Source organism: Haemaphysalis longicornis, unplaced genomic scaffold (assembly GCF_048455015.1).
Source record: "Haemaphysalis longicornis isolate Haplotype H1 unplaced genomic scaffold, Haemaphysalis longicornis Haplotype H1 scaffold_14, whole genome shotgun sequence".
NCBI lineage: Eukaryota > Metazoa > Arthropoda > Arachnida > Ixodida > Ixodidae > Haemaphysalis > Haemaphysalis longicornis.
Window position 1 is genome coordinate 62,665,811 of NW_027526245.1, and position 70,931 is coordinate 62,736,741.

General features: G+C 46.5%; 2 protein-coding genes across 2 annotated transcripts; one reads left to right on the forward strand and one right to left on the reverse strand.

Moving 5' to 3' along the window:
• Nucleotides 1-29,596: 29,596 nt before the first annotated feature.
• On the reverse strand, nucleotides 29,597-43,393 carry LOC144165134 (sulfotransferase 2A8-like). The gene is made up of 2 exons (XM_077695238.1): nucleotides 43,314-43,393; nucleotides 29,597-30,648 (listed from the first exon to the last, which is right to left on the reverse strand). The coding sequence occupies exon 2, from the start codon at nucleotides 30,618-30,620 to the stop codon at nucleotides 29,658-29,660; it is 963 nt and encodes a 320-aa protein (XP_077551364.1). The 5' UTR covers nucleotides 30,621-30,648; nucleotides 43,314-43,393; the 3' UTR covers nucleotides 29,597-29,657.
• A 4,308-nt stretch (nucleotides 43,394-47,701) lies between these two features.
• LOC144165135 (glutathione S-transferase 1-like) lies at nucleotides 47,702-59,987 on the forward strand. Its single transcript, XM_077695239.1, has 5 exons — nucleotides 47,702-47,967; nucleotides 49,558-49,616; nucleotides 54,437-54,578; nucleotides 55,796-55,966; nucleotides 59,850-59,987. The coding sequence occupies exons 1-5, from the start codon at nucleotides 47,827-47,829 to the stop codon at nucleotides 59,985-59,987; spliced, it is 651 nt and encodes a 216-aa protein (XP_077551365.1). The 5' UTR covers nucleotides 47,702-47,826.
• The last annotated feature ends 10,944 nt before the right edge of the window (nucleotides 59,988-70,931 follow it).

A 70,931-nucleotide genomic window follows, 5' to 3' on the forward strand; every position in this document is an offset into this window, starting at 1 on the left:
TCAGTGTTTTCAATTGCTTTGCTGCATTTTTATTTGTGAATTTTTCTTGGATGTATCTTAAAGGGACCCTGCAACACTCTTTGAGCAGTGCAAGTAAACCTGCGCGATGTTTAGATTACACTGCCAGGAATATCTGAGCCAAATATTACACGTGCACGTGAAGCGGTGAGCGCGCAAATCGATGTGAAAGACGCGGAAAAACCAACCGCTCTCTCTTCAGTTGTCCTCATTATGCATGGCCTAAGGGACGTCACATAGGCCATGGCTGCCCGATCGGCTGTCACTGGTCAACTTCGCGGCTAGATTCTCCCATTTCCGTCGTCGTCATCGCTGTGTACGAACCTCTTCTATGCCTGAATCTGTAGGCACAGTTTTGCCGTTTCTTTTGTGTTTTGAGTGCGCGCGGAGTTTGAGTGATGAGCTCAATACTTCCCTTTCAACGGGACCACTCGACTACAAACGTTTATTGCTTCAAAAACGCCCTACCAGCCCGAGCGCGCACTTGCGAGCAGGCACCCATGCCTGCTTTTTTGTGGCACCAGACCGGAAATAGGCCCTTCCGCGTTGCGGAGAAAAGGAGAAAACTACCCGGCATGGGATATATCGAAGGCCGCCGAAGAGAACGCCGCGAGCCGCCCCCCTCTACGGGAGAGAGGGCGCAGGTTTCGTCGCGTTGTCAGCGGTCGAGTTGAGAGGGAACGATTATGCGCGATTTCTCATCGCGCGTAGTTTCGTTAATTGTGAACTGATTTTCATAATTCTTGCGGGAGGAGATTTCTGGGACAATAGACTTTTTCCCAAAACACATTACGAGTAGTCGACGGCAAGTGTTGCAGGGTCCCTTTAAATAGGCGCTACGTCTCCTGTGTGCATGTGGAGTAGGAACCGTTTTTATGCCGTGATATTTTAATTTCCAATAAATTGCATTTTGTGTTAAATTACAGAATGAACCGATTGTTGTGGTAGTTTGAAAAATAAAGTCTGAGCTTGTTTTTTCTTCTTTTCCATGTTTCAAAATAGCTTGTCCTGTTTTGTTTGCTTGTAACTGCCTATAGTACCATCGTGGGGAAGGGGGGGGGGGGTCTAATAGCAGGCGGAGCGAAAACACGCCGCCTCGCGGGGAATAGCAGAACGCTCTTGAGGCCTAACGAGATGCTTTCCAAGAGAGAGTAGTAGTACCCGTCTGCAGTACCTGGGAACGCCGCCAATAGAGCTTATTTACGCCTAAAGGGAGTGACGGAACGCTGCCTTGGAGATGGCATTGCAATTCCCACACAGGGTTCAAGTACTCCGCTTCGAAAGCAGCAAGTAAATCCCACGGGGAGTGTTTCGCCTCTCGTTCGGCCGCCACGCGCTACTCCTCGGAAGAGTCGCTTAATGCTTCCAAAGGGAGTGAAATATGGGACAAAAGTTTTTACTCCTAGACAGTGCCCAGCACTCCTCGAGTTCTTAGAGTGTGGGAGTGTGTTGTTGGTTTCTTTTACGTTGCATTTTGCCGCGTGTCGTTGCAGAAGTGGCGTACACTGTTTTATGATGATCTAATGGTGGAAAATAAGAGCTTTTGCCGTTGATTCCCGATTTGCATGACTGAATTTGTTTTTACGTCAAGTTAACTTGGTGCCCATTGTCATTTCAGCCACGATGTACATACTGTCGAATAATTTGCGACTAAAATACACACTCACTCCTCTAGTTTGTCATATGCTGCATGCATGCCTCCGACGTAATGATAGTGGCCATTGATGTAGGTAGCTGAGACAATTTTCAAGTTTTATTTAAAAAAGAAAAAAAAAGAAGACGGCCAGAGTTGCATCAGGCCGCCGCGCATCAGCTTGAGTGGTTTTGCATTTTGTGTATCCACAGTGAAAATCTCAGTAAATTAAACTATTTCACAGATTTATAGCGCGTGCAGTATAGCAAACTGTGGATATAAATGGAACAAAGGGAAGCATTCGCACACCCCTGCACGCCGCGGTCTATTAAACACGACGTTGCCCAGCCTCTGTGTGCTCGCGAGATGACCACGCGAAATGTGGCATGAATGCTTGCTGGTAGCTCATAGGTGACCCTTCAGGTGCCATGCCAGTCCTTCTTTCTGTCACTGGAGGGGGGGGGGGGGGGCGTGAGGCGAGCACAACTGGGAAAAAAAAACCCATTCCCAAGGCTACCAAGTTTTCTCCCAAGCGCCTGCACGGCACTTTGTTGCTGCTCGCATTGCTCCTGTACTCGACGTGCATCGAACAGACGCATTGGCAAGGGAAGGGAGGGGCCATTTTCTCGCGGGCTTCTCCAGTCAATGTCTTGGACACTCGCTGGCTTGATGCCCTGCTATCTCGGACGTCCCCACTGTTGTGGCAGCTCAGTGCACGCAAGCTCCGGTGGCGCCTCTTAAAACCTTCGGCCTGCAAGAGGGCGATTAGGTGCACAGCAGCCAGGATGTGACTCCATGCTCCACTGCAACCCACCGGGCACTCGCACGCTGCCTCCACAATCGCCCCACTGTCCGTCTCAAAGGTGAGGCACACAACATAGGGCCGGCCACTTTTCTCCTGAGAGCGAAAGCAGCTGCTGAGCACATGGATGAGGCCCAACCTGCAAAAATAGAGAGAGTAACAGTAAATATCACTCAGTGAAGAACAGGACTAGTCCGCTACAGTTTATGGTAAAGGGACTGAGCAGAAAACAGTGGCCGCAAAAAACAGACTCAAAATGACCAGATTTTGTGTCTTGCTTAACACTGTTGCAAGGGCAATAATCTACACCTCAAACAGCAATGATGTCAAAATTGTTTGTCAAGTTCGAGCGTGCAAGTATCTCTGCATGCTTTGTTAATGCATTTTCAAGAGAAGGAAGTTTAACATTTAAAACCTCACTGTGGGTAATGATACCAGTACCCGAATAATCGTGTTCGTCATAACTTCAGCAAGCAATATTATGATTATCTGGAACTCACTTCCAGAACCTCTTGAGATAAACAGGTAAACATTCGGGCTATACCGATGACCCATCGAATTAAAAAAATCTTCTAGTTCAGTGAATTCGAGCTAACGAGGTTTTACTGTATTATCTATTCGTGCACACCAAAAACATGCGCTTTAGAAACAAACACAACCACCCCACCGTCAAAAAAGGAGAAGAAAGACACACAAACAGATTTTTGCGGCAGAACATGCGCAATAAATAATGAGAAAAAAAAAGAAAATTCAAGGCGTATGTGCGCTTTTGTAGTTGACTTCGCCGCAAAGCGCGATTGCTTTGCGGCAAACGCGCGGGCGGACGACCGTCACGGAAAACGGCCGCAACCTTTCCGTAAACATCTTCGCCAAAAATCATTCCGTAAATTTTATGTACAGCATTTGAAAATACCTAATCCACCCACTAGCGGTACGATCTGGCGATTGCCGCTTTCCTCTTTCAGGGTTACTGCAACAGGGTCGCCGCTACGCATTTGCATGGTAAACAACGGTGAACAAAGTGCTATACAAATGCTCATACCGGTTAACTCGCATCAAGTAAAAAATAAGGAACGATTTACTTACTGCGAGTCGCACGTGTTTGTCCGCACCGATGAAGGCGAGCAATGCGCCTCGGTGGCAAGGCGGCATGCCCTGCTCCGCTGCCGCTCGGATGGGTCTTTGGCGCGGCATCCCGAGTGGTAAGAGTCTTCAGACACAGTCGGCAGCGCAGACAAGTCCTTCGTCCACAATCCGCGGTCGGGAGCTGGAAAACGCCGTCCAGTTTGAGCCATACCGCGTTACCGTCACCTGCTCTTCCACAGTAAACAATACGAGACTTCCCGATCGGCGCCCGTACCAATATGGCCGACGGTCTCTTTTACATCAGTGTTGCTAGATCACCAAGCAATTTCGCATAGGGTCTATAGCTGCGAAGCGCACTGCACGGAATTCGTGTAGGGGAGGGGGGGGGGGATTTCAACCCACCTACGAGACGCCAGCCAAGGAATCAAGTGTACGCTTTTTCACATGCACTTCCAGGGAACCTCCTGTTCATGTTATTTCTTGTTATACCGCGGGTATTCACGAGGGAGGACTAATCACAGCGTTGTGCCACTCACGCGAAATTGCGACTGCGATCTGCAACCGCAAAGACACAGTTTGAGAGACACATAAACAAACGCCCCGGTGTTAAAAAGCTTTGCGTGATGTGAAATTATTAGCAGCCGTGTACCACAGCGCGAGCATCGTAGCCAAGGTCTAGCTTCAGCGTAAATTGATGCTGACATCTGCGGAAACGGTGGACTGGGCGCCACACAAGTATCTCACGTAGGCTCTCAGAGCAAACGAGATGGGGGTCTAGCGAATTACTGACCCATAAACACCACAACTCGTTCCAACCAAATACAGAATAATAAAAAATGCGTACTTACCCGAGCAAAAACGATGTTTCTAACGTACAATTCTCCTTCACTGTCGTCTTCATCTCCGGGACACGCTTTGTTCAGATGCAATGTGATCCACTTTTGACGCGCAGTATTTTATGCGGCGATGATCGTTCTTCCGGGGTCCCCATGTTCAACACACGCGTAGGTTGGAAGGGTAGACATCACCCATAAAGCTTTTATAACTAAGATTTAAGCTTGAAATAGATAAAACTGATCAAAGCACGCCAGCGACCACTCGGCACAAAACGCCATGAAAAAACACACAAAAAGTGAGAGAAAGTTGCCAGACTCCAAATGCAGCACCTCCATGTTTGGCGAAAATTGTGTTAGTATTGTAATATTGGTAATTATCTTTATGCTTTCAAAGTCTTAAATGTGTTTATAACTTAAATTTAAGGTTTTTAAACGCAAAAGTGAATACATATAAAGTAACTGACATATATACTGATACTGTAAAAAGGTTTTGACGTTTGTTTTGGTTTTGTTTTCACGGCGGGCTTCTCAAGATGAGAAGGTGCGAGAAAACGAGCTACTTTTGGTTTAGGAAGAGGGTGGTAAATGTCGGCGTGATAGAAAGCAAGGAACAGGCGCTTACCCTGGTCGTAAAAAAAAAAGAGCTAATGTAACCCTCACATAAAAAAAAAGCTAGGTTCGACGAGGATTCGAACCAGTGACCTATAAAACAGTAAACGGACGCGTTAGCACTCAGCTATCTCGGCGGGGGTATGAGGACGCCTAAAACTACTCTATACTTACGTAAGTTGTCAACGAATATTGTCACTTGTGTTTAGTTTATGCGGCATTTTTGAAATTCTGGTTGTCCTAACGCTTGTTTCTCACGCACCGGTCTTGCAGACGAGGCCGCATTGCTAGCGCTGCAAGCGATTGAGCCAAAGCTCCCTTATTTGACTCAAGAAAAGCTATCGCAGTCAACCCGACCTTTCCTGCGCAGGCCACGGTAGCCACGAAATAAATGGAATGTGCCGTTAGAATTATGGCGTTGATAACGCTTGTTTGTCCGGCACCGTCTTGCAGACAAGCAACGTCGCGCTAATACTACAAGCGATGTCACTCCTGGCATGTCAGGCGCATCAAACCCGTCGTGTAAAACGACTGTAACAGTGCGAAAACCTCTGAGTTTGTAACAAGTGGGGATTATTAGAAAGTCACCGAAGCATGCGGTGGCGGCGACGTAATAGGTACAGCAAACAGGTAGGCAGAACGGCAGCGACGAGCGAAAATGATTTTACACGACCGCCCCCGTCGGCCTGCGCAAAAAAGGAAGATAGAACCCCTGCATACACGCCCTCGAAGAAAGCTGTACAGCCGATTCAGTTTGTTGTGGACGAAGAGCAACCGAGGCTGCAGCCACAAACGATTGTGCTTGCCGTGGTATGAGCCAAAGCATATCTTCACATCGTTATGTTATCGTCCGTCTGACTGTTACTTATTGAAGGGAAAATTCAGAACACAAACGTTGACGTCTAGCGTCTATGCCCGACATAGACGCTGCTGTTTAGGCCCTAAAAACCACCTTCAGGGCGTCTGTCGGTTCTGTCTGATGGCGCGCTCGCGCCGCTGATTACGAACAAGGCGTCTGTTGGCGTTCACTGATTGTGTTGGCGAGCCGGTAAACGCCATCACGGTTAAACTCCCTGTTGGAAGACTACGCTGTTGGGACGATAGAGTGCCGACAGAGCTTCTTATTGGCCCCACAAACGCTATCAAGGTTAAACTCCCTGTTGGAAGACTAGGCTATTGGAACGATAGAGTGCCGACAGAACTTCGTATTGGCCCCACAGGCGTGCTGTGAGCCCAACAAGAAAGTCTTGTTGGACTTTTTGCCCGGGGCATAATAATACGGGAAAAAATTCTTAGGTAAATTCGGTTTCGTTGAGGACACCGATGCCTCGCGTAGAAGTTTTATTTATAGGACTACAAGAGACATTTTGTAGCCTTCCCTTCCCGTGCACCCAGGCATCGAAACGAACCTTGTGATACACTCGAAGAAGTAGATTAGTGCAGAGTGGAATTTAGGCATTCAGCACGTTTTGTTCAATTTACGAACAGCAATTTTAGAGCATTTCCCCTGGTCTATGGGGAGAGTTCATATTTAAACCTCTCAACGGGAGGTGAAATCATTAGCGCACCCAGGGTTTTTGTCTAAGGGGGTTTGAAATTTTCACAATATAAAATATGATATATATTAATGTAAAAGAACAAATATAAACACAAATGTAAGTAATACAAAAAAATAAAAATAAATAACCACAAAGAATAAAATATATAAAACTATAAAGAGCAGCAGAGTTTTTATTAATTCTTACGCGAAAAAATTACGCAATAAATCAGCCGCCATAACCTATACAATTCGCCTGCAGAAGAAATATAATAACGGATGCCCCTTCACATAAAAATAGAAGATACGCGAAGCCTTTAGCCATTGCCCGAAGCCCCGGACCCAAGGTTAAAAGTACAATTTGAAGGAAGGGATGACGGGAGATGAGGTTGGGGAGGAAATACAATTAATGCCTTCTTCACTGGTGAAGTCCAGCCAAGAGTAATGCACGAAATCTGTTCGTATAGGCTGGCACAATTTGCACTGAACAGTCCAATTAACACATGTTTCTGAAAGCCTATTCAACAAAACATCATTGTTATCCGTGATCACAGGTTCACAGGTTTTCGTAACTGCGCATGAAGCGTTGATGTCTTCCTCACTATAATGTTACAAACTCAGGCGATATATATATAAAGGAAAACCGAACCTTTTTTATTCAACAGGAGAGGGAGGGCTCGTACAGTGCTGAGTATTGAAGGAAAAACAGTTGTTTAAGCTTTCAAATGAAATAAAAAAAACTTCGATCTGATCTTGTTAGATTTGATTTCAGGCCAGAAGGCAAGCTCGACAATACTGAGTCCCAACCTATGGGAAATTTCAGCGTCTTTTTTTCTAGAAGGCGACGAATGATTCAAATCTCGTGATGGAAATTCCGCACAGAAGCTCAGAAAGTGGTATAATCTGGCCCTACAAAAATTGTGCGACTATTTGCGGTTTAGAGTGGGCTATGAGGCGTGCCGTAGTGGGGAGGGGGGCTACAGAATATTTTAAAACCCCCAGGGATTCTTAAGCATTGAGAAATTTCCTCTCCAGGGACACTTTTTGTGTCATTAAAATTTTTTCTCATTATTTTTCTTAAACTACTTCAAGTTATACGCTAGTTGGTCCGCACTGTCTTAAAAGCAGAATCCTAAAAGCTCGTGCTCTAGTTTTATTTTTTAATTCCGGTCATACAATATTCTTTTTCGAGATTTAACTGCGAATGTTCAACAATAAGAGCTTCCGCTACTACACACTGCGCTCGGTGAACTTCGGTTTCGGTTTGGTGGGAGAGGCGTGCGGAGGGGATTGGGTCGACGGACATCGGGGGGGGGGGGTTACAACCCCCAAAACACCCCCCGTGGGTGCGCCACTGGGTGAAATAGTGCGATGTGCGGTTTAAACATTCAGCCTGTTTTTGTGCAATTTTGCATGCTTGCATTCACACACCGTTCTTTTAGGCACCCTAACGATAGGGTGCCGTGGTAACACCCCAATCGAGAAGAAATACTTTTCAGCACCCCTTTATCGGTCGTAGCACCCTTTCAAACTGTTGATTACACCCCCGAATTTTGGCACCCTCGATGTGGGGTGCCCGAGCAATATTTGGGTGCTTGAAAGGTGCAAATAGGGTGCAAAATGTTCAGCACACCCTTCTAGCACCTTAAAGGGTGTAAAAATGTTAAGATTTGCACCCCTTAATTTGTGGCACCCTCATGATTGGGTGCCGGAGCAATGTTTTGGTCCCTAAAAGGTGCAAAAAGGGTGCAAAATGTTGAGTGCACCCTTTAAGCACCTTAAAGGGTGTTAAAAAGTTTAGTGTGTGTGTACAGCTAGCTTTCTTGCAGTGGGTTTTGATTACGGCCATGCGATTAGTAAGAGAAAAAAGTTTCGCTTTAATATTAAGTAGCACCAAATCTTCACCTGATATGATGCACGATCAAATTGGTTATTCACACCTTGCAAATTTTTTTGCGTTTGCCCGATGGAGCTTATGGCAGGTGCATGTTATCAGGCGCTGATATCAGGCCAAAATAGCGCCGTCGATTGAGTGTGCATCTGTTTTGGAGTAACGCCATTCTGGTTGTGCTGCAGTATATCGTTGATTGAAAGTTACGTGTTAATAACTTACCGGAACGTGTTGTTTGTGGATTGAAAGTTACGTGTTGATTAGTTACCCGAACATATTTCTGGTACTTTTTTCGGTTTATCATCATAAATTATCGCTATGGAAGGAAGAGGGTTGCTGATTTTTGAGCTATGGGTGCCGCACTCTTTATCAAGCGTTTTTATTTTGTGACCAACAAAAAGACAGGACATTCGGAAGAGGTTGATATCGGCGTCGGGACGAAAAATGACATTTACGAACCTGTAGTGTGCAAGTACAGATGATTGATTGATTGATTTATTGATTTATTTGATTGATTGATTAATTGTAGGGTTCAACGCACCGCAGTGGAGGGCTACGGAGTAATTTTGACCACCTGGGTATCTTTTCAGTGCGCCGAAGTCTCGTATAGATCAAGTAAAGATGAAAACTGGGTTTTGAGTTGGGTTGCTTTAACTGGATCAACGTAGAAATCACGGCCAAAAAATGCATTCGCAGTACAGACCAACTTCAGGAAGAAGGTGCGTACAAAGCAAAAGAGCATGTAATTTTGTATTTGGAACCAGAGTAGCAAATGAAAATATTTTTAGAACTATTGGCTACAGTTAATACCATAAAGTTGAAGTCACAAAGTGTCCAAAAAAACCATGCATTCATCCGTATAACGGCGACGATGGTTGAACGCGAGGCTATCTCGTGATGAAATGGTTGGTCGGTCGCCACACTGCGAGCATGTGCTACTCTGAAGGTACGCACCACTTTTCTAGAATACCCGAAACAACTCTCGGATGAGCACTGCGTAGGTCTAATGTTTGGGTTTTCGGTGTGAGGTGTGAAGCGGTACGCATCGCTTGGCGTTCAGTGAGCCGTTCTTCGAGTGGGCGCCGGTTTGAGGCGTTAAACCCTCAGATGTGACTATAGTTCTAACGTCCTAAACATCAAAATGGGAAGTTAGGCCTAACGTCTTGTGGCTACCAGCCTTACGGAACGCAGAGCATCTCCATTTTCATACTATGTCGACCTGTGGGTAATGGCTGTCAATGTTCACCTCACAACACGACGTTAGGCCTATTTACGTCCCGCTGTCGCACACCCGTGTCACCTCCTTCCTCTGCTGCACGTCAATCTTTAGCGGAAGGGGCGTAGCGAAGCTGTCGGCGAGCTTCGCAGAGAAGCGTTTTAATTTTGCTACCCTTCACCCACAATCATCATCAACGTCAGAGAAAGTTGGCTTTCCTGCATGGCGTATTCGCGTTACAGATGCCATCAGTGAGAACTCTAAATGTTAGCTTTGAAGTGTGTCGACTTTATGCACGGTAACTACCCCCGGGGCATGATGAGGGCCGTAGGGCTTCGGAATATTTTCAAACACCTTAGGACCTTTAACGGTTGCCGAAATCTCGACACACCGCCATTTGTGTTTTTCACCTTGATCAGTGAAACCACCACTGCGGCCGGTATTGAATCGCGCCTTTGGGTTCCGTGGCACAACGCCTCAGCCACTGAGCCACCACTACAGGCAAGGCGTGAGTTACAACGGAAGGTGCAGCTTGTGTATCGTTCTGACTATTAGCAGCCAAGTTACGTCTCGTCACTAAGGGTTGCCCAAAAACAACCTTTGTTGGCCTAATTCTAAAACTGGAGAGATTTTCAGCCATTCAAGTTTGAGACACAGTAATAGCACACAACGACACTCCATTCCAGCACTGTTAAATAAATGTCGTGATCATCGCGCTTATTTTCTTGCCAACGTGATGTCACAGAAAATAAGCATAATCACTTTTTGCTATTCAGATATTCAGATCACTCACTGAACTAATCCGCAATATCAGCGCCTTATTTTCCTTGCATGAGAACGTTGTTTCATCATCCGCACGTGGGTGCTTTCCACTGCTCTGCATTCCTTCGAAATATCGGCCCCGTGTTGCTGCTACTTTGCCCAGTGAAGTGTCCCTTCATGTAAACAGCCTCCGTTTTGTCGCAACCGACCTAAGATGCGTTCATCCCGTCTTCGATTCGGTGCATTATGCCATCATAGCACCTCATGGAAGGTCATGGTTCCAACATGGCACTTTTCGGCCTTTGAAAGAAAGGAGCAACGCTTAGCTAGCGACACGACGCGCGCCATTGTCATACACCCACTTTTCCGAAAGGGCGTTACCCTATTGCGTGTATCAATGTCATATTTCCGGATTGCCTCATTAGGAATTCTGGACAATTCAAAATGGTGTCCTGCGGGTGCGGGAGGCATCGGACATGGTTCACTCCTAAACTGCTACGCATGCTGGACTTCTCGAGGTCTTCCCCCCGCCGGGTAAGTCTAACGTACACATGCCTGTTCATTGAACATAAAGCCCTGATTTTATTTTTAAGCCTAAAGCTTTAGATCTCTATCTTCAGGACAGATATCTCCAATAGACCATAGGAAAAAGACCTGAAATGCCACAAGAGATTTCAAACAAGACGAAGGCTCTATACTCGGAATTCTACCGCTCCGGCAAAAGCCTAAATGCTAGCCATAGCACTCCAAATAGGCGAACTACGACCCCCATCCCGCTTACCAACAATTACACAGACTTCAAGAAGACATGTTACCTGCTTGCAAGCGGACTCACCTTCCCTTCACCGCGGCCACTTCTAGTCGGAGTAAATGAGCAGGTAAGAATGAATTGTGTCCCTGGGTACAGGGCATTGGTGATTACAAACTAGAAAATAAACTCCCCCGTGAAACACTCATCCGGCTCCCACCGACATTGACCGTATGAAACCCCACCCTACTCATATCAAACTGACGATGTACCTGAATGAAAGGACGGAGTACCAACCCCCCATCTGTGGTTATATAGGCAAGAACAAACACTACACTGACAAAGACAAACCCACTTACAACACCTGTATGGCTACACCGCCTTAAATACGATACCGCCAGCGCTCCCCCCAGTACAGCTACTGCAAAGCCACACTCAACCAAAAACATATCCTATGAGAATGCAGTAGCACCTCAGCACTCCGATCCCATCAATCTAAGGAGTAGCTGGCTATCGCAGCTGCAACCATGAAGGTTCACATGACCTGGTGACCTTCATCCGCAGGGCCACCAGCTGCCTGGATGCACATTGCTATTTAAGGAACCCTTCCCACCACAGCGATCATAGAGAAAGAAAATAAAGTTTTTTCTCTCACTCTCGTAGTACGCGTGAGATATAAAATATATTTGATAGTACACAACATCCCGGACAAAAATCTGCAGAAATTTAGACAAGTATCTACAAATGAGTAGCATTGATATGCCCTTCGTCGTTATACTAATTTCTTTACCGTCAGATTTGGGTATGAGTTACCGGATTCCTTCCGTTACTCTATGCTCTTTGAGTTTCTTTTGTTTCATACGGATAATGATTTTCATACGGATAATGATACGGATAATGAATTTGCGCCGTTACAGTAGTTAACGACGTTTCACCAGTAACGTATTTTATCGCTGCTGCAAGGAATAGTGCAGGGTTGGCCCGCTTTCGCAATGTCGTGATAGGTGTTCTCTGTTTTTCAGGCTTTTGATTTGTTACTTCGTTCTTAGGAACAAATATATAAGACGCAAATTTTTTATTCGATCGGGTCATTTTTCTACTGTTTTTATTTTTCTACTTTTTTTTTCTACACATTCAAAATTAGCTTCCACCAATGTCTTCATTCACGCTATTAAAAGGATTAAATGTGGTACTTTTACCAGTTATGTATTGCAACAATGAATGGCGTTACATGGTTCAAGAATTTCCACTATTTAATTAGTATTTCAAAGTCCTTTACCCCAACTTTTTAGTTTAGCGTTTGTTTATTGAAGCAGATTTATCGGATGCATATTTTTTGTTCCGTGAGTTCATTTTGCAAAAAAATTCTATTTTTGTATTTTTATTTTTTCAAGTTCGGTTCGATGAATTATGTTCATTTACGGTATCATATTGTACGAATGTGTTACTTCCGCGAGGTTATGCATTTTTCTCAAAATTCAGGGTGTTACACATGTTGCCGACTTTTGACATTTTTAATTGGCATTTACAACATTCCTTTCGCGCTCTTTTGTTTAAATTTTCCTTATTGAAGATGTGTAAGACGCATAATTTTATTTCGTAGGTTCATTTGTGTACTTTTCGTATTTTTTGTCTTTAGATATTTCGATTAACCAATTATGTCCTTTTATGCTGTTATAACGATAAAATGTTTTTGTTCCTCGAAACTTGCGTATTTGTGAGCAAACCTAGGGGGTTACTCCCTGTGCCCATTTTCGCCATTTTAATTCGTATTTGCAACGTTCTTTTCCTGGCTTGTTTAATTTAGTGTCTTTTTGTTGAAGGACATGTATAAGACGCATATTTTTGATTTCGCGAATTCATTACTGGAAAGTTTGTAGGTTACAATTTTTGGCATTTTCTGGCTTTTCAGAATACTGTTCCACCAATTTCTCCATTTTCGCTAGTATAACGAATGCTACGCAAACTCCAAACGCCAGGCGCAAGTCGCCAGCCGGGGTTCACGCGCTAACGACAGTGCTCCGGTAAAGGATGGCTCCGCTAAAGGGTGAAACAGCGCGCGCCTGAGAAGGCTAGGCCACTGCGGTGCCCAATGGGCAAAAAGAGCCGTTTTGAGAGCTAAAGTAACCCTCGGGGGTGAACAGGTGGCTTCTGGAGATGTCAAGACAGGTTAACAAGCTTCAGAAGGTGCTGTACCACAGGCTGGCCTAGTGATGACGGGCGCGGCCTGAAATTTGAGCTGAACGTTCAACAGAAGATGAACAGAAGCTACAAATAGGACTTTCTTCCCCTTTCTCTCTTTCTCTTTCTCTATCTTTCTCTACAACGTGATGGTCGCCTTCAATGTCTTAGAAAGTTCTAAGCATCTGACCTAATTTTCAGCGAATAGTAGTCACATGGACATTGAGGACTGAAATTGAGAGTGAGACCGCTGCAAGTCCTAGTAAAAGGCACGAGATGGAATCGAGCAAACGCGACAAAATTCCAGGACGGCGTAAGTATTAAATGAGCAACGGGCGGCCTCTAAGAGAACAAAACGGACCACTGAAGCAGCAAAAATGAACTGGGTCAATCTGATGTACAACCCTTCTAAGCCAAATGCCAGTTTAATTTGCTTGACTTCCGCCCTTAGGTGTGTACAAATGCGCCTTTCTTTTTCTCTTTAACTTGTATGCAGCTGACTGTGTATTTTCTCCGTCCACAGTTTTTACTTCCAGCGATGCTGCTCGGCTTCTATGTCTCGCTACCTTGCTGATCGCGGAGGCCTTGCGTATAGATACGGACCCCTTTGCACCAAGCAACAGACATGACCTGTGCCATTTTGGCCAGTTTGGCCTTTTTTAACCCCTTTGCTATCGTTCTTTATCCGGCGTTCGTCTGACGTGATGCCTTCATTGTGCGAGCACAAATTCTGAGGATTGAGCACACGCACTGAAATGTCGAAGCGTGGTGGGCACTATTTACAGGCTTCTGAAGTCCGAAGAAAATGCTAGCTTGGGGAAAATTCTGTACGCCATACGAAGTTCCATACTTGAGGATTTCCGAATGCAATGCGAGCGCATTTCTAAGTATCCGTACTTTTTCTAGTACTTTCTTCTGTCGTCCATGTAACGCACTCGTGCAATAACTACTTCTGGCTTTCATAATAGGCTGTCTGTACCCATCTATACATAACGTTCGTATTAATGCAACTCGATGACTGCCGCTCTGTCACTGGGCTAACGGAGATATATTTAGTGTTGGGGTCGAATATAGACCCATGCTCATATTTCCTGTGTGGTGTTGCAATACCTTATATTGAGAAGACAATTTGATTGAGTGCTAAAGTGGACATTGAAAACCAAGAAATTGTTGATTGATTGTAGGGTTTTAACGCGCCGACGCAACGCAGGCGATGAGGCGCGCCGTAGTGGAGGGCTCCGGATTAATTTTGACCACCTGGGGATCTTTAACGTGCGCCGAAATCTCGTACACACGGGCGTTTTTGCTTTTCGCCTCCATCAGAAAAGCGGCCGCCGCGGCCGGGAATCGAACCCGCGACCTCGTGCTCAGCAGCGCAACGCCTTAGCCACTGAGCCACCGCGGCGGGTAAAACCAAGAAATTGTCAATCTAGTCCTTATGACCAGGCCTTCAGTGGGTTATGATCATTTATCGCTAAAGACAGCTTACAGGGCAAGTACCTTTTAGTTGATATCAAGCAAAAAAAAATCACGCCATATCCACGGAATGAATGATGATAAGTGGGGCGAAGCTCGAGAGGGGGAGATCATCGGTAACCGTAACTCTCCCGTGAAAGTTCGCCCATTACATAATTAAGAAAGACGTAAGACTGTGTGCGTACATTGTACAAAACTTTTATTTTCGGAGTCAATGCTCCCAGGCCCAGACCTGGTGAAAGACCCCGCGCCATCGAGGACTACCCCGCACCTCTACCACAATTTGTCACGTAGGATGGGACACAACGGTAAATAAAGAACTTTTATTTAGGGCGAACTTGTGCCCGAACAAGACGAGAGGAAACGAGCGAAGGTCCTTGCGTCTCGTTCGATCTCCGAGAACGACTGCCTGCGTTCGTGGCGTGATCTCTTGCGTGATCTCCCCCTCGCAGTGCACGTGCGCTCGCGCCTCCGTTGGCGAACACAGACAAGCTCGCGCTCCCGGTGCCGAGTTTGCGCTGCCGGTTGCAGCCGGTTCTTGCGCGTGCAACGCGGCCCACTTTGCGACATCTCCGAAAGCATGCGGCGGTCACGTACCACGAGACACAAGGGATGGACAGACCCATGGCTTTAGGAGCTTCGCCCCTAAAATACCCTCACTGACATACCAGACACGTACACACTGCAGTCTACGACCATTTCGGCTTTTTTTAGAATGCAATGTACGCATGTTTGGATACTGCATTCAGCAAAACATCTATGAGGTATTGTTTCGCAGAAGAACCACAACAATGACTGACCGTGTGCGGAGATGAGGCCGACTGGTTGGATTGAACAGTAAGCACGTGTTTAATGGGGACAGTGAGTAATGCGTGCTTGATAAGGGGCGTCCTTGCTCCAGTCACCACACTGTTGTGGAGGCATGTTTTTAACCAGTTACCTGGGGTCACTGTCAGTACATGTACTCTGCGCAAACAGGCTTTTGTGGAGTATGTTTGCCCTACAGCCGCTGTTTTAATAAATGCTAGATATCTGAAGACGCGTGCTCCATTTGGTACGCTTTGCACATTGTTCAGCCCTTCTTCGGGTACATGCTAATATTTACAACCACTAGTGAAGAAATAATTGTGAAAAAGGCATCCATACTCCGGTAGAAGACGCAAGCTGAAAAACCTCCTCAATATTTTAATGTGTTCCCCAACTGACAAGTTGAACAATAGGTAAATATGGCTACTCTGATCAGTTTTCTTTATATTATTCGCGCTTATTTCTCTAAACTGTGCATAAATAACCAGAATTATTTGTATTTTTTCCCGGCGAACTGCTACTCAACTGTTAATCGGACATTAACAAATCTGTTGTATGTGACCTTATGTGTGCAAGTTCAACCCAACACAATGGAACACATTTCTAGCTTGTTAGAATATTCAATTATTATGCGCCATTTTGTATAAATATCGCGACAAGTGATAAACATTCGTTTTTTTTCAAACGACATCGAAACGTGGCCAATTTTTATAAATTTTTGTTTCCTGTCGCATTTTACGAAGCAGTATTCTGAAACTTTTCTTTTATAAAGACATTAGCGGCGCATGAAGTGTTCAGGATCCGCTGCTAAACAAGTCTAAAAACCCAGACAACTTAGCCTAATGCGGATCTGGAAAAAAAGTTTTTTTAATGGTGCCACTTTTGAACGACATCAATTGCTCTCGCTACTAAGTTAGAGAAATATTTTCTGAAACAATACAAGTATGACAAATTTAATTTTTGTAAAGCCAGTAGAAGTGTTTGTAAATATTTGCAAAAAGGTAGGAAGATTTTTTTAAAAATTTCTTCGTTTTACAGCTCCCCAAATTTGCCACACCAAGCATAGTGGAAAGAATTCCTGGTCGATTGCGTTATAAATATATTTGTGTTATACCTACTATAGTGTTTCTCTCTAAAATAACGCCAGTTCCGTGGTGAGGATACAGTGTTCCACAGAATAATAAAGTGACATCTCAAACATAAAAGGCTCACGGCCCTTCTTTGGCTCTCCTCCACTGAACACACCCTTTCAAAGGAAAGAAATGGCTCCAATCCATGGTATGAAGGTCGTTGGACTCCGGAGCTGTGAACGACACCTACAACGGTTACGCATATATTGTCCCTTGAATTCACACACGTGGCTATACAAAGAGTGAAACCAGAGACTCCGGCAGCCATTACCTGGCTTTCGCGGGTGCGGGATCCCGAACGCTGCAGCGACGGCACAAAGTAAACAGAAAAGAGCGTCTGGTGAAGGCTGTCGATTTCCGATACGGAACGTGTGTCTTGCATTCCAAATCATGATATATTTCGACTTGACCTGAAAACCAAACGAGCGGGCGATGTTCCGATAGCAGCTCACGAATGACTTCAGTGCAGCCGTCTTAATGTCCTCTGCACCCTTACGCTACTATTTATGGGATGCAACAGTTCTTTTCAGCCCTAATTATTCGTGCGTGTTACCGCCCCCCCCCCCCCCGATGCTCATTCTTCTTTCGTCACAGAATTCAATAGTGCTTCAACTGTACTATCATATGAAATCCCAGTGCCCACTTCCTTACAATCGGCGACTTCAATTTCTCACCAATAAAGTGCTCCGACCTCCCCCAAACAACATCAAACTGACTTACTAAAATTGAATTTGTCGACAAGGGTCTAACCTTTGGCTTGACACAACTTATTTGTGCGCCAACTCAAGAATCCTGTAATCCTAAAAACGTACTAGACCTCCTTTTAACTTCGCATGCTCATAGCATATCTTAACTTACCCACTTAGCAGGTTTAAGCGATCACGCAGTAATTTACGTCATAATTGGTCTTAAGTTACTCCATAAGCAAAAAATACAAAAATAAATATTAAGATTTACCATTAAGGATACTACTAGGCTATCAACGAGGAGTTAATGGCATTCTGCGAGCGGTTCCTCGCTCATTTTTTGTAGCGCACTGTGGAATGCAATTGGTCCCTCTTTAAAAATAAAATACAGGAGCAAATTCATAAACACGTCCCCACAATTACCGTCACAGAAAACCGTCCTCCCCCTGGTTCTACTCGTCACTCGAACGTGTTGCCAATTAAAAGGAAATACTATTTTGGTAGTCCAAACAGTAAGACAGCCTACACACATGGGCCAAATATCGTGTGGCTTACAAGATGTTCACAGAGGAAAATCAGAAGGCTAAGCGGTCTTTTTTTCTACCACATTGCCAGAACTGTAGCGTAAAAACCCAAAATGATTATGGAAGACCATTAACCCCAACCATTCCAAATCTCTGTCGTTAACCGATGAAAATAACCACCCCGTACAGGCACATCATGTGTCCTAAATTCTAAACAAGACGTGATGCTGCTCCTTTACCAGGGAACCCGTGAGTGAGTTACCGGATACCTCCTTCTTTGACTACGACATCGTGCCACCATTAGCGTTTGACCGTAATGGGATTTTCAAAGTTATAGAATCATTGTCACTATCCGGTTCTTCTGGCATTGATGGAATCAATTCAAAAATACTCAAAAACACAAAGAATGTGTCAAGCATCATTTTGGCGCAGATGTTTCAGCAATCTCTTGTATGTGGATTGGTGCCGCTGGACTGGACGGTGGGCCGAGTTATCCCAGCCCCGAAAAATGTACTTCGAGTTCCAATACAAACTACCGTTTTATTTCTTTTACCTGTGTTTGTTCAAAAATGATGGAACATGTAATCTACTCGCAAATTGTAAAATTCCTAGTTGCCATCAAATTTTTCCACCTTCCCCAACACGGCGTCCTGAAAGCTCTCTTGAGAGGTGCAACTCGAGCTGTTTATGAATGACATCAGCTCTAGCATGGATACTAACACACCGGTAGGTGCCCTTTTCCTAGACTTTGAAAAAACCACTGATAAAGTCCCGCACAACGGCTTGCTTTTAGAACTATGCCGTCTCAATGCAAACCTGAAGATTTTCGAGTGGATCCGTGAATTTTCACTAACCGTCAACAGTTTGTTTACGCTAACACTACTACTTCCGATATGTCCCCCGTTATATATGGAGTTCCGCAGGGCACTGTCCTGGGTCCTCTATTGTTCTTGGTCTGCATTACCAACCTTCTCATTAACATTCCGTCCAATATCCGATTGTTCGCTGATGATTGCGCCTTTACCGCCCTGTAGTTGATCCTTCCGATTCTGGAATTCTTCAGTAAGATCTAGAACTCATGCAAAAATGGTGAAAAAAGTGGTTAATGCCCCGGAACATTAAAAACACTCTATTAATCTCGTTTCATCGCAGTCACCCCAAACATTTGAGTACACCATTTTCGGTACCGAAATTCTTTCTGTAAGCACCTATACAAACCAAGGCATCGACCTAACCTCCGATCTTGGTGTTTTCACGTTTCACATATTTCTAATGACGCCAACAGTGCACTGGCTTGCACACGGCGGAATTTAGAGCTTGCTCCCGCTTCACTAAAGACCCAAGCTTACTTTACACTAGTTTGCCGAAGCTAGAATACGCATGCGCAATTTGGACCCCTTTCTAACCAATATACATACACAATTGAAGCCGTTCAAAACCATGCGGCAACGTTTATTTACTCAGATTATTCATATTGCACCAGCGTATCTGCCCTTAAGCGCCACGCCAGCCTTGAAACCCAGTCCTCGCGACGAATAATTTCTCGCCTTTGCATTTTTCATAAATTTTATCACGCGTCGCTTCCTCCTTCTGCTATTGCTCCCACCCACTGGACGTCATGCCGGACAAGCCATGGCAAGGCAGTTAACCCCCCCCCCCCCCCCCCCGCACTCGGTACTTCAGCCCTTCTGCATTCATTCTTTGTGCAAACCGCCAAAGACTGTTATAACCTGCCCACCGACGCTATGTACCACTCCGACCCCACGAAATTCAAGGATTTCATCGATCACCTTCTCAATTGATGTATAATCCCACCCCTCATGCAACATCCCTAAACGGAGCATTTCAGGTAGACTAAATAAATAAATGAATACTGCACATCAACGGTTTCTAAGACAGCGTGGTTGCTGTACGCCTGAAGGCTGCGCACCTCGGGATTTCCAAAGCCCTCCCTCTCCAGCACTGTCGGCATCCTGGCCAACACTGGACAACAAGCCCCCATTAATAGCAACACTACAAAAAAAAAAAAACGAGCTATGTCCACTAACGGGAAACCTGGGGAGGGGCGAGTCATACAGTGTATCAGTGTATGATGCGGTTTCAAAAAGATGATTAAGTATGTGATGCGGTTTCGATGCTAAGCGTTCGGCGACTTAGGCCTTGGCGGCTTGGAATTTTTGCCCACAGAGATGAAACTGTTGGGGCAAAAGGTATACAGCTTTGCCGTAAAAGTCTCTTGTCTTTGAGGCACGAAGCGTTGTATCCAGAGGCATTGAAAGACGAGTGTCCCAGTGCGTCAGTACCGCGACTACACGAGCCGCCGACAGCCCGAACCCCTAAGGTGCTTCGCCCCTAAAATTGTGAATTCCGCCCACCGAGCCGCGCCGGCGCTCGCCGAAGGGCACGGGCGTCAGTGAAGGCTATAGGGACAAAGGCGTTCTAAACGGCAGGCCATGCCGAATGACGTCAGGCTGGCCACCATGGCCGCACCCACGGAGCCACGTTGTAAAAGGTCTATACGATATTTGGCGCCGAGAACCAGGCTGACTTCACCTACTCCATCCGCGTCTTTTCCCCTGGTAAATCCCGATGACTGCGGGGCCCCTTCGTAGTGTGCGCCGCACCCGGAGAAGTCGATCACAGTTTCCTCATTTTAAAAAAAATTAAATATTTTTCTGATGCGTTTTAAATGCAGAGCATTTCAGTAACTCACGATGTCACCCCCGTTGACGTCCGTAGTCCGCACCGTCGTTGTCCGCACCCCTCCCTACTATATAAAAAAAAATACTATCCGGCGCCCGGTTTCGATCCCTCGACCCTGCGGGCGGAACGCAATGTACATGGTGCTCTACCCACTGCGCCACAAAGCCGACACAGAATGGGACGCTACGAACGCGCCTTATATCGTTGACTCATTCAAATTACTGCTGACGAGCGCTCTCTCGTCAGAAGTTGCCACAAGTGTACAAGATTAACGTAACGCAAACTACTTAACGTCGTGCGCCCGCGGAAATGCTCTGCATTTGATCGTGCCCCTCGCGAGGGGGATGTTTCACTGCGTCTTCTCTCGGTCGCGGGACCCGTGGCGCCATCTGGCGGAGGCGCGGCACAACTCATAGCACTTTGAAAAGATGTGGCGCCAAACTTTTCTTCAACAAAGCCTCAATACTGATCCCGGTTCCCATGAAGGAATTCCCATGATAACACTGTCGTCGCTTTTTGATTTTTTGTTTCGTCGTCCGTCGCCGTTCTTTCTTTTAAACCGTCCGCTCTGTAAAGCGTGCACCCTCTATTGCTTCCGCTACACCTAATGTTCGCCGGAGAGCCTTTTTTGTTTTGACTTTCGCCGCTCGAGTTTTATGGGGTTCTTTTTTTCCCTCTTTGTACGCGCGTTGGCCGCTGCGGTGGATGAAGAGCTAAAACGGGCAAAAACAGGACGCGGACGATGGCGTGATCGAGCCAGACGACATCACTGAACGATGCGTCCGCTGCGGAAAGCCGCGACACTGTTATCTCTCCCCCCAAACGGCACTGAAAGGTTAATATGTAGCAGGTGTTGGGACGAGTGCTTCCCGGCCGCTGGGCGTCACTGTCTCTGCTACGCTCCGATTGTTCCAAGGACACCCTGGCTAAACATAGCGGTGTGAAGCAGCAGCCCTCGTCAAAGCTGCGATGCCGCACCCTTTCGGCTCTCCGCAAATCTCAACAAAATTGTATTCTTTCCTTCTTTTTTCTTTGCTTCTAACACAAAATATATAGCCAATATTGCATCGCACTTGATGCACTTTTACTTTCAAGCAAGCGGATAACCAGCGATATGACGTTTTCCCAAATGCAGGTATTTACAATGATTTGCGCATCCCGTTTTCAGACAGCAATGCTAAACTACCTCTTCGAACGTAGTCCTACGTTCGGAAAACGAAAGGTCCTCTACAGACGTCGTTTATTATTAGTGCAAAAAATGGCGCAATGGTTCCCTGCTTTAAAACCTTATTTCAATGCGCCGCGAAAATTTCGTGCATTGTGCGTGTGACAAACCGTTTACGTGCTGTAGGACATTTTGTATTTTAGCCGCAGCAAACAGTTTATCGTTGATGCTTTCGCGGGTGATAATCCACGCGCTAATTTACATAGATACGGTACATAAATCGTCAGAATAGTGTTCCTGAATTCACCAGATTGCTGCAATTAAACAGAGTTTGGGCGTTGCGATTGAATCTGTCACGCCTTGCCTTGCAGGGTGGTTCATAGTTTGCGATTTTCAGTTTTTGTCGCGCGATGGGCGTGTTGTAGTTGTGCATGCGCCGACAAGCGCCAACGAAAGGAGGGTTTTTTGCACAACATCCTTGCATGACTGGGCACTGAAGGTATTGTTATTTTTCTTGGAGACTTTAACTGTGCATGCTCAGCGCGCGACAAGTCCAGTGATACGCCATTCCGTGACTCGAGTATTCTGGCTTTGCTTGAGGCAGCATCAGACTATTCTTTATAAGATGTCGGGGATGCCCTGCTTGGCGTACGACAAGTGCAATATACACATTTTCAGGGCACAAGCAATGTCCGGTTGGATCGGGCGTATGTTTTTCCCAGCTCGTATGTGAGTGCGGTGATTTCTGCGTGACACTGTAGTCATCTGATTCAGCGCCCTGTTGTACATGAGACGTTTATTGGTTGACTGCTTGTACATAGTTCATTTGTCGCTTTCATTGTCATTCCCCATACCTTTCATATTCATTCCTTTCTCTTTCTGTCGCCAGTACCTTCCCCCCAGAGGGAAGTAGCAGGCCCAAGATCAATTTCTCAGGCCGACCTCTTCTCCTTTTTGAATGAACATTTACTCTCTCTCTCTCTCTCTCTCTCTCTCTCTCTCTCTCTCTCTCTCTCTCTCTCTCTCTGCGCGACACCAGTGTCACTTAGCGACCACTTCCTCGTTTCTTTCACCTTTGGTGGGCGCAAGCCAAGAGTAAATACGTTTAATTGGAGTGACTGGAAAACGAATAGTAAATTATTGCAGGAGGGAGAATTCGCAACTGAAATAAAGGGAAAAAATACGGCGTTTACCAGATAGGAAAACTAGCTGGTCCTCATGGTGGGAAATTTTCAAAGAAGAAGTAAAGTTGAGTGCGATAGAAAAATCAAGCGAACGGATTTATCGTGAGAGACAGAAAGAACAACGTCAACGTAAAAACCTCGCGTCGCTTACTACTGAAGAATGCCAGTCGCCAGGGTTGAATAAGGAAGAGATTAAAAGGATTAGGTCGGAGCTGGAAGTTACAGACCGGGATAAATACCATGGCGCCCTGGTGAGAGAAAGGGTGGAAAAGTTGCGAATGGGTGAAGCGACCACCAAGAGAGCGCTTGCATCAGAAAAGCGCTACGCTTGTAGAAATCGGAAAGTCGAAATCTAGTATCGCGGAGTTCTAACGAGTGACCAGGTCCAGATAGAGGGTGATTTAAGGATTTTTATGAAGCACTTTTCTCTGTTCATAAGGTCTACGCCGATAAGTTCAGGGACGAATTCTTGAACTTAATGCCTAGAATAGAAGACGACATGAAGGCTATCCTTGAGATGCCAATCACCATAAATGAAATTGTGAGTTCCGTTGATGATTTAACCCCCGGGAAACGCCAAGCCCAGATGGTCTAGGCGCGTGTTTTTCAAGGCCTTTAAAGACACATTTAGCGCAGTGTAATGTGAAGTTCACGCCGAAGCGTACGAAAGCAACAGACTCCCACCATCTTTCACTCTATCTTATACAGTTCTCATCCCAAAGACTGAAGATGCCAGTAAACTTCAGAATTTAACAGCATACCGTCCAATCAGTCTCTCAAATGTTGACTATAAGATTTTAAGGAAGGTCTTAGCTGCTGGGTTGCAGTTGGTAGTTAAAGAATTATCCGGACCACACCAAACATGTGGCAATAAGGGTCGTTCTATTACGACCAATACCAAAGTAGCGCGGCAGCATCCTGGAATGCTCTGACAGCCTCGAATAGCAATGGTACAAATAGACTTAGAAAAAGCGTTCGGCAAGGCCTCCCACGAACTGCTATTGATGATTCTTGAGCACACAAACGTAGGAAAAATGATTACGGCTGGTGTACCCGTGGCGTACAAGGACTGTAGTACAAGTTTGTGGGTCAAGTCGGTAGGCGCTCCAGTTAAGGTCAGCCGTTTTATACGCCAGTGGTGCCGCCCGCTGTCCTCGCTGCAGTTCTGTGTGTTTATTGAAATTTTTTGTGTAAACATCCTTAAAAAATGGGGTTCGGTCGGCACCAGAATCCCGGGACGCTCGCCGCCGAGTCTGTACACAAAGCAGCCGCGTCGGCGGATTGCCTCGAAAGCGCGTCATCCCTATTTCATATTTGCCGCGCTTTCGAGGCGCTTTTTCAAAGAAAGTGCTACGAGTTGTGCCGCGCCTTCGCCAGATGGCGCCACGCGTCCCGCGACCGAGAGAAGACGCAGTGAAACATCCCCCTCGCAAGGGGCACGATCAAATGCAGAGAATTTCCGGGGGCGCACGACGTTAAGTAGTTAGCGTTACGTTAATGTTGTGTCACTTGTGGCAACTGCTGACGAGAGAGCGCTCGTCAACAGTAATTTGAATGAGTCAACGATATAAGGCGCGTTCATAGCGTCCCATTCTGCGTCGGCTTTGTGGCGCAGTGGGTAGAGCACCGTGTACATTGCGTTTCGCCCGCAGGGTCGAGGGATTGAAACCGGGCGCCGGATAGTATTTTTTTTATATAGTAGGGAGGGGTGCGGTGCGGACTACGGACGTCAACGCGGGTGGCATCGTGAGTTACTGAAATGCTCTGAATTTAAAATTGAAAAATCAGCGGGTTTTCATTGCAGTCCTGCGAAGTTCGTGTGCTCGACTCGGCAGACGATATTGCTTTTTTTTCCCAAGAGAACAGTACTATCCACGAAAATATAAGTTTTCTTAAAAGGTTCTGCCTCTGCACTGGTAGTTCCGTCAATTGGGATAAGTGTATAAGTATCTGGCACGGTATCTGGTTGTGAAATCCGCGTATGTTCGGAGGTATCAGCTGGGTAGATACGCCAGTGAAGTACGTAGGCGCCGCCCTCGAAAACTATCGCGTCAAGGACATTTTCTTGCTCAGGCGAGACACCGAAATTCGTGATAAAGCGGATAAGCGTGGAGGTAAGCAGTTTTCCGTGTTCCAGCGAGTGACGTGTGTAATCTATTCTTTGTGTCAAAACTTTAGTGCGTGATGCAGGATTTGCATTGCTCGCATGCCGATGTGCAAAGATTGCACAGGGTATTTGCTGTTTTAAAGACGATAGTCTTTCTTGGGCTACTTAAACCCAGAAATTTTGGTCTGTCTGTCTCTCTGTGACTCAATTCAGCCTCCCGGCCAAAGCAAAGTAGATATTCCGCAGTAGTCTTATATACTCACAGCCAAAGGAAAACGTCTAAGCTCGGTTTATATGTTCATACTAGTCAACTTTGTTGAACAAGAACAAGACATTACAATTAGTACACAAGGGATATTTACAGTGTTCCTTTATTAAAAAATTAATGGATGCTTGGTTTTTTGATAACAAATGATAATCTACATCTACTGCAGAAAACCGCAACCTGCTGTTGCCCGCGCCACTTCCACGCGGCAAATGAAAAATCACGCGACAACAGCAACAAAGATGATGATGATGATGATGTCCTCAAAGATTTTCGCACGCTCCCACAAGGGGGGATGGCCAGGGCTAAATCGGTTGTTCCACTAGCTAGGTTCCACGTTCTGCTTGGAACGCAGGTGGAGCATGGCCACGCGGTTCAATAAACCTTGAAGTCGGCCGCCTCTATTCACGCGCGTCACCGCCGTACTGCAGCGCTGGCATCGAGGAACCCAGCCTGTAGCAGTGGAACGCGGTAAACTCAAATCGCCTTGAGCAAACCCTTGGCGTGTTTACCTTGAGATGAGCGCGACGGTAAAGGAACAGCATGAGAGATGAGCGGGAAAACAAAAAGGGGCATTTCCTTGGCGAACGTCTGCAAAGGCTATCGTTTTTTGACGACATTTACAACGACAGGAGCAGATACGCGGGCAATTTTTTATTTGGAGTTCTACTCGGGAGCGCAAAATCTGAACCAATCTTTTTAGACGAGTGCGCTGTGGGGGACTTTCTCTAGCGCGCCTTTATCTGCGCCAGGTAGTGAACCGCTTTCTTTTAAGTGCGAATGCACTTCTTAAGCGACCCTGAACCTGCGTCCACCGGCGATGTCCGCATAACATACCCACGTGGGGGATTGGCCAGGAATCTCCTCGTCTTCCTTGGCAACGGGGGGAGATGGGCGCGCGCTGCCTGGCCGCTGACATGGCACATACCCACGTGGGGGATTGGCCAGGAATCGGGCGTGAGAAGGGCTAATGCACCCGCTTAAAGGAGTACTGACACGAAATTTCAAAGCTCATATCCGCTCTAGCAATCAAGTACAACGACAACACAAATAGGTGTCTGTGAATAAATGCATCTTTCTTTCTTTGTAGTTGTGTGTGTGTGTGTGATCTCTCTTTCGCGAACATTACCGAACCGCGCAAATTCAACTCGTGCATTCGCACTTTCACATTCTTCCCCTCGGGGAAATGCGGGGAATTTTTTTCTGCGTAATGTGCAATACCGTTTCTGGCGCACGGTGTGTCAAGTGCGCCTGGGTAGAGTTTTGACCTAATTCGTTGTTACTTCTTGTGTTAGGGACGGTAGTACGCATGGCAATCTACGTAAGGTTGTACTTGCGGCAAGATTTTAATTATCACGGATTTCTTTCGAGTACTTGGCTAGCGTGCACAGAAAAAAGCTATATAGAGACCTTCTTGACATGACTTTCCCGACTCCTTTCTACAGATCCCTATATAGTGCAAGGCCAGGACAAGATGTATGTCAGCGTGTGAAAAAAATGATCGTCCCGCCCTATGTGAAGTCTTTTTAGGGTCGAAGCTCCTCTTGCTCGGGCCCTGTCCCGTCCCTCGTTGCTGCTGTACACGGCACCAGGATGATGATTCTGGCAGGATCCCCCTAGGGATTGGCCAACCAAAGATTGGCCGAAGAGGTCAAAACGTTCAACGCGTTCGTTGCTACCAAACAAGGAGGAGAGGAAGAAGAAGAGGTTGTCGTTCGTCGCCTGCGAGCTCAAGACACGTACAGGGGCCACGCGACACAAGACGCTCTGCAGAAGGCGACGGCAAGGTGGCTAAAATGTCACACACGGAATTCGCCAACATACCCATGGAGGTTCTCATTGTCCCAAAGAAGCCCTACATATTTACCACAAACAGCGACGTCGTCGACGGGCTTGTCAATGGAGCGGTGGGAAGTCTCAAGCTTTGCGAGCGAGGAGTGGTGGTCTTGACGCGGCGGCGCGCGGTTTCGATCCCACGACTCTCTGGCTGCGACGGGAGGTACGTGGCGCAATTCCCACTGCGCTACAAACCGAGACGCCAGCATGGCTATGAACGCGCCTTATGTCCTTCACTCATTCAGATGGTGCGCGCCGTCAAAAATACCTAGAACAATGTTTCACGGTTTCACGGATAAGCATTTTAGCTTCGCCGCTCTCATCATCATTCACTTCGTAGAGATGGCGGGATTTTTTCTTTAAATTACATACGGGTGTATTACCGGTTAAAACTTGGATGATTAAAAAATGTTTGTTTGTTCTCCGGGGCCCTGACTGCTTGGTTTGTAAAAAGCCAGAAACAGTAGAGCACGAATTCATAGACTGTTGGGACGGGGTGTTCGTGTGGGACGTTGAGCAGAGAACACTATAAAATTATTTCCCGTTGGATAGCCATGAAATCGGATTTTTCGCCGTTGAAAACTACGGGGGCGTCCCGTACGATCTTTTCATGATGCTGGCCCTGCATAGTATATGCAAATCTTGAATGGGAGTTCGCCACAATGATGTTGATGTGACGCCGAGCAGAAAGTTGTTCTGCTAGAGTGTACGGGATATCTTAGAAATCTATAAAGCCCAACCTTGTCGACCTGACTGATTAAACGTGTTGGAAAGGGGGGCATGGCTTCGGTCTTTTTAACAATCACAAAGTAGGAATTGGCGTGCTGGTGTCTTTTCACACTTTGTACTCGTTTTTTTTTTGTCGTAATGTGTATACCAAAGACAGGCAATAAAGAGAAAAAAATAGTATCGCAGTGGCCGGAGCGCCATGTACAGCCACCGAAATTTTTAATAAAATAGCGGGAGCGACGACCGCCGTCATGTCAGCGCCTTATCACGGTCTTCAGCAGCGAAATAGTCGAGACTATGCGCACGCGCATAGGGCTATCTGCTGTATTAGTGTCGTCTACTACGCTGTTTCTTTGAGAGTAGTACCCCCCTGCCACTGCATCTGAATGACTTTGTGCCCCACGCTGCTTAGCTACCTTTCTGCGAAACGTTCTTGCATGATACGAAAAAAATCCCGCCATCTCCACGAAGTGAATGATGATGAGAGGGGCGAAGCTAAAATGGTTATCGGTGAAACCGTGAAACATTGTTATAGGTCTTCTTGACGGCGCGCACCATCTGAATTATTGAAGTACATAAGGCGCGTTCGTAGCCACGCTCGCGTCTCGGTTTGTAGCGCCGTGGGAATTGCGCCACGTACCTCCCGTCGCGTCCAGAGAGTTGTGGCATCGAAACCGGGCGCCGCCGCGTCAAGACCACCACTCCTCGCTTGCAAAGCTTGAGACTTCCCACCGCTCCGTTGACAAGCCCGTCGACGACGTCGATGTTTGTGGTGATTATGTAGGGCTTGTTTGAGACGATGAGAATCTCTATGGGTAAGTTGGCGAATTCGGTGTGTGACATTTTAGCCACTTTGCCGTCGACTTCTGCAGAGCGTCTTGTGTCACGTACCCCCGGTACGTGTCTTGAGCTCGCAGGCGACGAACGACAACCTCTTCTTCTTCCTCTCCTCCTTGTTAGGCAGCAACGAACGCGTTGAACCTTTTGACCTCTTCGGCCAATGTTTGGTTCGCCAATCCCTAGGGGGATTTTGCCACAATCATCATCGTGGTGCCGTGTACAGCAGAACGAGGGACGGAACAGGGCGCCAGCAAGAGAAGCTTCGCCCCTAAAACAGGGGGTGTGTTGTCCTGAGAAGAAAAGCGGAGCAGACGACGCACCCACAACGGATAGTTTTGTGCGCGTACTCTCGCCTATTTTGCCGGTGAACACAGTCATAAGGCGCTGATGCGCCGATCGGTCATCGCTCCAGCTATATTATTAAAAATTTTAGTGGCTGTACCTCCCGTTCTGGCGAGCGAGTCATGGGCTCGATACCGGGTGCCGCAGCATAATGGCATTTTTTTCTGGCGCCGCTAATTCCGTGACGGATATGACGTCGCTGAGATCTTCGTGTACGCGGGCATAATTCACTTTTGTGTTAAAAAAATTCCGGCTCTGCATTGTAGAATAGTAGGCGTGGAAACCTAAGAATGAACTCCCAAGGCAATCTAAACTGATCGTCCTCCAAACAGCTAAATATTAGAAAAAGCCAGATAAATTAGCGCTCGAAGATTACGGTCAGGTCACCCGTGTAGTACCAACAAAAACTTTATTTTTTCATGCGCGCTTGCCACCACTTTTTAGATGGAGCGCGCCACACAGCATCCCTTCAAGGAAAAATCGAAGTGGTCAACTTGCCTTAATGCCCACCGCCCAATTAACCGCACCTCAAAATTTTCAAGACTTAATCTTTCATGGATGCTGCAAGAGCTTCTTCACGTACGCCCTTCCAAAGATCCATAAATGCGGAATTCTTCTCTTCCTCCCGTATCTTGGCCTCCAGACGCCAAAGTTGTTCCGTAGAGAAGTACTTCTTCCAGCCTCCAACTTTGCCCTCCCGTATAGGGCAGTATTTCTTGTTGTCCCCCGTGTCTCCTTCCTTACAGGAAATGTCTACTCGGTGCATTGCGTCATCCCATTCCTCCTGGCTCGACCTCCCGCTGAGGTCCATCACAAGCACAGGTCTCATACTGTCCGCTGTGCACCTTTCCAGCAGCTTCTCCAGCAACCCTACGTCTTGCTCAAGCTCTCTTGCGTAGTTCTCGCCCAGGAAGCGGGCCAATCTCAAAACGGTTCCTCTGGTATCCGCTAGAAGCTCTTCGTATGTGATGAAGAACACGTTGGGCTCGTTTCTCAGGGCGTAGCCCAAGGCTACGTGATTGAAGTAGCTTCCTGTTACTCCACAGTCACCTTCAATGAAGGATTCGAAGAAATCGTCGAACGTTCCCTCTTCAAAGCGGTACCCGAGGAGGTTGGTCGTCATGTGAAAAAGAGATACGCAGACATCCCACGGGTTTCGAGCCAAGTAGACGTACTTGCCTTCTTCGGTCATCGTTTCTTTTTGCGGCACCTGGTGCGTCTGAAATATTCGCACGGGCAGGTTTGGCGCCCATCGTTTGAAATCCACAATTCCGAGGTAGCGCATATCAGCTACGAACTCCTCGTAGCTGCGAACAGGTTCGCCTCTCTTCAATATTAGCTGCATTATGTAGATGACCCAGTGCGTCCCAGATTTCGGATATGACAGCTGAACAATGTCCCCTCTTTTGGCTCGGAACTTCAAGGCTTCTCTGAAGAGATCGGGGTCCAAATGCGGGTCAGCCGCAACACCGTCAATGAGCTGGCCTTCAGGCTTCCTCCTCGGCATGGTGAAGAGTTTTTGCCAAGCGTTTTACCTGTAAAAAATACCCATGGGCTTGCGTTAGATTTTTCAGACAACTATTTCTTGCGTTTCCACTTGGATGCGCAAAGCGCTCTGCAGCTAGTTTTTATATCAAGATTCTCTTGAACAGACTACCCCGAACACAGACATCAGTGTGCGGTCTCTGCTCTGGCCTGGGGGTGGTATCTGTGCAACTTGTTTAAAGCTCACCCATGTGGGAGATAAACCTGGGTAGAAAAATATGTGATGAAAGAATTTCTAGTACCCAATCGCTTGTATCACTTTCCAGACAAACCTGGGGCAATAATTTCGAGCAAGCAAAGTAAACGAGTTGCCGCAATTGCAACGCCTCGTAAGCAAAGTAGAGGAGTTGGCGCAATTGTTGCAACGTAAAGTGTGACTGCTGTGGCTTCTATGTGGCGTGTGTGCGGGTACGCGTCTGTCTGCATCTTGAATATCCCGGGTCACTAGCCCCGCCCGAAACCGTTCTCCAAGACTTCCACTATATTCACAGATTTGCAACAATACTTTAATTTGGATGCCGACACCTCGTATAAAATAGAAATATGCTAACAAAAGAACAAACAGCGGCAAGACACGATACTGGTTGGCAACTGCACGGTTACTTCTCATTCCTCTCAAGGGACACAAATATGGACACAAGATATAAAAGCGAACATGGGCAAAAAACACGGGCTTAGGCAGCATGGTATGCACGGCCTCCCACATGGTCAGCTGGACTGCTAAGTATCAAAATATAATAACAACTTTTGTGCTCATTTTATAGACGCCGTGCTTGAGCAATGTTCTCCTACCTTGGTTATTAGAAAAACCTTGTTTTTCGCTCGCGCTGCCTTTTGTCCTTGCAACTCGCGTGAGTGGATAATTAGGCGTGCACGGCGCTCCGGCATATGATCATTTCGGAGCAGCCATTTTAACGTAAAAGGTGTGCTCCACACATGATTCCTGCTCAATATTACGCGAAAAGGGTTTTATGAATTTCTTGGTTTCTACATAAATGGCGCACATCGGTTCTTTACCACTTCACGCGTCCCATGACACCGCTAAGTTCATGTTGCGCAGAAAACACCCCGGGCATGTGTGAAAGCCAGCGCACAAATACAAAGCTTACAGGCAAAGGAAACGCATATCGCCGTAAACTGTCCACTCAAAATATATCCCCTCCTATTACCGACGAAGATCCTTTAAACGCGAAGCTTTCTGACGTAGTGCCGAAGTCAAAGCCGCTACAGTTAAAGTCCAAGCATCAACAATCGAAGTGCAAAGTACAAACTGCCTGTAAGTCAAAGTCCCAACCCAGACGGCAGCAAACGAACAGCTCACGGGACAGCTGAGCGCCTCTTCCTCTCCCATCGCCGGATTTGTATTGGGATTTCACACGTACGCAATCTCAGTCAAAGTATGTTCAAAATCCAAACAGCTTGGACAGTGAGAAAATGGCGCGATCGGGTAGACGTCGGCTTCATAACGCGAGGGTCCGATGTTCCATTCAAACCACGGGAAGCGTATTTTGTCATGCATCATCATCATCATCATCATTATAGGGACCGGGACCTGGAGTTTGCCGCGTTACACTAGCGCCATTTTTTTGCCGTAGTGGAGGAAAACGGATGTTATGGACGAAAAAAAAAGAACGTGCGCCACTGTGGGCCCGATGCCCACAGCTGCGGCACGTTGTTTCTTTTTTTTTAGCGTGAGCGTTGTCTTTGCTTGCCGCTAGTTTTTCCCGAGGCCGTAGGGCCCGAACGTTGATTATCTACTTTAGGTTAATTAGTTAATTATTGATTAGTCAGATTGGGTTAAGAGTCAAAGTGATGTCAATAGGGGTTGGGAGGTATCAAATTAAAGGTCTCGATGAGGGGAATCACGTGGGAAAAATTAAGAATTGCGTCCTGGTAATAGTCATACGATAATCACATGAGTCATTGATTGGGTTTGCAGTGAAAGTGATGCCAGTAGGGCTTGTGAGGTATCAAATTAAAGGTCTTGATGAGGGGAATCATGGGGGACACATTAAAAATCGCCTCCTGGTTATAGTCTTGAGATAGTCACGTGCGTCATAGATTGGGTTAAAAGTCAAAGTGATGCGACTAGGGCTTGTGAGGTATCCAATTGAAGGTCTCGTTTAGGGGAATCACGTGGGACATATTAGAAATCGCTTCCTGGTTATAAATATAAGATAGTCACGTGAGTCACGAATTGGGTTAAAAGTCGAAGAGATGCCACTAGGGCTTGTGAGGTATCAAATTAAAGGTCTCTATGAGTGGAATCATGGGGGAGAAATTAGAAATCGCTTCCTGGTTATTATGTTAACGAGGTAGTCACGGAGTCAAATTGATGCGACTAGGGCTTGTGATGCATCAAATTAAAGGTCTCGATGGAGGGAATCATGGAGGACAAATTAGAAATCGCTTCCTGGTTAAAGTCATGAGATAGTCACGTAAGTCATAGATTGGGTTAAAAGTCAAAGTGATGCGGCTAGGGCTTGTGACGCCTCAAATTGAAGGTCTCGATGAGGGGAATCATGGGGACAAATTATAAATCGCTTCCTGGTTATAGTAATGAGATAGTCACGTGAGTCATAGATTGCGTTAAAAGGCAATGTGATGCCACTAGGGCTTGTAAGGCATCAAATTAAATGTCTCGATGACGTGAATCATGGGGGACAAATTAAAAATCGCTGCCTGGCTATAGTCATGAGAGAGTCAAGGAGTCATAGATTAGGTTAAAAGTCAATGTGATGCCACTAGGGCTTGTAAGGCACAAAATTAAAAGTCTCGATGACGGGAGTCATGGGAGACAAATTAAAAATCGCTTTCTGGTTATTGTCATGAGAGAGTCAAGGAGTATAGATTGGGTTAAAAGTCAAATTGATGCCACTAGTGCTTGTGCGACATCAAATTAAAGGTCTCAACGAGGGAAATCACGTGGGACAAATGAAAAGTGCCGTCCTCGTCATGTCATGAGTTATGTCATGAGTTACGTGAGTCATAGATTGGGTTAAAAGTCAAAGTGGTGCAACTAGGGTTTGTGAGGTATCAAATTAAAGGTCTCGATGAGTGGCATCATGGGGGACAAATTAGAAATCGCTGCCTGGTATATACAGTCATGAAGTCATAGAATGGATTCAAAGTCAAAGTGACGCGACTAGGGCTTGTGACGCATCAAATTAAAGGTCTCGATGAAGGGAATCATGTGAACAAATTAGAAATCGCTTCCTGGTTATAGTCCTGAGATATTCACGTGAGTCATGATTGGGTTAAAAGTGAAAGTGGTGCCACTAGGCTTTGTGAGGTATCAAATTAAAGGTGTCGATTAGGAGAATTACATGGGACAAATTAAACATTGCTTCCTGTATATAGTCATGAGATAGTGACGTGAGTCATATATTGGGTTAAAAGTCAAAGTGATGCCGTAGAACTTGTTATCGCCCTCCCGAATGTAAAAAGAAAGTTGCACATGCAAGAAAGGGGCTGATGGGGTGTTGAAAATTGTGGTAGGAATGTGTGTTCGCGCTGGTAGTGAAAGCGACAATCTCATATCTGCACAAGATCCCTGCATCGCAAAATCCAAAGTCGGCCGTGAGTCGTTCGGGGAAAATTAGTTTTTTAAGCTCGCCGCGAGCAGACTTGTTCAGTTTCTGGTTTTTTCAAGCTCCTCCATTCAAAGGGAAGATTTTGTGCGTCTTCAATTTTACTGGGAACTTTCTGACCCGTTTCCGGATGAGAACAGAATGAGCTGTGCAGGATCGCACAAAGGGCAGGGGTCGTTTGCTTTCACAAAAAAGGCTGTTTCAATGTATTTTCACAAGCAATAAACACCATTTCCTGATTCAGCGTGAAGAAAACTATAAAGAAATGCCACCAACAAATGTTTCGAAAAGCTCTTCAGCAGCCTTTTAAAAGCATGTCGAGCTTTTAATATGTTTGGAATCATGTTTTTTCTATTTCCGATATTTTTCTAAAAAAACATGAAAAGAAATTTTTTTCACGCCCTTCACTATTTGATGGAAGCTTACAACTCTACTGAGGTGGCATCTCTTTGCAATTCGAAATGACGCTTTCGTCTTATATATAAAAAATAAATATATTTATTGTTTTGTTTATTTATTGCTACTTTCTTACTTGTGGCTGATATGACATATGGAGCAACACAACACCAACACAATAATGTACCAGGATGGTAAACATATCTATGGTGCTTTACGTTCTTATGGTAGTAAGCAAATATACACATGACGAACCAGCGCGCTTCGGAAGCCGTTTTACATACCCGTCAGTCTTACAGCAGTAACTGAAAATACCACCCGCTGCAGTGGCTCAGCTATGCTGCTGAGCCCAAGGACGTGGGTTTGATCCCGTTCGCGATCTCTGCTTTTCATATGGAGGAGGAACAAAAAGCGACCGGATGTCGAGATTTCGTTGCGAGTTAAAGATGCCCGCGTGCTCAAAAGTAATCCAGAGCCCTCGTGGCCCAGGGGCACAGCCGCGGCGCGTTAAACTCCTATAACTTGAATTTTGAACTGAAATAATAAAAAGACCGCGTTAAATTCCCATAGTTTGAATTTTGAACTGAAATAATAAAAAGGCCCTATATCTCTGTCCTTTGGTAAAAATGTCATCGAAAGACAGTAGTCTTCGGCCATCCATGCCTGTAAAACTCCCCTGGTCTTTTCCGCTCTCCCTCCCCCATCATAGATGCAGTAGAAGTTTGCTCATTTCGATCCGACTCTCCTACGTTCGCTCCATTTGTTCAGAGCTTTTTTTTCTATGGCTCTTTGGCGCGAATTAACAGCCCGAAAAAAACCAACACACAGCGCCACAAGAAAGCAAGCAGTGCTTGCTCCAAACTAGCGGATAGGGAGGATCGTGCTGCTAGGGGGAAAATAAACTCGAGCCATCGTCGGGAAAAGAGTTGTCAATCAGGAAGCACAGGAATTTGAAAGGCAGGTGAAGTAAAAATTTAACCTTTTCCAGGAGTCCCATGACGGCACCTGATCGCAGAGCCAGACTTTCCTGTAGTGAAATTTGTTATAAACGACTTCATGCTCTAGAGAGTATGTAGGGTGCAAGTAGGTGCCACAAGCCCGCTCTATATCGTGTGAATTTAGAAGCGAATTCGCAGCTGCAGCATCGCTACTGCGGCAATATGTCGGTTTGCTGCCCAAGATAAAACAATCCAAGCGATTACTTTTCGCTGCTGCCGAAGCTACATAATTGCTTCCACAGGTTCAGAGGCACAGTTGGAGAAGACGAAGCGAGAAGCGACTTCAGGAGAACCAAAGGGAGAATGGGCTTCAAATACAAGAACAAGTGAACACTCCTAAGATGAACACTCCTAAGCCACCGACGGAACGAGTAACGACACAGTCACGTGATGTGCCGTCCAGGATGACTGTCACCAAGAATACTCGTGGTGACGTCTCCCTTTTCTTAGGGAATGCGCGGCGCAACAGCGTCATGATGCGCCCTGCAGGACGTTTCGCAGGGTTACTCTTTTAACGTAACCACACTATTCTTTTTTATGCTGCTTTAGAGTGCACTGAATAAACCGACAGGCATTCTATCCCAATACAGAGATACCTGTTTGTGTAGTCTTGGTACAACTATTCACAACAATCTGAATACTGGCGCCACCATTTGTAAACTATTGCACCATGAAAATAAGGAAAGTTTAGTAGAAGCTGTGACCCCCTCTTTCGTGCAACCGGTAACGCCATCTTAGGAGTGTTCACTTGTTCTTGTATTTGAAGCCCATTCTCCCTTTGGTTCTCCTGAAGTCGCTTCTCGCTTCGTCTTCTCCAACTGTGCCTCTGAACCTGTGGAAGCAATTATGTAGCTTCGGCAGCAGCGAAAAGTAATCGCTTGGATTGTTTTATCTTGGGCAGCAAACCGACATATTGCCGCAGTAGCGATGCTGCAGCTGCGAATTCGCTTCTAAATTCACACGATATAGAGCGGGCTTGTGGCACCCTACTTGCATTTACGCTTAAGGTAATAAATCCATTTTTGCCACATGTGTGGTTCCAGAACATGAACACTCATCCGCCCACTTTCATTCCAATACCGTATGAATTCAAGGCGTACACAAAGTGGCTATGATTATCATTGTAACAATCGTTCTTCTCCAGCTCCGCTAGATATCTTGTGCCTCATCAGATAGCTTAGCTTTGAGGCTCACTTCATTCAACTGTTACAGTATATATGTCCAAATCCGAGTAACGTTTTTTGCAGTGGCTCAGAAAAATCAGCCCGTATTTATAAAGAACCCCGTACAAATATTTTCCGCGGTGGGCGGAGAGCAACACATGTGAAGTTCTTACTGTGTGCCCTCCTCGCCCTTGTGTTACTTCACCATCGCGCCCCGCTTGGGCCAACTACATTATGCAAGCGGCCAGAGCGAACGTTGTGCAAACCATGTATTGGCACGGAGTCTTCTGCGAAGGCAGCATTACTTGGGTACACAAGCGGCTGCCATAGAAATGATTCACCTTATCATTATTATTTTATTTTATGAGCAATAATATGGATTACGATTGAAACTGCGTCGCATATGTTATACAACTTTCAGATGGCAGATCAAATTATCTTTCGTGCGAATGACATTTAGTTTAAATGTCAATATTTCAGCGCTACACGACAACACCGAAGGACGTTTGAGGTGAATGATATTTAGCGGCGAACCGAGGTTAGGGAGCTCATTCAGCGGCGAATTGAGTGGCCTCGACAGCAGTGGCGCATCAACAGTGAAGAAAGTTCAGTAATACACCGAAAAATACGATTTCTAAAAACTGTCAGCAAACATAATTCCCCATCATGTTGTTTTTAAAATAAAGAAATGCAAACAAGTATACTAGGTAAAGAGAAAATCGCGTCCATATTGTGCGCTCTACCCTAATACGGATTTTTCGCGGACTTGTGTCGGCTTGTGATGTGTACTGATGTCACCTAAACTGGTGATTTTTCTAATTTTATTTAAAAATATTATTTTGTTATCTTTCCAAAAAATAGTGTGTATGAAAGCATTCTAGATCGAGACCTTTAATTCGATCTTTCCCAAGCCCCAGTGGCGCCACAATCACATTTAACCCAACCTATGACTCACGTGACTATCTCATGAGTATATATTTGAAGCAATATTTAATTTGGCCACGTGATTCCCCTCGATGAGACCCTCAATTTGATACCCCACAAGCCCTAGTGGCAGCACTTTCACTTTTAACCGAATCCATGACTCACATGACTATCTCATGACCATAACCAGGGAGCAATTTTTAATTTATCCCACGTCATTCCCCTCATCGAGATCTTATTTTTGATACCTCATCAGCCTAGTGGCACCACTATGACAATTAACCCAATTCGTGACTCACGTGACTGCTCATCACTATAACCAAGAACCAATTTTTCATTTGTTCTACGTGATTCCCCTAATCGACACCTTCAATTTGATACCTCACAAGCACTAGTGGCACCACTTTACCTTTTTACCCAATTTATGTCTGACGTGACTATCGAATGACTATAACGACGACGCAACTTTTAATTTGTCCCACGTGATTCCCCTCATTGAGACCTTTAATTTGATGCCCCACAAGCCCTAGTGGCACCACTTTGACTTTTAACCCAATTTGTGACTGACGTGACTATCTCATGACTATAACCAGAAAGCATTTTTAATTTGTCCCACGTGATTCCCTTATCGAGACCTTTAATTTTATACATCTTCAGTGACATCATTTTAACTTTTAACCGAATCCATGACTCACGTGAATATCTGATGACTATAATCAGGAAGCAATTTTTTATTTGTCTAACGTGATTCCCCTAATCGAGACCTTTAATTTGATACCTTACAAGCCCTAGTGGCATGACTTTCACTTTTAACCGAATCCATGACTCAAGTGACTATCGCATACTACAACCGGGAAACAACTTTTAATTTGTCTCACGTGATTCCCCTCATCGAGACCTTTAATTTGATACCTCACAAGCCCTAGTGACATTAATTTGACTTTTAAACCAATAAATTAATAAATAATTAACATGAATTATGTAATTCATCAAATGAACAAGCGTCGCCCGCACCTAATTTCTGACAAAAAAAATGTGTGTGTCATATTACTCACATCATTTAGTAACGGGCGGTTGCACTTTTAAACAACAAGGAAACACGCGTGCTCCACATTCACACGCCAGGGAAGTCCAGACCATTTTTGCGATTTTCTTCCGCGGGTGGCGCTGTTGAACGACGCCAGCAGCGCCACTAGTCCCACGTTCGGGCTCCTATAGTCATTATCATCATCGTAATATCATGTGGCTTCTCATTGTATATCCTGCAGTGCCTTTAAGTTCCGACACCGGCATCAATGTCGCAAAGAAAGCTTCGCTTTAAAACTGAAACTGACACCGCGAACAACCAAAGTAAACGTGTATCGGCGCTTGCGTAGTAGCGCACAGCTGAAAAGGCGATGAAGATCGCGGGGTTGGAAAAGGAATGCCCCTGTGTGGGTTCTACTCAAACTCAAAGGAGCTTTTGATAACGTGAGTCTCGAGGCCATACTAACAGTCCTGATGACCTTAACTGTGGCAAACGAATCCACGGCTATTTGAAGGCGTCTTTCCAATCGAACAGCCACGATTGGCATAAATGACGCTCGCCCTGAGAAATTCACGATACCTAAGAAAGGCACCCCACAGGGCTCCGTAATATCACCCCTACTATTTAAAGTAGCGATGATAGACCTTGCCAGAAAGCTGCAAGGCATCCCGGACACAAGGCATGCCATGTACGCGGATGATATAACAATCTGGATAACCAAGGGCTCATTGCTAGAAAAGGAAGCAAAGCAACAGGCAGCAGCCACAGGCGTCGAACAGTACGCCCACGAACGAGGCCTTTAATGCTCAACAGAAAAATCTGAAATATTCCGGATCTGGCGGCACAAGCTAAACCGAACTGTTCCAGTGGATCCAAATCTCCGCATTAAGGTGTTCCTCGAGGTGAAAGAGATTTCGGAAAAAACAATGGTTCGAATACTAGGGATGTGGATACAATCCAACCAACGGAGTAGCCACGCTCTAGCCTTGTTCGAAACCACGACGACGCAAGTCTCCAGAATGATAAAGCGAGTTACAAGCCGACGGGCAAGAATGAGAGAAGATGACACTTTGAAGCTGGTGCGCAGCTTGGAAATGAGCAATGTTACATACAGTCTGCCCTACCAGAACATCAACCATTCTGAAGAGCAACAGGCCAAAATAATTTTAAGAAAAGCGTACAAGACAGCGTTAAGGCTACCGATAGGCACACAACACATTTCAAGAACATAACATAACACATGGGTTCACAACACATTCCAAGAACATAAAGAATCCAAACTCAAAGCTCACACTGAGAGGCTAATGCAGACCCCGACAGGTAGGACGCTACTGCAACAGCTGTGTTACACCGAACAGATCAGAGAAATGTCCAAGACAACAGACATTCCTGATGACATCCGCCGGAAGTTCCACGTGACCCACATACCTAAAAACATGGACCCTAACCTGCATCAAGGTAGGCGCCAAGCACGAGCGGATTACATACGCCGCGCGTTCTCCTACAAGAACAACACAGTGCACGTGGACGCAGCCACAGTAGATCCAAGGAAAGGACGAAGGGTGGCTGTAGTCATAGACACAGACCTCCATATGATCACCTGTGCCTCGCGACGTCATTGTACCGTGACAGACGCCGAGGAGCTAGCTGCCGCTCTGGCTGCGGCGGAAGGCTTCCGGACGGGCCGGTTATTTAAAATAATTTCCGACTCGCAAGAGGCCTGTCGGCACTTTTTGAAGGGACGAATAAGCCCCTGCGCACTCCGTGTACTCCTCCAGGCTCAAGATGGCGTACCTCAGCACCCTGAGCATCCACCTAAGGTTCAACACAGGATCCTGTGGGCCCCGGCCCGCTCGAGAATAGAGGGAAACACCGAGGCGGAGAGGGTAGCTCGAGGCTATACTACAAACCGAGCCCCCGATGATTCCGACCTCGAAGAACCCACGCCAGTCCTCTCAGAATACTCAGCCGCGTTGGCATACTACAGAGGTATCAGGAAAAGGTACCCTCCGCCACACGAATTCCTGACGAGGGCAGAAGCCACCGACTGGAGACAGCTGCAGATAGGCGCTTTCCCAATCCTGGACGTGGTAAGTAAAATTTATCCAACTGGATATGGAGACGCATGCACAATGTGCCATCAAGAAAAACCTACCCTCTACCATACCACATGGGAATGCCAAAGCACAACGGCTGTCCCCTAAATCAGAAACGCCGCCTGCACAGCGACCGTGCGGCTAGCTCAGTGGGCTTTTCGTGCCTTGGTAATAAACAGTAATAGAAACAGAGTGCCTGGAATCGGTGTACAACTTTGGTCGCGGCCAGCTGCCCGATGAGCTGACGAAATCACGGTTCCTCCGCCGCCAACGATCGGGTCGTTCGTTCTCGAGAGCAGAAGCTCCGCCCTCCGGCCCTCCGATTAGAGCGGAGAGCCGGGGTAGCCGGCAAAAAACGCCGGCAGTGCGGAAGCGGCAAACACAAACTCGTGACGTGTTTGCATGTTGTTTATTTACACAGTATCTTCGGGATGTCGATTGCGCGTGGTCCTCTGCTGGCTGCTCGGTTGCGTTTCGCACACTTTAAAATTGATTTTTAATATGTTCTAGGCTGTATTCGCCGCTCATATTTTGCAGATGATGTATATGTGTTCCCACCAATCTACCTCCGAAGTTATCTCGCCTTCAAAATTTTGTGTCAGTGCCCCTTTAAGAACTCCCGCCGCCAAAGATCCAAAGAGATAATTTCATCGCACCTTTCACCTAAATTCTGTCTCACCGCTATGCTTTGTGCTAAAAACGTTCGATGGTTATCCACTTTCGTATTGTGTGGGTAGAGAGTTACTTTTGTGTATTTACTTTTAACCTCAGGGCAATAGGCACAGCGAAAACATTAGGGCTCGCTTCGTGGTAAACCGTGGCAACGTATGCGCCCCGTTGAGCGCACATACCTCGCTGCCATCACTGGCTATATGGGAGCGGCAGGTAACGCATAAGCGCCTTTTTACCGATGACACATTACGGTGATTGGTACGAGTGCATCATGTTCTGATAGCTGGCAATAATGAGCACGTAAGTAGCCCAACACCTAAAAGTCAGCTGCAGTCTCATTTGACCCAGGCCAAATTTGTTTACAACATACAGTGCGTACATCCCCCCTAACCTACTGTTACACGTCTGGTAGCCCTGTGAAATGAATAGTTAACTAATTAGGAGCGTTTAAAATAGCTGCGTCGCCCACGACGCTGGACCTGTTGTCTGACTGCGTAAATAGCGAAGAAGTTAAAGTGACACATGGCCTGCCGGGTGGATGGTCCTCCTGCTAGCGAGGAGGACCGGTCGAGCTCCGCAGGGTGCGCTTCTCGGAGATTGCCGCAAACTCTGGGCTGTCGCTGGCGCAAAGCCTTTCCGCGCAGGTTTGCTCCGGCCGGCGTAATGCTCGCTCGCCGGCTTCAGCGTCTCTTGAGCCCGCTATTCTCTTCAACGCGCTATTCTCAATTGCTGTTTCAAAATCGCCATTTGTTGCTGGTCGTTAGCGGCATGCATACACGCATTTCAGTTGTGGTATTTTGCATTTTGCAGCCTTTTTATGCGGACTAAACGGACATACGGTTCTTAGGAGGTCAAAAGGTGTAGTGTACTTGGCCTTTAAAGGCACTTTCAGACAAAGATGAATGACGTATAGACAGAGCGAGCAGCATCGTCTCTTTGCCTTCTGCGGTACCGGTGCGGGACCGGCAGTTTATTACCCGCGCAAAATAAATGTTTCGTAATCGTGATTAGCCGTAGTAGTGACGCAGTGAAGTGTGCTTGCGTCACTTGTTTTAGTCAAAGCGGTGGTGGATTGCCTAGGGTTGTAACTCATAACTTTCCCACCGATTACGCCATTACGACGCTGTCGAAGCAGTTTTTATTTTAAATGGTGAGCCAGGTTGCATGAGGAAAGCTTCGCGTTTTAACAATTTTTCTCTTACTCAATTGATTTTTTGATTTTTTAAATTCTGAGAAAAGCTTCACGAATTCTTACAATTCGCAAAAATTGTGCGAACAACTCAATTCGGTTTAAAACTGAACAAACAAGTGTTGACCTATCCTCCGCATCTTTCATCCTTGAGTCGGATTTGTTAGTTGTAACGGTAGGGTGGTAAGTACCGCAGAGTTCCAACTCCTTTATCAAATTACGCTGCATGGACACTGGTTCTGTCTATGCGCGTGTCTATATTGTGTTTTTTGTTCTCTTAAGAGCTTGCGGTATACAAAGTACACTACCGTCTCAGCAAGTCCAGGTACGACACGGCCCACAATATTCTTCCATAAAACCGAAGTTTGAATTATTCGGAGTCGTTCTAAAGGAACACCGGGGCAGCGCCTCTATGTAAGCATAAGCATTCCTGCAGTTCAAAATTGATTTGTTGCAAATAAAAAGATTCCACAGTGTTATCCTCGAGAAACTACAAGAATCAAGAATATTTTCAGCTTAAATTAAACTATTCCACTCGCTTCACGGATGCCGCATGCGAACACCTTAAAATAAGTGACACAGAAAGCAAAGTACGCCTACCTTTGTTTCAAATCAGTCGCTCCAAATTCTGAGGTAGTGCACGCAACAAAGCACCGGGCAAAAGAGGTGCTATAAAAGACACCCGTAGCGTTCCTGCGGCACCATATTATTACTCTGTTTGCGTGCACATCTGTGCGGGTTCCGCCACAAAAACCCTAAACCGCACCTGTTATGAACCCTATTCGCTGCTGCTTCCGGCCGCACCTGTGAGAATGCCCCAAACTGACCTTGTAACCTTGTAACCACAAGTACAAGGCCACACAAGCGTGTACGGTTTGTCATCTCCGATATACCCTTGTGTTTCTGATCGGAAATGTGAACTCCAACGGAAACAAATGTAATACAAAAACTCTCATATTGCTTATAATGGCGTTATATATACTTTCTCCCTGACAGGTGTCAGAAATGCGAGCAAACGTCCTATCTCGCTTACATCAGACGCTACAAACAGAGGCTGGGATGCAAAGTTAAGGTAGGGACTGCACATGGCATTTTAACAGCATTATACAAGAAGAAAAACAGTAAAATTCGAAGCCTCATTTTCGCGGCATTGCAATACACAGAAATAGTACAAGTCGAGGCACACTATAAAATGACGTAAAATTTAATCTATATGAATTAATTCAAACCGTATTCAAGGTGTTTTAGAGCACTTCTGAACACTTTTCAGGACACAACAGGTCATGCTGGCGTTGCGGCTTTTTTTCTGACCTTCTGTAAACGGGTTTTGGCATTTGGCCAATAACTACATCAACGCTAGAAAAGAGGAAAATAAGTTAGAATCCATAAAAGCCCGATAAGTTTCCCGTGTTCCCGTGCTCACGTTTTTGCGTTGGAATCAGTACACGTGCCCATTTTCCAGACAGTGTTCTGCCGGCCTCGTTCCGGGAGGTTTAACATTTGCAGAATTGGAATATACTTCTCATTTTTAAATGCGAATGCATTTCTTAGTCGGGGGTTCTCGTGCTCCGTCGGCGTGCGCCTGCATTCCTCCAGCGCGAGCGCACGTGAGCGCGCGCCTCGTAGTTCTGCCTTCGTCGTCATCGTCGTCGTAAATGCGAATGCATTTCTTATTCGGGGGTTATCGTGCTCCGTCGGCGTGCGCCCGCAGGTGTTATCTCTCCGCACTCCTCCTCGCCCCTAGCAACAGCTGTGGCGCGCCTAGCAACCGGAGCAGGTGGTAGCTCGGGCGGGAGTAGCGGAGGGCAAGGGGAGACGAGGAGCGCGCTCGGGCGTGTGAGGGCGCTCGCATCGCGGAGCTCGGGCGGAGTAGCGGAGAGTGAGTGGAAAGGAGGAGCGCGCTCGGGCGTGTGAGGGTGCTCGCATCGCGGAGCTCGGCGGGAGAGAGAGCTCGCGCGCGGGGCGGGCGTGTTGCGCGGGTCTCTCTCTCCTCTCCACGTACCCTCTCTCCGCTCGCTGCGCTCGGAAAATGTATATAAATGCAGTGGAGCGCACGCCTCTCTCCGTTACTGCTTGCCGCAGCGCACTCATCGGTGCACCCAATGCATTCGCATTTCCGCACGATCCCCTTCGGGGAGGTGGGGGGAGTTTTTTTTCATTCGTATTCCCCGCCCCGTCCCAGCTTCTACAAAGTACTCCGCGTCGTAGCCGTGACGTCGGATGTTGAAGACAATATCACTCCTGTGATTCGCAGGTACGCGGTTTTTCGGTTTCGGGAACTTGTTTGCTTCAACGTCCCTGCCGGGTGTTTGCGGGGTGCTTACGTGCAGTTTGTTACTGACTCTGTCCTCTGCATACACCTTTTAGCTTTTGAATTATAAAACAAACTTACACGAACGACCTGTAAAAACTACAAGTTGAATTCTTGCTGTTCTGTCATAATACAGTTAAACCTGGGTATAACGAAGTTTACAAAACAACAATTTTTTGATAGATGGAGGTTTTTGTTACATCCAAAGTTCGAGTTAAGGATCGCTTGAATGAAGCAGAAATGAAACCAGAATGCCAGACACCAGTAAAGGTGAACTTGCTTTTCAAGCTTTAATTTCACAGTAAAAATTGGGCGAGTTGCGCCTGCTGCTTTCGCTCGAGGTTGCGATTTACACGGCCATCCAAAGAAACAAGGTCCCTTAACCCCGTATTCAAAAACGTAACCTAAGTATAACTTCTGCCTTTTGACACTTTTTGTTTCCAAACACGTTTCAAGAACTAAACGTATGTTCAAAGGGCGGCTTGTTGCGAATTTGATGCTCTTTACCGCACTCGATAATATGGAGAGGGTGCGAGCTGAGATACTGTACCGAGTGGAGCCGGCATTTAAAGCGAAGGGCTTGTCATCGAAAGAGAAAACCATTCGTTTTCTGCAGCAGAACTCATCACTGACAAACCGACACCAAAGACAGCAGTGGAGACGCGCGACCACCCGCCTTCAAGGAGGCCTAGCACCTCAAAGCATAACTCAAGTTATTGACGCAGAACTGTCAACGCATTCTCGAACTGACCCAGCAGCACTCACAAGTTACAACTCACACTAGTTTGCGGTTTGGGCAAAACGAAAGTGCGATGTAGTTGCACAATATTACTAATGTCGCGCTTCACCAGCAAAACATGAATTTGGTGCTACATTAGCCACGGGGTGGTTTAGCAGCTTCGTTCCGCCTCATCTTCCGGACGAATTGTGTTTTTGGTGATCCTAGACGTTTTTGTAGCTGCTGGCTCGTTAAAGTAGTTCCAGTATTTTGTAAATCACTGCATGTATCCGGCCTACTCATCACTAAAAGTGCAGAGAACAATGACCGATCAGTTTAGCGAGTTCATTGCATCACAGGTAACCGCCGCGCATCTTTGTTACGCCCAGCTCCCAATCACGCGAGCAGCTTTAGGTGGCAATGAGGAATTGAAAAACTGTTAAATCCAGGAATTCGCTTGGTAGAGGTTTGTTAAATGTTGGTTTAACTCCATTAAGGGTGTTTAGGCAACAGATTACCAGTAAACCTGCCTGAATAAGCTTTTGCGAATTGTGCCGTTAGGGCGTATCTGAATGCATACCCAGCTTTCTCGCTCATAATTACAACCTCTCGGGAACCTAGAAAAACCACTTTACGAAAATGATATTTGGCATAAGGCTAGTAGTCAACGTGAAGATTAAAACGCTAAAAGAATATTTAACGTTTCTGAATATTGTTTTGTGTAATTCGCTATCAAATCTAACTCCTCATGCATTTCTGTGGGATAGTTCCCATGGCTCAGGAACCCAGTCGCGCAACCTGCGCGACTTGAAACTGTGCACAAAGCAAGTATTTTCCCCAAATATTAGCTGTGCAAAACAACTTTTCCTTTAGCTAAAAACTTGCAGAGTAATCACTGTTGAAAGGACTGCCATGAGCGGGAAAGCTGCACATGCATGCAAGATAATCGAATTTTATGATGAGACGTGTACCACGAACACTCCTGAACCAAGAAATAAACAAGAACGTTCGCGACGCGAAAACGCTAGAGTATCTTTTGTACGTGCGCCATTTATTGCTCCCTGTACTCGTAGAACGGTTTTGAGTGAAACCTTGTATGTGAACGCGACCGGTTATTAGTTAAATGTTTTATCAAAAACCTTCCCTGTCTTAATCAAAAAGAGGTTACGTGTTTTAGTGATGAGAACTTTTACCAATACACTGGATGGAAATCCCGTCTTTGCTTTTGATTGTATATTTGACCTTTCGGAGCGTTAGTTCGTGGATGTCTCTACTAGCATCGCGTGCCGCTTCTGGCGGCATGTCATTGAACTGGATGCTCAAGAAAAAATAATGTAGCGGCGTTGCAATGATGACTCGGTCGCAATTAAACGTCGTAAGTGAGACGTAGAAGACACCGCAAAAATGAATGATCATTGTTGAGGCGACTCAAATAGCTTCTTAGCACTCATCACATGTCTTCTGGTCACACATTCGGTATACTGTCATTGAATGGTGTGTATGTGTGCGGGCGCGTGCGTGTGTGGGTATTTCTGGCATGGCTTTAGAAGACCTAGAAATGCTGCTCTCAGTGCCTCTGTTTGCACGTTTTTAAGGGCCATTTATCCTTAATATTAGCGAATCCACCGGTGCATTGTAAGCTCTTTCTTACAGTTCGTTTGGCATATGTACCTGAAGTCAGACGACGTATTTATACGTTGCCCCAGCACCCTTACATTAATCCAGCCGATGGGTAACCAGCTCGACAACTAAATGCTGCTGTACCATGGTAAATGGGAAAACTAGCGCACAAAATAGGCCCAGTTATTTTCATTCCGTTGCCATTCCGGCCAAGCGGCAACGGATCCGGGGCGCAGGCGGAGACAACAGGTGCAGGCCGTGCAAATCTCGCAACGGAAACAGGTTTTCCGATAGCGCTTCATTTTTACTATTCTGTTCTATTCCCCCGTGCTAGATGCGGATCATCCGTTTCAACTCAGCTTCACTACAAAAGCCTCCTGCTCACCTACGATAGCCTACCAGCCACACGCGCTCAGAGCGGTATCAAGTTTTAATCTAGATATCGGGAGGAACTCACCAAGAGGATGGGCATTGATATTTACGTCATCCCAACAAGGGAGCCATGCCTATTCATTCAAATGCTAGCTAAGCATATAGGTGTTCAACTGAACGTCAAGGCCCTAGATTACGACAAACAAGATCACATGTCCGCGAGCTATACAAAGGTAAGTGAGCATCATTGCTGCGGCATTGAATCGCGAATGATTCTTTCCAGGGTGCGGAACCTGCTGGAAGGGGTGAATGAAGTCCAGAGAATTGTTTATTTGAGTAAACGCTAAATTATCAGTGTTGCTCCGATGCTTTGAATGAGTTTCTTGCGCGGTTATTTTTTATCACCTGTAGACAGCAAAGTCACGGTTTTTTAGCAGTCTGAATGGGATATTGATACTAAACATTAGCAACGAATAAGGGTGATGTGTTGTACAAATAGTTCAATAAACGGCTAACTTTACAAGAAAACTAGAGGGTTAATGTGACACCGCTCATAGCTCAAACAAAAAATATTTTGCCGCTTTATCAAACGGCCGTGTCTGATAGCATAGGGAAGCGGCGGCCATAACTAAAAAAGCGCGTGAAGCACGCCAAATTTGCTGCATTAGATGTGGTGTTTGTAGGGTTGAGAAAATGAATAATTTATTTTAGAAACACGAGGCAGCCTGGAAAAGCATGAAAGTAAAAGTGACCAAAGCATCTTGAAAAAAAAAAAGAAACAATGGCATCCTGCAAGGTTTAAAAACAATAGTGTTTAATGTGTACAAATTTTTCTGGCTTCGAATTTAGGAAGGAGTTTTGCTAAGGTAATTTCTCCCGTTCTTTATATGACGACGTATTAAAACCGTGGGGTCATTATCACCCCCAGTACTTGCCACTTGAATAAACTGAAAATAATTTATGAGGGCGATGGGCTCAAAACCTCCAATTACAAGCTGGGTAGTAAAAGACCTCTGTTAGCGGGAATTCAAAATTTAAATCACCCCATCTGACCGCCAGAAGAACAAGGGGCGAGTACCTAGTAAGGTCAGCGTCGTGTTACGTTTTTTCAAACAAAATTACTTTTCTAGAGGGCTCCATTAATAGGCATGAAGATATTCAGAAACTTTTGCTCAGCCCCAGCGGCATTTCCAAACGCGTATGTGGATGTCTTGATGTGAAATTCCGAGATGCTGCATGAGGGGAATGGTTTGCTTTCATTTTAGACGTAACTAGAAATTAGCAGAAGCTGATAATTACAGGATGTGTCCATTAAAGTCTCTTGGAAGGAAATGTAAATCCAATCGGGTGAAATTGGCTCCACATGCCTTCCTGATTAGAAAACAAATGATGGCCAGTAGCTTCATGAAAAACATGAATGTTTTTGAGAAAAGGAAACAATCGTGCTTTTCTCCATTCGGTTTCTTTTGCGATAGAACCATGAGAAAGCTGTAGAAACAAATTCAAAGCACTACCCTGCTATCTACGTGCAAAACGAACTTTTTATTTACTGACCCCTTAAGTGCCGTTATAAATTTAGATCTGTCGCAGGACATAATGATTATGGCAGTTATCCAAACAAATAACAGCAACGGCTTACCGTTCTTCATGTACTCTTCATCTATGGTCGACCCTGTATTTAAAAGACGGCGACCTCACCGAAAAGGACACTGAAGATGCTATGTTTCATTTTACTGCGAAGGAACAGGCCGACCGGTAGGTAATAGGGATTCATTTAACACGTATTAGTTCTGTGATACTATTTTCTTATGATCTCATTTTAGATGAGTCCACTGCACATGGTCCCGACAATTGATGACAGTGGCTTTATACTTTATGAAAGGTAAGCCGATGAGAAACTCACACGCCTTTTTTTTGGCCTAGCTAGAGCTAAATCACAGTTATAAAAGTATTGATAGAAAAAAGCAGTCCGAAATGGTTTCAAGAAAACGTTATGCCCATACTATTTTTATATTCGCGAAAGGAACTGCAGTAAAAAATTTGATCCATAGATATCGACCTAGTTGCACCTAGGAGTGCTCTATTATCGGAGAAATACTATAGAAAGTAAGACTAAGTAAGTTTGAAGTTGGGTACAAAAGAAAGTTTGAAATAAGATGTGTACAAAAAGGACATGTTCCGGGGAAGAAATCACTTGTGTAGTCCACCTTACTGCCCTGTTTATGACCTTAAATGGAGAGCAATATGGCAATTTCGCCGTGATGAAGGTAACGTCCATTTTAGCAGGAATTCTCTAGGGCGGCCTGCAGCCGGTCGTAGCAGGTGCAGACTGTAGGGATAAGCTGTTTGCGCAAGTATATAGCTATTCTTGTTCAATAGGCGACTACTTCTAAGCATGTCACAATGAATGACTTGAGTTGGCAAAATATGATGATGCCATGTTTCAATACTGCAATTCAAGACACTCCTTAGTGTAATTTGCCAATAGAAGTGTTTTGGAAACGTTCCATGTCGAGTTTAGCATTTAGTATTCGCAATACAGGACTTTTCCTGACAACCAAACCCTCAAAAAAAGTTTATTCTACCAGACCCTTCGTAAAATGCAGACTTTGCACGGCATATGACTTTGCGCCATCGCCTTCGCGACGAGTGAAAAGGAAAGAACCCGCTAATTATTACAGCATCGAACCCACTGTTTAACCTGACCATACGCGGTTACCTACCGATGATTCGAACGAAAAAAATAGAAAGCATATAAAATATAAAACATAACAATTTCCGGCAGAAGTTGTTGATATTTACTCGCCTTACGGTACTGAAGATGCTTAGTTCCGTTTACGAAGGTGGGGAATTAAGCACAAGTAAAACTCGCTTTCTGGAAGATGGGTACTCCTTATGTGGAACATCTAAACCTTCCATTTTTAAAACTGAAAGTATAGACGATAGACAGAGAAACTAAGTGCCCGCAAAAATGTTTTAAGCAAAGCGTTAGTGATCTCGTCGGGCCATTTCGCCATCGGATGGAATTCGACCTTCATTTGGCCACTGGTGCGCCGCATCCTTGTAAATTCATCACGTTACCCGCTCTGTGAAAGTTCATTTAGTGCCGCGTGGTCAAGGGGCGACCCTAGTCGCCCCTTGACCACGCGGCTTGCCGCATGCATGCGAGGTTGGCCATAGATGACAGAGAAGCCGGGTCATTTCTTTGAGCGTTGTGCTGAATCGGGAGGCTTTGAGCCGTCATCGGCAAGTGGCGTCTATCAACCGCGCGGATGGCTCCCTGCGAGCTTCTTCACTAAAGATGCTCCGGAATGCTAAGCGCGCTAAGTAAGCGTCGGAGGCAGGAAGATCGAGCAGTCCGGCTCGGGAAACGTCGCAAGTGGGATCACTAGCGCTGACAAAGGCAGGCTTTGGAAGAATTCTTTATTAATTACAGTTAAATGAAACGTTAACCATGTGTTGCCAGGACTTAACCAGGCTTAGTCAGTCGCTCGCATTGCATACCCAGGGTTGGCTGCGCATAGCCGCACCATTTTTTAATGCGGTCACCTTATCAGACAATTGCAACCCTAGCAGCAACACCGCGAGCATGGTCATGGTATTCTGCTACGTCATTGACGTGTAAAAGACCAATACTGCTTCTAGCATCAATTTTTTGAATTCTGGTACTTCAAAACTAAGAAGCATGGTAAAATTATTGAGAATAATTTGCGAATAGATAAGGGTATCTACATAGGTTCCTACATTTACCACGCGTTATATCTCCGGTCGGAAATAGCTGAGAAATTTTACCAAACCAGCCCACCGGTTATGTATAAAATGTTATACTTTTTCTAGCCGAAGCCAAGCACCAGGCTGTATGCTTGAGAAGCAAATGACGAAAAGCAACAGAAAAACAACTAAGACAGCCCTAGATATTGAATGGGGAAAATTCCTACTGGGGGCTGTTCCAGGTGAGGAACAGACCAACTGCACCGAAATTTCGCATGGGTTAAACTTCCGTTGAACGTGTTCTTATTCTTCTTATTATTATTATTATTATCATCATCATCATTATCATCATAATCATCATATCTACGCCCACTGCAGCGAAAACGCCCGTCCCGTTAATCTCAAATTTCCCCGGTCCGCTTGCTGCGACCAATTTATCCCCGCAACCTTATTGATCTCATCTGCCCATCTACATTTCTGCCGCCCCCTGCCACGCTTGCCTTCTCTAGGGATCCACTCTGTTACCCTTAATGACCAACGGTTATCTTGCCTTCACATTACATGCCCTGCCCACGTCCATTTTCTCTTCTTAATTTCTACTAATATGTTATACTTGTGTTGTACACGTGTTATACATGTTATACATGTTATACTGCGCGCAACCTCCGCGCAGTCTTCCTTTTAAGCTGGTGGCGGGTCGGCCGCTGAGTAATGGGCTGCAACGTCCCTTGAGCCTGGCCGAAATAGCCGCGCTCTTCCCAATTTCGGCTTCCAAAGCGCCGCTGTTGGATGACCGCTTGCGTTGTGCATGCGGATAGTTGAGCTGTCCCATTCCATACCTTCCATTTTAGTTTGGAAGTCTATAGGGAAAGAGAAATTGGAAGAAGTAGACATTTTTACAGCAGCTGGCCTTTAGGTGGCAAAGGTAACAAAATCAAGAGGAAAAGCCTTATAAAAATAAATAACAAGCGTCGATTTATGATAACATGGGGAAGTGTTAGTGAAAAAGGATATAAAATAAAAGGTGTCGAGCATATTTCTTGACACCTCCAAAAGGAAATGGACCGAATTTACTACAAACGGCCCTGCCAGAAAATTCATCTTTGCGTAAAATATGCAGCATGTGGCCAAAAAGTTCACCCTTTCAGGTTGTGCTTCGTGATTTTGATAAAAACAGGATGAATGGGACCATGCACACGGGTAGAGAGGCAACAAATTAATGCGAAATGAATAGCGTAAACTGCATTTTGCGAAGAGGCGTGTATTTTGTTTGGCTGGTGTTTTTCCAGCAGCATGCGCTATTGAGTTCTCGTGACTGATGTGCCTTGGTATGGTTTGGTGTCGCTGATGTGCATTTGTTGCAAGGCTCAGTCCATTTCGGTCAACACCGACACCGTCTTGTTTACATACGTGTTACTAACTTAGTGCTTCCAGAAGCACACTTCGCGCATGCTGGAACTCTCGTAGTAACATCTGTGATATAGGACGTTGAAGACGACATCGACGTCTAGGTCCTAAGAGGAAGGACTGATTCTACAGGAAGGTCTTTTTTCAATTACTTTATTTTATGCTCAACAATTTTCAAAGGCATATCAAACTCCATAAAAATTATAAACCTGTCAAGCAAGTCCTTAGAGGCAAACACACGCCCCACATAAATATGTCAACTGAGTTAAGCAGCCGTATACTTTATTATTCGCTCATTTTACACATTTAAATTTAGATGCACAAATTGCGAAAGTAACGGAGTAATATGTCGTGAGTACGTGCGTAAGTGAATGGGTAATAAGTAATACGTGAGTCATAAAGTCAGTAATAAGTAAGTAATATGACTAATAAGAGTAATAACGCGCTTCTAAATCGAAAGACACAACGAATTCACCGAGTCTTTGTTCAGTTGCATAGAGCCGTGAATACACTTTGTGTTCAATGTGTGATCTACTCGCGATCCTTATGCGCCTTGTGTGATTCACACCGAGACCAAAGATGAACAAACTGTTGAACTGAAACTCCTTACTCTGCCTACGCAGCTTTCCTGACAAATCTTGCGTCAATCACAGCCTATTTTGAGCCGATGGCTGGTTTGTTTGCCATTCCTATTCTATCGTGTGTGCCATTTGTAGGCTACAGCGACACTCCACGTTTTAAATGCAGAGCATTTCTTTAACTCACGATGTTATGCGTCCGTAACTCGGCGTCCGCAGCCAGCCAGCACGTGCGCCCCTCCCCCGCTCCTCCTCGCTCTCAACAACAGGTGCGGGCGCGCATGCGCGTGCTCCGGCGCTGAAAGAGGCGTTGCAGCAGCAGGTGCTACCTCCTCTCCCTCTACTGCGCGCGCAACGAATATACTCGTTGCCCGAGCGAAGGATCCGCGGCCCGACGTTGAAGTTTGGCCGCGGCTTCGCGTGCACGAAGTTCGGCGTCGGCAGCGCGCCGTCTCGCCGCCTTGTCTTCTGCCGCCGTCGATGAAGAGGATGGCACGATGTCTTGAATTGGTACTGCAACGCTGACGTTGGCTCGCGTCGCGGTACTGGTTGAAGGTGTTGCTTCCATCGCTTATGAACTTCGACGATGGCGCACTGCCCTCCCGAGAGGGATAATAAGAAAGAAAAGAAAAGAAAGAAAAGAATAATAATAAAGATCCAACCGATTGCCCCGCAGAGAGGGTGGGGTGCAAACGATGGCAATAAATAACACGTTACGTACTTACGTCTCTCGTCTCTCGCTCTCTCCCGTCTCGCAACCCAACTACGCAACCCCTACGACAACAACTACAACTACCACCGCCAACTACCACAACCTACGCCACGTGACCATCCCCAATGCTCTGCATTTACTCGTGTCCCTCGCGCGGGGGCATGCGACGGAGGTTTTTTTCTCTTGTGTTACTTATGTTGCTACATTCATGTACTTCCTATCAAACCTACATAATTTAATTACTGCCGGTCACCTTCATAGTTGTTTGATTCATGTTATCTTGCCTTCTTTCAGTTCTGCCATCTGTTACTACCTGCTTAATAAATATGCTCCTGAATCACCCATTTACCCAAAGGAAGTTCACAAACGAGCGCAGGTGGACCAAATCTTGTACTTGGTGTCAAGCTTCATTCAACCGGTGGCCTCATCTTACATTGTGAGTGTTAGAAACCCGTCGTTACCTGAACACCCCGTGAGCTCATAATCAGACATTTGCAAGACGTTCGCTGTCTAGTAAATTGTGCCCCATTTTTTACAGATAGAGCTTAACATTACAACATCTCTGCACAGTTAAAAAAACTGGTATGTTTGTGTTATAATATATACCCTACCGTGCCTAAACTATCAACGCAATGATTTCAAACAATCTATTGATATAAAATAACGCTGAGGAGGTACGATGCAGAGCATGTAAACAAGTGTGAAAAAATGTTGACATTTTTTGGAAATGGGACTCATAAAACTTACGGAGGGAACACCAATAAGCGTATGGTTGAATCCGGATCCTGCAACACTGCCAATAAACTTGGTGGTTTGTTCATTCGTCCTTTATGAGGACGCTATACGCATCGCAAGCATACACAGGCACTGCGTGATCGTCATCTGGTTGCAGCAAACAAGTCATCCGGTTTCTTCATGAGTGGTCCTACGAGGAATTTTTCTGCTTGCAGTAGTTCAGTGCTAAAAATGTCAGTGCACCTTCAACTTCGATAACTGCGGTGGATCCAGTTCATATTGTAGCGTTGAGTACTGCGGCAAGGGGCACCTAACGGGTACACCAATCGCACACGCACATTTTTTTTTTGGCTAATTCCCGCGTTCAACAAGACTCTGTTCTACATATCACCAACGAAACTTACCAGCCCTTCGACATTACCAGGTACATTACGGAAAATTGTGTCTTGTAAATGTCCCATACGTGCCCTGCTGAAACCCTTCAAAAGCCAGCGGGACGTTCTTGCTATACGCGACAAAATCAAACATTCTGATCAAGGCATCTTCTGAGGTGCAAAAAAGGCCTGTGATACATTGCATAATGATAATTTGCGAAAATACTGCAGCAAATTCTCGACGTTACGTTTTACCAACTAACCCAGCTCACCATGCGGCAGCAGTAGGTATTTCGCGTTCCGTAATAAGGCGTTCTTGGTGTTTTTAATATCAAGTGTTGTCACTCTACCTAAAAAGTCACAGGAATATCTGTATAAAAAATATTGAACAATCAATAACAATAAACCAACAGAAAAGGTATCTACAACAAACGTTTATTTACGTTTAGAAATTTTTACACTTTAATGTTGGGAATAATATGTACGCCACAATGACGCGAATGTTCAATTTTTCGCAACAACGTTCTTTTTTGCTTTTATTTAGCGCTCAGCCATTGTCCGAAGGAAGAAGCTTGTCGGAGACGAATTGTCCGCATTTGAGGACAGGGTATTGAAGCCCCTCCAAGATATTGTCATTGACAAGATGTTTGCGGTTGGAAACGCCTTAACCGTCGCAGACATCCGGCTTGTATCCATTATGATGTGTTTTGTTCCGGTGAGTGCTAATTTATTATCGCTATCACCCTCAACGAACTGTCACCTTTTACTGGTATCATAGCAGTAAAAAACACAAAAAGTTTGTGAGAATATCGAATGCGAACAAGTGGTGAGAAATTCATGGTTTTAAGCTCTTTAACAGATATCTTGCTGAACATACACATGCTGACTAAAAGTAGTATTTTTTGGTATGCCAAGAAGCTTACTTAGGACGCATAAAACGCTGTGTTTTACGCAATGAGTACCTCAGGACTTCACTTGCGTCATATATTCACAGTGTAGGCGAGAAACAAAGCATCAGCTGTGCAAACTCGTGAAAGGTGCAGCGTTTGCTTGGGTAAAGTATCCCATAAAAAAACTCACTGTTCGAAACGCTCGACCTCTTGTTACCAACGAACAGCGCACTCGTTACTTGCAGACATGCTAAATAATATCTTCAATAAAACGTTATTTTTGGCAAAACCTATTCTCTCTTTAGACTTTAAGATTTGTGGTATCATAAGACCACCCGTCTCTTAAACCAAGGGATAGGCATGTACACCTAGCGGCAAAACAACGAGGGGCACGTGTGCGCGTGCCAACATGCATCCCTGCTCCACCTCACGTTCCACTTCCGGTGTTGGCACACCACTGTACGATTACGAGTCGTACTGCGCTTGCTTCCCTGTTTTTCCCTTCACTTCAAGCGACAAGCCTGACCACATTCAGCGTTTGGCGCGATGGGTCCCGTTCTTTGCTCAACACGTCTCGCTCGAGCACGCATCGGTTGCGGACGGCGGTATAAATTGTGCATTGCCCACGATGATCCGATCCGACAGATATTGTATCTTTCTCATCTCGGGGACGATTATGTGGCATTTATATTCCCGCGCACGTTTGCACTTTTTGCCTAAAAACATGCACTGCGCTGTTACCTCACATTTAGCCTACCAACACAGAAGTGGAACTGAGGCGAGAAATAGTGTATTCGAATAAAAAGTCACGAGAGGTCCCTTTGCACACGCAATAAAACAAGTCTGAAAGTGGAAAACTACACAAACTGGTCGTGGTAGTGGGTTCAACAAGAAAAGAACGAAAATGTAAGTCGGTATCCTACCGCATCCCTTAAAGTGAAAATGAAAGCACTGCTAACGGCCAGCAAAGGACTTGGAAGTAGGCCCGTTGTTGGGAGATGTTGAGCAAAGGAAGTGACCCCTAGCGCCAGAAGGTGTATGTGAGCCGCTTTGCTTCTTCAAGAGAATTAGAAGACAGGGTAGCGAGAGTGGCAGGACGCGCAGGCGCACAGTGATGTCTCAACAGTGCAGCGTCAGACGGCGGTGGAATGCATTTTGCGATGCAATCACGTGTCCCGGCTTAATTGGCCGCCGGATATTCGCGAATTCCACTAATAGGTTTTAGTGATGAATACTTTCACCAAAGGCATTACGTTTTGATCATAGATGGTAAGCAGAACTTTTGGCACTTGATTCACAGAAAAAAAGCTGCGCTTGTATCTATATGCCATCAGTAAAAATCATTTGGGCTGACCGAAATTTATTCAAAAGTACGTAGAACCAATATTTCTCGGGACAGTTGCGTCTCTTTACGTGCTATGAAAGCGAAAGCCTGGCGTAAAATTTGGACGGTTGGATCTGCATATTTCGACAAGAAACAATGCGTACAAAAGGACGAAGAAAAAATTTACAAACACGAGCGGTGACTAACAAATAAAACGTTTCCAATAAACCAGGGAATCTGTGAAAAACCTGGAGTGGCATCACTTTTAGGTCAGTAACCCAAAGACATATAAACAAGAAACCATAACAATGCCCGAAAAGCAAGTGACGAGGCACAGCCGCAGATTCGTCATGCGAGCAGTTCACATGTTTAAACAAGCGAATTCTTCATGTAAAAAATGGCGGAGCTTGCACGAGTGGTGCAAGGCGGGAGAAATAAAAGACCGGGCGGCCCCTATCCCTTCACTGGAAACCCGGCTGTTGCATCATCAACCACAGCAGCAGCAGCCCATTAGGTCCACTTCAGAACGAAAGCCTCTCCCATCGACCTTCAACCGCTCTTGTCCCGCTCCACTCGAGTCCAATATTTGCCTCCAATTTGCAATTGTTTCGTAGCTCCATCGAATTATTTGCGTACCTCTTTTGAGACCCGTCTCTCGGTGCCAACTCCGTCACCCTTGTAGCCCATAGATTGTAATTCCGCGAAATTTCCCCTCGTGCCTAAGTCAATTTCTCGGTCTCTCTTTAAACTATGATAGCTCCTACCCTAGTTTTTTCTCTGATCCAGGAAGGCCGTCTATCACTATTCGTTCCATGTTCCGTTGAGCCGCCCTGAGTTTGCCTTCAAGTTGTTTAGTAAGGCACCAAGTTTCCCCTCTATATGTCATCACTTCACATTTATTTCTAACCTTGCCACTGAAAGTTCCCCCTGACTGGCAGGCTGGGATCGTTTCTTGCGCAGGCTTTCACGTTTCTCCCAAAGGGACCAGGTTGACCCGCGCTAGAACCCGCTGCCAAGTCCAAAGCAAACGCCCGTGCTACGAATTCAAAGGAAATGCTGAGCTCTCGGAATGCGATCATTGCTCAATCGGATAAACGCCGGCTTTATAGCGCGAAGCACCCAGGTTAGATTCCAACCAAGGCAAGCGTTTTTTTTTCTTTCCAATTCGCTCCACATCTTCATTGTCCCCCAGAGCTACTACCCGCACTCCTCGGATATTGGGGGTCACGGAGTAGTTCGGGTGCCGGTTTCGCGGCGCAAAGGTGCAGGTTGGGAGTACGGGGACCTTGCTAACCACCGTGTGTTCTTGAAGCTTCACAGTTTGCTCTCTCCAAAGGACTTACTCGTGTCGGCCTAAGCAGCTCTGCTGTTGAAAAACTCCGTTCACCTTGTGCAGAAGGTCAACCAGCGAAGCTGTGACGTGCTGCTCGTGCATGAGGCGCGGCCTACCCATTTCAAAGTAGCGTACAGCCGGTGTTTGCCTTCGCCACGTTGAAGCTGCTCCGTCCACACCGCAACCCATGAGCGTCCTTGTCGATTCAGCTGTGTTGTTGAAGAACCTGAAATGCGAACGGAAAGCAAGAAAAGGCAACAGTATTTTTATTACTTGCATGGCATCAGAAGCCTTAACATGGCGACCGAGAATCTGCCTTTTGCTTTCTCTTTTTCGTCTATCACCTCTGCGTATTGTGGCGCAGAAGTTCCGCTCTTTTTCGAGGTGGTGGCTCCCGCAAGCGGGCGCCAGTCTCAAAACGGTATGCAGTTCATTGCAATAAGAAGCTTTTCTTTCTTCACAAAGCAGTTCACTGCACTCGCGCGCTCGATCCAGCGAGGCACTTTCTTCGGTCCTTCCGATGCGCCACTCCCACTTTGTATTGTCTCAAGATGCGACAGCGTAGCTTCGTTAACTATAAACCAAGACAATCTACCTCCCCGTAATTCTAACTCCTCTATAACCTGGTATTTCGCGCGTGCGCATGGGCTTGCGCCGCAGGAGTTCTATCTATACGTGGAAACACCGAAATGTTCGTTCGATATCTATATGAAGGTTCGTTTAAAAAGAAGCTTGTTTCGTCAATTGCGCACAATTTGTGTTACAAATGCTTGAATCGCTGCGAATTCTGAAAAAGGTGCTAATGAATCACCCGAACAACGGGTTCTGGAATGGTCTATGTGGGGCGTGGCGAGTAACAGTATCTGTCAGAATATTTTTTTTTCAAAACGTCGGTGTACATAGCGATAAAGTGCGCCAATATTTGCTTCAGTACATTACAGCAAACAAGTAATATAACAACCTTCCTGCTATGTTCCCGGTAACAAAGCTACTAATATCTTCCCTGCGCTCATTGCATAACCTAAAATAACACTGCGGGTTTCTTTTCCAGCTCTCGGCAGTGGACAAGACGAAGTTTGCAAAGCTGGTGTCGTACTACAACAGAATCAGCGGTCAGCTCCCATGCTTCGCCCAGGTTTTAGGCTCAATGATTGAAGAACGAAGCAAGGAATGGGAAAGCTACGAATAAAGGTGTTACCACTTGCAAAGATAGAATACATCTCGAAAGTGTTTCACGGTTGCGCAACCATATATAAATTTATTTTTTTCACCCGCCGCACCGACACAACGTCGCGGAAGCTATTAGAACAATTAACAATTAGCTTGTAAATTTTGAAATTTGTGTCATCTTTATTTCAGCTGAAACAAGGAAACTTTCTGGCATAACCACGGGAATATATTGGCAAGTTTTTCTCAAGAATTTTTTCTCTAGTTGAGGTTTTACGTGAAAACCACGAATATGTTAGCTGATATCGCTTTAGTTTAGTTCGAGTAACCTTCTTGCTTTTTTTAACAAATAACTAAGTGCGGGGTCAAGTTTTTTCGGCGTCTTTTTTATCTTCCGGCCGAGCTTGACGTGACATAAAACTTCACTACTGTATTCAGGCCCGTAGCGATGCCTGCTTTTGAGACCACCCTGCATGGTCTCGTCGAGCGCTAAAGCACACACAAATAAGGTCAAACCACATAAAAAACAATAGCTAAATTCGAATTTATAAGACTATAAATATTCAAACTGCAAAAACGTTATGCATAAAAAGTTCCTGTTATTTTTACCAATTGTGTATAACACATGTAAATGCAGCGCAGAATTGAGAGAACTTCGAAAAAAGCTCAAGCACTTGGCCAAGTAAGAAATAGAGCCACTGACCCTTTGTCGAAAAATTGCGCTGCCATTGAGGCCTAGTACCTAAGGCGTTGGCTTCACATCCAAGCAAATAAATTTCGTTCATGGTTGTGCCTGTAGTTCATCTGATAGAGGAGAAAACAAACAAGTCACCGCAGTTTCTCTAAACAAGAAAGCTGTCGAGGGCGGAGCAGCGATTTGCCAGAGGGGCTGTGGCGCCGTTCTCCTCTTTTTGCTATCTTCCCTCACGCTTTTTGCATCCTTGTCTCCCTAATTTCTTGATGAACTGAACACTGATATGTTCAATGTAATTCAATTTTCCCGCCTACCCAGCGGTGGCGCGCCTTCTCCTGGGACTACTCGCATCGTTTTTCTTCTCTTTTGTTTCTTGTCCTCCAAGGAACATCAAGAGGGGGGCTTTGTTCTTCTTGTTCTTGTTCTCATCTCGCGCATGGTGGAGCCTTTCTCCGTCATTTGGAATACGGGGATGTTTTCTTCAGCCGCCACTTTTTTCGCTTACTATCGTAAACACCAATCAAAGGAACATTCCTTCTAAGTGAACGCAGGAACTGCCGGTTATGTACATATATTTGACCTGAAATATACATGAGATTTTCTTTCCTATAAACAACGGGAACATGTACGACCAGTGCAGACGGCTCCAGCAGTTTCGAACGGTTCCACTTACAACAATCGTTTTTCTACTATGCCTTGATTATTTGCCGGAGGGCTGAATCGAGACACAAGCGGGCATCTTTTCGAAGCCTCTGTTTGGGTGCGTGGCACTGCGTGACACCAGATGAGCTACGACGACAAACCGGGCTCGTAGGGTGCTCCGAACTCTAAAGAATGAGCTCCATGTGGCACAACGGTGTAAGCCTGATGTCACGGCAGAGCTGTGTTCGTCATACTAAGCTAAACTCGATGATGCCCATATAAGTAGCTCAAGCCTTAAAACTATTAAACCTGTGTGCATGTTCGGCGCACGTCAGCAGAAGGCCAAATCACAAGCAAAGTAAATTTTATAGGCGTATGCTGAGTATATAAGCATATAAAGTAGATATTTGTGCATTGCCCTCTTCAGTTGTCGTATAATTTATTGTCAGCAGCCGCAAATCCTTCGTAGAGCGCTTCCTCGCCGTTGAAGACCTGCACTACTTCTTCGTGATGTTCTTGTTGGCGATTGCCTTTTCGCGAGTCGCGCGGAGCGCTTCCTGGTAAGATGGCACTTGTCCGTGTGTCCTTGGCTGCCCCATCCGACATGTCCGGGACACCCAGTCGAAGAGAGCCCTCGCACCGCCGCAGCGGCGGCTCCGAGATTTATAAGGTGAGGTGGTTGCCATTAGCAACGCGGAGCGAGTGACTACAGGTGCGCAGGACAGTTCCAGTTGTCGGCGGCGCTGTTTCCTCAAACTATGCGTGGAACATGGAATCGGTATTTTTTTCTCTTTGCGAGCGCTTCCCGTGGTGCAAGCCAAGTTTCAAAATGTACGATGCCAGCCGTTCTTCACGAGGTGCCGGCTCACGCGCACACGGTAGTACAGTGTTAGTTTTTCTGTTTATGGATGGCGCAACCATGAGCGTAAAGAGTTCCGCTGTTAAATGTAAAGAAACAGCGGTGTACCTAGCCTTTGGGCACACAAGCTACCACTAAAAGAAAAACTAAAACCGAAGCTCCAGACTAAAGCCAACACGTGCGCAATCGGCCTGATTTTAAGTAGTCAGCATTGCAACAATGGCTGTTTTAAAACTTTTGAAGCAAGGTTATTATTTCAGTAGGGTGAGTGCAACCAAAGAATACGCTTCGGCTTAAAGGGGCACAAAATTTTGAAGGCGAAATAACTTCGTGGATAGCTCTGTGTGAACACACATACATCATCTGCAAAATATTAGGGCATATAAAGCCTAGAACCTATTTAAAATAAATTTTAAAGTTTGCGAAACGCAACCAAGCAGCCAGCAGAGGGCATCGCGCAAGCAAAATTCCCTGAATGTGAAGTAAACAAACAACATCCAAACACATCACGAGTTTGTGATGGCCATTTCCGCACTGCAGGCGTTTCTCGGCAGCTCGCCGCGCGGATCGCTGGTCGCAACTTTTGCTCTCAAGCAACGAACGATTCGATCGTTGGCGGCGGAGGCGCAGTGATTTCGTTGGCTCATTGGGCAGCTGGCCGGAACCTAAGTTCTCGAGCGATTCCAGTACCTCTATTTTTATTGCTTCTTCTTCTACTGGATGCGAAAACGCGCAAGTAACACGAAAAGCGCCCTGATCCAGCGGCACGGTCGTGGCGCAGGTGGCAGCCACACCCACAAAGGGGCGCAGGCGGGCGCAGGTCGCTACCGCTGCACGAAATGGGACTCAAGTACCATGCAAGGCACCACCTACGAGATAGGAGTTCTTGATGTGATAATAAAAATTGAATTACAAATTGTCCTCTGCACCACTCGCGAGAGCGGCAATCGAATATCCGCCGCAGAGTTAAGCCTAACACATCTGTAGGCGAACCTGAATGGACAGGCAAACCAGTGGCTCCCAGCGCGCGTCACGCTACCCACTGCCTCGAGCGTAGGGTGTCATTCTCTAGCCGCGACAGTTTGCACTCAGTGTACCTGCATCAAGTCCACACTTTTTAATTAAGTGACTGACCAGATCAATGCGTAGGGGCATTGACAGAGACTGCTGCCTACGCGGAATCAACAATGCTGTGGCAGCGCTGCTGTGCGATATCCGTGCTACAGTCACGTGGTGCAGATTTGTTTACACCATATCCAGCCTTTTGCGGCATCCGCTGAAACCTAAACTGTCACTGGACGCATTTGGAGGGCACAAAAAGCGCCGTGTTTGTGCCCTCTTCTTTCTGTCTGTGTCGGTAGCGCTGTTATTATGAACATGTACCAACTCGCCCAGTCTTCCGTTTTAGCATTTAAAAAGTCTCTAATTGAACAACCGTAGCGCGCTGAAGCAAATGAGGTTACCACGCGTGATAAATTGGTCATTAGCTACTTATCGCAACAAAGACAACAAGTTGCAAACTTTTTGTGTCAGCGCCCCTTTAAGCATGGGATGACAGCCGCAGCTTCAGGATTGTGCAGGCGTTTCCCTATTTCGGCTAAAAATTATTGAAATGGTTAGCAGGTTCTTTGCCGCCTGTCCCTTCATGGATATTATTTATTCTATCGATCGCATCACTGCCTTTGTTTGGGTTTGTAGCCTTGATAAGAATTTTTATACCACTTCAGAATTCCCCAAGCAAGTTCTACCATAAAAGAGGTTTTAGTACTTAGTTTTAACTTCCTTAAAATTTATATTGAAGGTGTTTCGAAACTTATTAGACTGCATCAGTTCATATGGACTCCGTGATTGAAATAAACGCCGATAATGTTTTAATTTCTTATTTACTATTTAGATATGTTTCCACCTTAACCAGGGCTTACGAGAGTTCTTGTATTGGCGGGTTTTTAGAGAAAAAAGCGAAATATTTGGTTTTATATTTTTCAAAAATTTTTTCGTACGCTTCGTTTGCTTAAATTATGGTTGCTGCGACTTGCCAGGCGACGTGCACATGCGTGAGCCAGAATTTTTGCATAGTGATAGGCTATAATTCGCGGCAAATATTTCTTAGTTGCTTTTTGTTTTGGAAAGATTTATTGCACTCTGTCATTATAAAAACAGGGAAGTGATCGTTAATGCCATCGACTATTGTGCCTGACATAGTTTTATCTGCTGGTGAACTTGTGATTAAATATATGAAGAAACCACACACTAACGCGTAAGACCCTAAAGTAGCGAAGCTCTGCGCAACCTGCGAGACCACCAGGACGGTTTAAGCAAGCAATTGCAGCTGATTTGCTTTTTCTTCGCTGCCACGACGACAATTACTCCATCATTGTTGTTATAAGTGTGAGCTTCCTTTATTTATTTTGGAAGTGATAATCATTGCAAGTCACCTTGGAGGGGCGTATGCTAGGGCGTGTTGGTATCGCTCCGAGCAAGTGTTGGCCCGATTATGGCGAACGCTGGATTTGCTTGTTTTTTCGCCAAGCTTAGCCACTCACTCCAAGTGGATATGCGGTTTTTGGCCTATTTGGCTTATCTCCGTTAGGGGGTATTCTCTGCATTTTCTTTGTATTTGTAACTGCGGAATCGAAAAAACAATTTACTAAGCAGCTTTTGTTGTGCATTCGTGCAGATAGTGTCTGCCTTGGCGTCTTCCTTCGTAACTCTAAGTCAAAGCACTTAACTTCGGAGGCAGAATTCACGAAGTCAGCGCCTACTGCACGGCACCGGACGCGGTATGATCAAGGGTGTCATTCCAAGCATTTCCAAAGACGACACTCAAGAAGAGTTCACCTACAACATATTGAACCCATGCAACCTCCTAGCATTGGAGGCGCACAGGATTGGTGACTCAACCACGGTAATCGTACTCTTTATCGGACAGAGAGTACCGAACTACGTCAAATACGGCTCCATACTGGTCAGATGTGGACTTTACCGCAAACACTTTAATGTATGCAGACAATGCGGGAAGACAGGCCACAGACGCGACGTCTGTCCAAACCCTAGCACTAAAATCTGCTTCAGCTGCGGAATCGCCAACCCAAGGGAAGGCCACGAAAGCGAGTGCAAACCCACGTGCAAACTCTGCGGAGGACAGCACCCAACGGGCGAGAAGGCTTGTAACAATAGATACAAGACGCCATATGTTGTAAAGAAGAGACAATGGGAGCGCAAGAACGAAGCTCAGCAACAACAACCGGATCCGAAAAGTTTCCCGCCACTGCTAGCGCACGCTTTCGAAACTCCCCGCAGGGAGTCGCGACAGCGCTCAAATAGCCGCCAGAGGGCCAATAGCGAGACAGACTGCAGCATCAGCCACCGACGGCCGTCGCGTTCAAAGGATCGAGTCACATGGGCGGACGCAGTCGAGGCCAACGCGCCGACAAAAGCACAACCGCCGAAGTCAACTACGGCCAATGAAGAGACCGCAATAATGAAGGCACTAAGGGACGAGAACGAACGGCTGAAACAGGAGATCGCCGTGCAAGACGCGGCCATCAAGGAAATAAACGAGAAGATGACGACGCTACTCACAATGCAACAACAGCCGATGCAGCCACAACCGCAAACACGTGAGCTGACACCGGAGGCGACTCAAACCAAGATGACTACGGAGGAGCTGGAGGCCGAAAAGGACCCACGTAAAACACGTTCGGAGCCGGCGCTAAAACGCCGAGCCATCGAAGGCGCCAAGGAACAAAGATTCCAGGACAGAGTTAACGAACGCCTTGAAAAGCACGAGGAGCGACTCGATCGCCTGGAGGCAGCTAGCCACACGACCAACAAACTTCTTACTTCACTCGAGCAGACCCTACATCAACTTACAGCAAACATCCATACCACGATACAGGACCTCATGACCTAGATGCGAGCGCAACTGACGGCGCACATCCAAGCGCAAATGAAGAATGTAGAAGCACGGATGCAAGAAATGGAAGCACAAATCGTCATCAAACAGCAACAATCATAGAAGGGACAACACGCACAACAGTAGCAACCGCTTCACTAGTGAAAGACCTCTTGGTCTGGCACTGGAACTGCAAAGGCTTTACAACCAAGAGGGCAGTGTTGCGGCAACATTTACAGGGAATCACCAGACGACCGGACGTCACCATGATTGAAGAGACACACAGTGAAGAAATGCCAAAGATCCCGGGCTACCGGTCGCATGACAGCCCATTGAGCAAAAGGGAAACCTCCAAAGGCAAGGGCACAGGCGTCTGCACCTTTGTTAGGAAGGGGATTACATTCATCGAGCACGAGCTCCTCGGCAGGCGTGCCATCGAACATTGCGCGGTGGAAATCATCACGGGGAAGCAGAAGAAAGAGGGCCCCTACCTGGTGAACGTATATAGCAACCCAGCCCACGGCCAGCAGACATTCAAGGCACTACTCCACAAGGCAAGGAGACTCGGGGGGCACTGACGCGCTCGTGGTATGCGGTGACTTCAACGCCCCAAACCATGAGCGGGGAAACATTAACACAACGCTCAAGGGCAGAGACCTCTTGCAAGAGGCCACCGACCTGGGGCTGCACCTCATCACAGACCCGGCTTTCCCCACCAGGACGGGCACGTCGGTTGCACGACATACCACCCCGGACCTCACTTTCGTCAGAATAGACAGAGAGTCCGGGGCCATACAGTGGAGAAATACGACCCACGACCTTGGCAACGACCACTACATCGTGAAAGTTGTCGTGCCGTTGGACCACCACGCAGGACCCGCCCAACGGACACACAGACTCACGGACTGGAACGTCTTTCGACAGACATTACAGGCAGAATCGCAACTCATCACGGACATAGACCAACGGACGACCAGCATCGTCGACACAACCCGCGCAGCTAGTCAAGAAATCACAACGGACGAACGCATCGACAGTGTGGACAGCCACCTTGCCCACCTACTCGAGGTGAAACAGTCAATCCAAAAACGCTGGCGGCAGCACCGCGCCAATAGAAGTCTGAGGAAGAATATCGCCGAGCTCAATCGGCAAATCGAAACGCACTGCAAAGTGCTTTACGCCCAACAGTGGAACGAGGCATGTAACGAGGCGGACGGCCAAGTACACAAGGGGCGAACGTGGCATCTACTAGGGCACCTCCTCAATGAGACGAAGACGGAGGAATACCAGCACAACAACCTCGCCAGGACCCTGAACAAGGCGATCCCAGAGTATGGAGAGGACGAGTTCAAGCGGCGCCTCGACGCTACGTACCAACCCTCTACTCCCACGTAAGCCCACCCCGACTACCAGGGCAACAAAAACGAAACACTTGACCGAGACATCGAGACGTGCGAAGTCAGAGCCGCCCTACAAGACCTCAACAGCAGATCGGCTGCAGGGCCGGATCTGGTTACCAACAAAGCACTCAGGAATCTCAACGACGCAACTATCGAATCGCTCACGGCTTATTACAACAAATGCTGGCAAGAGGGCAAACTGCCCTGGTAATGGAAGGCAGCGAAAATGATTCTCTTCCCCAAGCCCGGCAAACCACCCTATATAGACAATCTCCTACCGATTTCCCTCACCTCCTGCGTGGGCAAGGTGCTTGAACACGTTCTCATGAGCCGCTTGCAGCGCTACCTGGAAGAATCGGAGCTCTACCCGAACTCCATCATCGGATTCAGAAACAAGTTGGGCACCCAGGACGCCATAATTCTACTGAAGAATGAAATCGTCGGTGACACAACTGGAACCAAGGACAGCAGAGCGATACTCGGCCTAGATCTTCAGAGTGATATTAACAAGATCCGGCACTCCGCCATACTGGCCCAGGTTTCCCGCCTCAGCATGGGAAAGCGCACTTACGCATGCATCAAGGACTTCCTCATGGACCGCACCACCTCCATCTGCGCAGGGGACCTACAACTATACGAGAAAAGGCTCGGCAGCGTGGGCACCCCACAAGGGTCAGTGATCTCTCCCCTCCTATTAGATCTAGTCATGATAGGAGTAGCCAGAAGCCTAGAGAACATAGACAGACTCCGACATACTATATACGCGGACGGTGTAACGCTATGGGTTCCCGGGGCAGCGACGGTCACATTGAATCAACACTACAAACAGCAGTCAATGCCATCGAAGCTCAATTGAATGGAGCAGGCCTTGTATGCTCACCGGCCAAATCAGAGCATCTCGGAATCATGCCAAAGGGAGCCGAGCGGAAGCGCAAGAACATGGACACAAGACCCGAACGACCCACGATTACAATCAGAACGGCCGGGGACCACGTGATCCCGGAATTCAAGAAGATCCGAGTACTCGGGCTCCTCATTGAATGCAACCGAGTCAATCGGGAAACGGTCACCAAACTCACCGGCAAAGCGGCCGCCGCAATGCGACTCATCAAGAGGATATCCAACTGAAGGGCGGGAATGAAGGAAGCCAGCCTGCTTCGACTCGTCGAGTCTTTCGTAGTCAGCCAAATATCGTACGTCGCCGCCTTCCACAACTGGAGGACATGCGAGCGTAACAAGATAGACGCCATAATACAAAATACCTACAAGGCTGCTATTGGCCTTCTTAGCACAACGAGCAACGAAGCCTTCGCGGCACTCGGCGTACACAACACAGTGGACGGGATAGCACAAGCGCAGATGACGGCTCAACTCGAACGCCTCTCTACAACCCGAACGGGCCGACACATATTGCAGGACCTCGGCCTGGGAACGCCTTGGGCCACATACGATAGGAACGCCCCCATCCCGAAGAGTATCACTAGGGAACTGACGGTTTGCCCCCTCCCAGGGAACATGAATCCTGAGTACAACAAGGAACGCAGGCTCGCGCGGGCAAAAGCCCTTGTGGACCTCTACGCCAGAAATCATGGCGCGGTATACGTGGACGCGGCCGAATACCCTAACAAGAGGAGCAACGCATACGCAGCGGTGCTCGTTAACGCGCCAAGGGGAGAGACCCGAACCGCAGCGAACGTCCGGACCCCTTACGCGCACCGGGCAGATAGCCATAGCCCTGGCCATCTATAACCCCGGGTGCACCACAGTGTTGTGCGACTCGCGGACAGCGGTGAAAAACTACGCCAAGGGACGTGTGGGCAGTGAGGCTGCGCGCATATTGCGCAAAGCCGAAGCCATCGGACGTGACAGTGCAGTGGTGATTAAGTGGTTTCCGGCCCACATGGGCAGTGCAGTGTCGAACCGTGGATACGCGAACCACAACGAGACGGCCAATGCGGTCGCGCGCGGACTTACCAACCGCGCGGCCGCACCCTTGACCGACTCGGAGTGTGACTCGCAGTGCAGTGCTAAAGACAATATGACCACCTACAACGAAATCGTGAAATGGTACCGCCTGAACAGACAGACTATGCCACCACCCCACCCGGGCCTGTCCCGGAATCAGGCCGTGCTATACAGACAATTGCAAACGGGGTCCCTACTTACCCCAGTGCTAGCGAAACACGTGTGCCCGAGCGTGCACGAAAGCGAGCTATGTAGACTGTGCGCTAAGGAGCGAGCCACTGCGGCTCACATCCTCTGGGACTGCAGAACTAACCCGCGCGAAGCCAACGAGGTCACGACGATCCCTCCGCAGCTAGAAGCTGCCACGAGGTGCTACGATCCAGACATACAACTTCAGGCCGTCCAGTACGTCTCGGCAGCCCTGGGACGACCGCGATCGAACGAAACCGCGGACAAGAGACGCGGCCCCCCTGCCAAGGGGCGGCGGCCCTCTCGAGTTCCAGGGAGTTAGCGAGGACGCTCGACTTCTGGGAGCAGGAAGTCGAGATTAGAGTACAGGCCGCGTTTGAGTAGCATTTTCCCTCTCTACGTGGAGGAAGTGCTTACTTCTGCAGGAAACTCAATGAAGTTGTACTCTCTCTCTCACTAAGCAGCTTTGGTGTCAAAAGAAAACCACAGATGACGTCATGGACGAAACGCGCGTGGGCCTTGTGAAAAATGTTTTTTGCAAAACTGCAAAAAAAGTGGAGAGAAGCTGCGCTGTCTTTGGCTACGTGGATGTTTAAGCTCCTTCCAATCGTTAACCTATACAGATTTTCTGCAGCTAAAGAAAGCAGACTGTCAATGCGCCTTAAAAATACTGAGAAGCTTCCGTCGGCTGGCCTATACTGGACCCCGAAAATCGTTTTTACGCGAGGGCGTTGTTAGACTCATTTTTCTATTTGGACGTGCCCGGTAACCGTTCGCTATCAGCCGTGTTCATCAATTGTCTACGGAAATACGTCACCACTGCCAACCGGGAACTACGACTGAGCATGAAGTTGAACAGCGGAGGGACGAAATTAAGAGCAGAGGCGACAAACACGGGTGCTGACTAACAACTGTTTATTTTTGGAAAGAAAGGACATTTATACGGGTACAAAAAAATTACGGGTACAATATACCGGTACATTCACAGCAGAGGATCGTCATGCATCACCACGCCGTCCGTGGCTTTGCTAGATAAGGAACTCGCATATCTTGCCGGATAAGAGGGGGACACGTTTCGCCCATATCGTCGCGTATGCTGGATTTCAGCTTCCCTGCCTGTTTCCCATGCCTTCCCGCGTTCTGCAATCCGTTCTCTGATAACTATGCTAATTTTTGTACCCGTATAATGCTCTTTCTTTCCAAAAATAAATAGTTGTTAGTCAGCGCCCGTGTCTGTCGCCTCTGCTCTTATTCCCGTCCCTGCGCTGTTCAACTTCATGCAATGAACCGACTAGCCCAGTTACAAACGCTCCTACGACTGA

Excerpts from the sequence above, each read along its gene's own strand:
- LOC144165134 (XM_077695238.1), bottom strand. The coding sequence starts at position 30,620 with ATGCCGAGGAGGAAGCCTGAAGGCCAGCTCATTGACGGTGTTGCGGCT.
- LOC144165135 (XM_077695239.1), top strand. The coding sequence starts at position 47,827 with ATGGGCATTGATATTTACGTCATCCCAACAAGGGAGCCATGCCTATTC. Across the intron at positions 54,579-55,795 it reads CGGTGGCCTCATCTTACATT|CGCTCAGCCATTGTCCGAAG; the intron begins GTGAGTGTTAGA and ends GCTTTTATTTAG. Across the intron at positions 55,967-59,849 it reads TTATGATGTGTTTTGTTCCG|CTCTCGGCAGTGGACAAGAC; the intron begins GTGAGTGCTAAT and ends TTTCTTTTCCAG.